Here is a 72,089-nt window from a genome sequence, read left to right as displayed (position 1 = left end):
ATCAATCTTATAGCTGTTGTTAACTGGTTCACTAATACATTATTAATGATACAAACTAATGGTATTTATAGTATAAATGGTATCAGTTAGTAAAACAATAATTTTAAGAACAATGTGAATATTGCCTTTAGAAAAAAATACCCGTCAAATTTTAAGTTACCGAAATGTTTTGATTGCACTACACAAATTCCGTTCTTCTTCTTCTAGTTTTTGTTTCCAGTGTCTCAAACTACATCTCATTGTTAGTTGAAAGATTTTAGTTTTGGGTTGTTTTGGTTTTTTTTTCAACCGGTGAAGCACTCCAGTCTTGATATCGGGATCAGGAATTCAAGCCCCATGCTGGGCACAGAGCTTTTTTTTGTTTTTTTTTTTGTTTTGTTTTTTTAAAGAATAAAAGGTCTGATTTCATTAAGTTCAAAATAACATATCAACTTTAAAAAAAAAGAAGTAGAGGTTTTTGATTTAAAAGAGCTATTTTACATTAAACTTTGTAAACTTTGTAAATAGCAAATTTATTTATATCATGATTATTTTTAAGAAGGTATCTTTGTAAATTTGATACTTTATGAAAAATCTGCAATACTTGATATGCGAAAAATGCGTTTGTACTTAGTGTATATTAGTACTTAAAAAATAGTCACATGAAAGCAAAAATTCTCTGTTTTTCTCTAGAAGCATATCTTCTCCTTCAAAGAAATCACCAAGAGGACTTGTATTATGAACTAAAAGTAACAGTTTTAAGTAATAAAAGTAAATTTTTACAAATTTCAAGACTGTGAAATAAGAGGTGATTTTGGCGATTACACCCCTGGCTTCGGAGAAAAACATGAAAGAACATTCCAAAGTATACTTTTCCTTTATAAAGCATATTTAATTTTAGTATACTAAAGGCCTCTTTTTAAATAAGTATCACCTTTGGACTCTTGTCCAACTACATGTAACGCTTGGCCAAAAGTTCCTAGAGCAAGATCTTTACTTAAGACCAGTGAATAATGTCATCTGACTACATTCTGCGGTCTTCGGTAAGCAGACCATTTTACAAAATGCGAGGCACAGTCATGATACAAAGTATCTTAGAATACTTCAGTGAAATTCTAGGGTAAAACTATGCAAAAATACTAAATTGGTGAATAGTTGCTAATAACCAATTAGCTTATTTAGTCTGCTGATGCACACTATCCTAATTTTTAATTTTTTTTTTTTTTTTAAAGACAGAACGAGAGCAGGGTAGAGGGGCAGAGGGAGAGAGACAGAATCCCAAGCAGGTTCCATGCTTGGTGCGGAGCCAGGCATGGCGCTTGATCCTAAGACCCCAGGATCATGACCCAAGCTGAAATCAAGAGTTGGATGCTAAACATACTAAGCCACCCAGGTGCCCCTGATATATACTATCTTTTTTTTTTAATTTTTTTTTTGATGTGTATTTATTTTTGAAGGAGAAAGACAGAGCATGAGGGAGGAGGGGCAGAGAGAGAGAGGGAGACAGAATCCGAAGCAGGCTCCAAGCTCTGAGCTGTCAGCACAGAGCCCGATGCGGACCTCAAACCCGTAAACCACAAGATCATGACCTGAGCCGAAGTCGCAGGCTTAACCGACTGAGCCACCCAGGCGCCCTGAGATATATACTATCTTGAAGGGTTCTTGTATAAAGCTGCTTGCTTGTGTCCTAAAAATATAATTTACATTAATTTAATATATTCATTGCTGTCATGGGGCGGGGAGGAATGCACCTTAGCAATTGGATCGATTTGTAAAGAGAATATTGTTATCTCAAAGCGTAACCCTCATAACAACTTTTTTAGTGTAAGAAAATCTAAAATCCTCAGAAGTCAACCATTCTGAATATAGTGATTCTTTTTTTTTTTTTTTAATGTTGATTTATTTTTGAGACAGAGAGAGACAGAGCATGAACGGGGGAGGGTCAGAGAGAGAGGGAGACACAGAATCCGAAGCAGGCTCCAAGCCCTGAGCTGTCAGCACACAGCCCGACGCGGGGCTGGAACTCAGGACCATGAGATCATGACCTGAGCCCAAGTCGGCCACTTAACCGACTGAGCCACCCAGGTGCCCCATATAGTGATTCTTTTACTAGGTCACCATTGTATCAGATTCTTAAGGCTTATTCTTCGTGGCCAGTGTACAAGTTTGATAGATGATAATTTCCCCTCGCCCCACCCACCCACGCATTCAATATTTCAATCAAACTTCCGGTTATATTTACTAGGAGTAAAAGATTTAAAGGTGCAAATATGCCATGCAGGGACATTTTGTGAATGAAACTGTCTTTTTTTTTTTTAATTTTTTTTCAATGTTTATTTATTTTTGGGACAGAGAGAGACAGCGCATGAACGGGGGAGGGACAGAGAGAGAGGGAGACACAGAATCTGAAACAGGCTCCAGGCTCTGAGCCATCAGCCCAGAGCCTGACGCGGGGCTCGAACTCCCGGACCGCGAGATCGTGACCTGGCTGAAGTCGGACGCTTAACCGACTGCGCCACCCAGGCACCCCAGAAACTGTTTTGTATGGCTAAATGATATCCTAACATAGATGAACAGCCCTCAGTGTAAAATCGTCTCTAGCCTCAATCTGTTTGTCATCATTTGAATTTCAACAAGACAATCACAGAGAGAGAACTTTTATCTGTTGGTATTTGACAACCACTGATGGATTACAGATAGTTACAAACTCAACCCCTGTTTCAAACACTGAAGGGTTTCAAAGCGTTACCGAGAGTGACAGGAAGTTGGGACATCTGTGTCGAGCTTGGTCTGTTTCTCTTATGACCATAATTACAACCTTATACGATGATTTACATCAGCAAGATAAGGAGTCAGTTCTGCTCCCAGGTGGTCTGTTTTCCAATTTGGCAGACGGAGGAGTTTGTATTTATATTTAAATAGTGTTAAATTAATGGAAGCCTTTGAACAAGGTAAGGGCAAATGGCTCCTTTTCAAATTGTTCTTTGCGGTTGGCTGCTCCAACTTGTGTTTGGTTTTTTTTTTTAACTTTATTAAGCTTCCTACTTTTATTTTATTTTATTTTATTTTTTAAATTTTTTTTTTCAACGTTTATTTATTTTTGGGACCGAGAGAGACAGAGCATGAACGGGGGAGGGGCAGAGAGAGAGGGAGACACAGAATCGGAAACAGGCTCCAGGCTCTGAGCCATCAGCCCAGAGCCTGACGCGGGGCTCGAACTCACAGACCGCAAGATCGTGACCTGGCTGAAGTCGGACGCTTAACCGACTCCTACTTTTATTTTAAACAAAAAAGAAGTCATGCTCACGTAAGGGTTAGTTTTCTCATGTCTGGATCAAAAGCTTATCGTTATTCTCTTTTTTTATGTTTCCAGTTTTTATTTAAATTCTAGTTAGTTAACTTGTAGTGCAATATTAGTTTCAGGAGTAGAATTTAGTGACTCATTACTTATATTTAACACCCAGTGCTCTGTTCCACTTCTTTAAAAAAAAAAAAAAGAAGAAGAAGAAGAAGCTTAAAGAGAAGTCTATTATAACTAGGTATATAAATAGGCTTCATCCTATTATGAGGTATTTTATAAGGTTTCAGAGCCTTGAGGAAAACGTAGTGGGAGGGTGTGAAGAAACCAAGAGGGAGGGAGAGAGACAGACAGATCTTATCTCCAAGTGAATTGTAGATTTCTAGTTTTTTGGTTTTTTTTTTTTTTTTCCTGGGCAGGCAAAAAAGAAAAGGTTTATTTCAATGAAGATGTCAGCAGCCCTTACTATAAAATGTAATAAGCAGCAGAAAGCTAATGAAATATTCTTTCAAGAGAATGAAAAATAATCTTACTTGTAAGGCACACTCATTTCTCTGAACTTTAAAATTCTAAAAAGAGCAGCATATTAAACAATATAAAAAGCACATTTACATACGGAGCCGTCATCTAGAAATTTCAATATAAATGTGTTACCACCCACTAATTATAGATACTAAGTAGTCCAGTTTTATAAAAGATTCAGGTTCTACTTAAAATAGTCCTGCTGACTTTAAAAATGCATCTACAAGGTTATTGAGCGAAAAATGGCAAATTTCAATCTACACTAGTTCAACCTCAATTGCAGAGTGTTAAAGGTATTCATTTATCTTTCTTTCATTAATGCTTTTGACATACGTGTCTTCCTGGTTCTACATATTCATTTCTTGTTTCTGAGCCTGGGTGGCTCAGTCGGTTAAGCGTCTGACTTTTTTGATTTCGGTTCTGGTCATGATCTCATGGTTCATGAGTTTGAGCCCCACATCAGACTCTGCACGGGCAGTGCGGAGTCTGCTTGGAATTCTCTTTCCTTTTGTCTCTGTCCCTACCCTGCTCATGCTCGCACTCTCTCTCAAAATAAATAAATAAACTTAAAGCAATTCTGTAATGCTAATGTTCTTTCAGATTGCCAAGGATCTGGCAGCCTTACACGTAGCAAAATATGGTAAATGTAACAACAGCGCATGAAATCTGGAATGGGAAAAATAGGGAAATAATCAAGCCCATGCCTACAGAAGGGACTCAGTTTGTACTTGTTCACATAATCATTTCGCTAAGAGGGTAATGACGCGTTCCCAATGTGTGGTTTAGCAGATGCGTTTACCCAACATTTTATTTTTCTGCCTTTTTCAATTTTTAATTATTTTTTCTTTAGAAAACTCATGTGGAAGTCTAAGAAGATATCTCTTGTTGGGTGAAATTAAGCCCTTCTAATTGTCAGATTACTTAGGCAGCAAGAACATTCGATTAGCTCTGCTCGTAGCTCCTTCTTAGTTACATAATACAAATGAAACATCTTAAGGCTAACATTTTCAAAGTGATGTGTGGGCAGCTGAGAAATGAAATCTGGGTAGGAGAGAGGAAAATTCCCTTATCTTTTGAAATGTTGTCACTGAGACTGAAATGTACAATGTTCCTAAAACCTGTGGTACTTCCCGGCTTACAAAGCACTTTCACATCAATCATCTCATTTGAACCTCTGAAGATGAGATCACTAGAGTTTGGTACAGGAGGGAAAAAAAGCAAAGTAAATGGCATCTTTCCTATTTGGTAATTGGTACTGAGGATCTATTCATTCCCCCAGAATGAGCTGCCTGCTGATCTCCAATATCCCTGCAACACGAAAGCTTGGTTTTCTCCCTTGTTCTCATCCTCACTACCAAATCAACAGCAACATTTTGTGCTTTTGTCTATTCCTTTTTTTTTTTTTTTTACCAGTTTGAGTTGGGCACATGGAAGTAAGAATACAGGTGGGAATGGAGACAGGACTTGAAGAGGGTTAGCTTGATCCTTTATTATTTGTTTTTAATGTTTATTTAGTTTTGAGACAGAGAGAGAGAGAGAGAGAGAGAGAGAGAGAGACGGAATCCACAGCAAGCTCCAGGCTCTGAGCTGTCAGCACAGAGCCTGACACGGGGCTCAAACCCATGAACCGTGAGATTGTGACCTGAGCTGAAGTCCGCTGCTCAACTGACTGAGCCACCCAGGTGCCCCGGGTTATCTTGATCTTTTAAATTCAAGTCTGCTTTACATCAACACGACTCATGATATATTTCTTGAGTACGTCTTGAGTATTTCTTGAGTACATCTGTGGGTGTGCGTGTACACCCAAATATACAGTCTTCAAATATCTTCACACGCACATAGTGTCTGGTCAACCTCTCATATTTACTATGTGTTTAGGAGAAGAATTCTATGCATAATCTATTCTATTCACAGGGTCTATTTACCTCGATTTATGCTGGGGTCCCAAGATAATTCAAAGTATAGAAAGGACAGGACAGTGGCCAGAGTTTCTGATTCGGTCTCTCTCTCTCAAAAATAAATAAACATTAAAAAAGAGTTTTATTTTTTATTTTTTTTTTCAATGTTTATTTATTTTGGGGACAGAGAGAGACAGAGCATGAGCGGGGGAGGGGCAGAGAGAGAGGGAGACACAGAATCGGAAACAGGCTCCAGGCTCTGAGCCGTCAGCCCAGAGCCTGACTCGGGGCTCGAACTCACGGACCGCGAGATCGTGACCTGGCTGAAGTCGGACGCTTAACCGACTGCGCCACCCAGGCGCCCCTAAAAAAGAGTTTTAAAGAAAATGCTGAGAAAATCTTAAGGAAGAAAAAATACATTTACAATGCTAGACTGTTTTTTATATTTAAAAAAAAAAATCCACGAATAAGGGGATGCAGTTCAAGGGGCAGTTCAAGCCCACACTCTTCAAGGGTCCTCGAAATAGTTCTGAATCTGTCTGTTCCTTTCCATACAGGAACCTCATCAACATATCAAGACCCTTGATCCAATCCCTGTCAACATGGCCCCCAGAGCTTGCTTCCTATATGAGACATGGTCATGTTATCCATCCGTTCAAGGAATCTGGACTGACCACAGACTAAGTCCAAAGTCTTTAGCCCCTCACAAAATTCCCACAGCTTATTTTTCATGTGCCCCTTCAACACGGGCCCTGCAAACACATACCAAATGCACACACATCCAACACGACTCACGATACATTTCTTGAGTCCGTCAGGCACTTGCATGATTCTGTGCCTTTATTTCCAGAGAGAGGGAAACAAATACAGTGGCTCAGGCTTTGAATTAAAGAAGTTCAAACGCTGCACTGGAGGAGGATTTCAAGTAAGCAAATCTCCCCACACTCACCCACTCAGGGCACCTGTTATCTGACTAGCTTGTAGCTCAAAGGCAGATAACACCAGAGCAGGCTCCTGATGGTTTTCTAAGGATTAAACAAACAAAAATGCTTTGTGTGGAGCATATTCATTCTGATCTTAAAATAGAAAAGCAAGCAAGCAAGCAAGCAAACAGACAAAAAAAAAAAAAAAAGAAGAAAGAGAGAAAAACAGTACTGTAGGGCAGTAATAGATTATTAAGTCCCCCCCCTTTTTTCTTTTTTTTTTTTTTTTGAAAAGTGATTGTCCACATTCCTATTTAAAAACTCTCATGAGGGCCACCTGAGTGGCTCGGTCAGTTAAGTGTCAGCTTCGGCTCAGGTCATGATCACGTGGTTCGTGGGTTCGAGCCCTGTGTCCGGCTCTGTGCTGACAGCTCAGAGCCCGGAGCCTGCTTTGGATCCTGTGTCTCCCTCTCGGTCTCTGCGCCTCCCCCACTCGCATTCTGTCTCTCTCTCAAAAGCAAATAAACATTCAAAAAATTAAAAACTCTCGCGAGTCGTTCTTTCAGCAGTTAATACTTATGAAAGAAAAAAAATCCATATTGCAATGCAAAAGCTGTCATTCCAGCCGATTACAATGAATTCTTTCTTTCGAAATGCTTTCTTAACAACGAATTTTCCAGTGTGTAGAAAAATGGAAACATTCTGCAGCCTAAAGGATTTTTTTTTTAATTTTCTTCTCCAAAAGTGGATCTTTTCTTATCTCAGGAAACTGAAATGGATCGCGTTCTATTTTCAGCATGGAATAATGACTATGGACAATCGAAGGTGATGCTATCAGAAGATGCTGAATTTTGGAGAGGGAGCTTTTGGCTTTGTCATTTCGCTATATTAGTCAGTTTCATTGATGTGTTTTCCTCCCTATATGTGTTAGGCACCTGTAGACAGAACTTATGATTGCAGCCATGTGATTCTCAGGGTTGATACTTACCTACTCAATATGAGATATGGTTATCAAACACCCTTAAAAACTTGACACATCTGTCAACAATTTATTGTTAATCTATTGGTAACTGCTATTTGGATTTTTCTTCAGGGAAATGATCAAGATGGAAGGCTTAAACTATTTCTGTGTCGGGCACCTTAAGAAGCTACAACACATTTTATGTGATGAGTCATACTTTCACTGTAGGACAGCAGGCCCCAGGGATAGTGTAAATGCCAAAGGTCCCTAATTTGGAGCTGTCAAGGAGAGAACGTAAAATAACCTTTCAACAAGCATGTGTTAGACTAAGTGCAACACGCAAGGAAAAAAATTAGACTGTGTCATTCCACGGGTTCCTTTCAACTCTTGAACCTATGGATACGGATTCTTCCATTGGCATGAATGACAGATTAGGTCTTGGAATAAAAGTGGAACAGAAGATTCATGCATTCGAGAAGGCTGTACAATTGTTTAAGGATGCACAAGCGTTTAAGTTAGAAAACAAAAAGTATTCAACCGTCTATTGCCACGCTGCTCCAAAGAACCCAAGTCAGGTTGTGTGTTGGGGTGATTTTGTCTGATATGAATCGCAAGGAATATGTTTGTGCCAACGGCACATGCATGCAGCCTTAACCGGGCTAACCACAGATGTATTAAATGATGCAGAACATTTGCCGCTGAGTATGCAAGCTTTTCTCAGAATTATGTCACTAGATTAGAATACATCTATGTGGATAATGTTAATGTAATATTTACAAAGCCTCTACTTTGCTTGTTTTGTAGACACGATATAGAATCAAAAGGCAGCAACAGGCAGAGTGCCTCTTATGTTTAGCTCCAATCAGACTAACTACACGTCCATATTCCTTTGAAGTTGAGATAAATGTGATTTTGCATTCAGGGTCCACTGTGAACAGAGTATGAAATTGTGAAATAGGATCTAAAGTCCATCACCTTCTTAGGTCATACTAATACACACAGTATCATGAAGACTGGCAGACAGCACAGTTTAAAGTCAGGAACCATGGGGGCACCTGGGGGGCTCAGTCGGTTGGGCGGCCGACTCTCGATTTCGGCTTGGATCATTATCCCAGGGTCATGGGATCGAGCCCTCCGTGCTGAGTGTGGAGCCTGCTTAGGATTCTCTCTCTCTCTCTCTCTCTCTCTCTCTCTCTCTCTCTCTCTCCCCCCTTGCCCTCTACTCCCTTGCTTGCTCTCTCCCTCTAAAATAATAATAATAAAAAAAAGTCACAAAACATGGGTTCTAGAACCACCATTGCTTTTAATACACATTTGACTTTAGGCAAGATACTCCCTCATAACTTAAGTACCCGTCTATTGGTGAGCTGAACATAATAACTGTCTTATATACTTGGAATAATTATTGAGAGGCTTAAATGAAATAATAGATGTTATTATTGTTTTATTTTTTTTTTAACGTTTATTTATGAGACAGAGAGAGACAGAGCATGAACGGGGGAGGGTCAGAGAGAGGGAGACACAGAATCTGAAACAGGCTCCAGGCTCTGAGCTGCCAGCACAGAGCCCCACGCGGGGCTTGAACTCACGGACCGCGAGATCACGACCTGAGCCGAAGTCGGACGCTTAACCGACTGAGCCACCCAGGCGGCCCTGTTTTAAAGTTAAGGCACCATGCAACATAAAGTATTTCTTACTGTGCTGTACATTTTGACTTGAGGGCATTGATCAGCCTTTATTACATATCTCAAATATATTATTTCAAATTTTTAGATTTATGATTTGGGAAAATACTGGCAAATACAACGAGGAAACTCTAAAGTGGGGAAGCAGATAAGGAAAAGAGATGCCAGAACACACATTTCTCCTTTTCTGCCTGCTTACTGCAGATTTAGGAAAAAAAGAAATTCTTGAAAACGTCTCCCTCTTTAATTTAATCCTTTTCTTTAAATGTCTCACTCTTTTAAAGTCATTACTATGCGTTCGGTCCTTTCCCCGAAAAAAAGTTTGTTGTTTAACATGAGAAACGGTAGCCCTTGGAGTGTTTCAAATTCTAAATGTTGCCATAGAAACACAGCTTCAGACACTGGATAGAATGAACCATATGTCACTCATTTTCTTCCCTGTGATGATTTTCTTAGTATGAGTATATTGGAAAGCTAGACTATGATTGCAGAGGCTCTACACCTTTGTTCCTGCATTAAAAGGCGCCCCTGAACTACCCTGAGGCACTGTCTTTGGAAAAACACAATTGTTGGGAGCATAGCTATTTCCTCTACTGTTTGTAACAAGCTGAGGGGTCAAAGACTCACCAAACTTAGCCTTTAAGCAAACAGGGGCAAATGTGCTTTCATAACAACTGCCCAATGTGGAGTGTCTTTCTTCTTTCCTGAATATATTTGCATTAGCTCCATTGAGGGTGGAAATTCTAAGAAAGGGCGGTGACCAAGAGGCCTTGTTGAATTTATCCGAAGGAAAACTTGAATCCTAACAAACTTAGATTTCTCGATCTTATTTTCGAATTCTTGGTGTGTTTAGCTTAATATCATCCCATGCGAAATTTCTCAATCCACACTTTTTCCATCAAAACCATTGAAAGCAGTCATAGGAACATAAAAGGGCAAGACACAGATGATGTTTAAAATAAAAAAAAAAAATCAATAATTTGGCGAAATCATTAACTTCTTAATGCTTTTGTTTTCTGGGAATTGATTATTCAATATATAAGGTTCACCCCACACTGAAGTTAATTTCTAATTCATTCAGGTTACTAAAGTAATATTCAGTGAGTTATTACTTTAGGCCCAAGTAAAGTACTTTGGCCACCTTAAGAGTTAATATAGTTTTCAAGTTTGTGGACCTGACCTTTGGGAAACAGGTTTTGCCCTGAGAAAATCTGGCTCGCTAATTGAAGAAGCATAGAATTTTTAAGTCTAGTTATACGTGGGAAACACTTTCACTTAATCCTGCTGATTTTAAGGATGCAATCAGATAAGCCTCCAGACCCATATATTAGTTTTATTTAATGGTGAAAAATTAAAGCAGGAAAGATTCACCAAACAATGTAGCCAAGAACAACAAAATTGTGACCTACCCCAATGATCTCAATTTGTGCCTATTAACTTTATATATATGGGGTATTATGGTTGGTCTGTTTTCCAAACTCATATTTGAAAATCCACAAAGTAAGTGTGCATGCCTTCATCTGAAGTCTTGGTTGTCTGTATGCATTTTTACATGTTGTGAATATTCTTTTTGTTTTTTTAAAATCTTATTTCATGTTTTTAATGTTTATTTTTGAGAGAGACAGAGACAGAGACAGAGCATGAGCATGAGCAGAGAGAGAGAGAGAGACACAGAATCCCAAGCAGGCTCCGCACCTCGAACCCACGAACTGCGAGATCATGACCTGAGCTGAAGTCGGACGCTCAACCCACAGAGCCACCCGGACGCCCCTATGTTGTGAATATTCTTAATGTAGATGTTAGCTGTTTCCGTTTTACATTACATAGGTCATTGAACTATCTCATTTAACTATTCTATCAAGCTGTTTTCCCCATTTGATAGGTGAAGAATATCCCATTTTACAGGAAAGATAAGTTAGTTGCCCAAGGTCATATAGTTAGCATATTCCTTTGAAAAATTATTTTGCATGAGTGAATGCTTACGTATGAATTTAGTTAATCCAGGATATAAAATGGCACTAAAATGTTTATGTTATTTTATTCAAGTGGTGTGAAATATTATTTTAAGTCACATTTCAGATACACTTGAATTTTGTAGCCCAAGTCAGTCTACTTTGCCAAAGTAACACTTTTATAAAGGTAAAAGTTCCCTGGGGCGCCTGGGTGGCTCAGCCGGTTAAGCTTCTGATTTAGGCTCAGGTCATGAACTCGTGGTTCCAGCCTCGAAGCTCAGAGCCTGGAGCCTGCTTGGGATTCTGGGTCCCCCTCTTTCTCTCCGTTCCTTCCCCACTCATGCTCGCTGTCTCTCTCTCTCTCTGTGTCTCCAAAATAAACATTAAACAAATTAAAAAAAAAAAAGGTAAATGTTCTTGATGTGTTTTATTTTCCTTTCCTGTTTCTTGTTTGCCTATATCTAACAGAATCCTGACATTTTAGGTACGTATTTATGTAATTCATTAGGGAGCTTTTTCATTTTTGTAATTTACAAAGGAGAAGATAAATGTTTCGGTAATCTCATCATTCAGCAGATTCAACTCATTCTGGAGTAAGTTGCAAGTGCATGCAGCTATGGATATTTTTAAAGGAGACATTTGTAATTATATCTGAATATTTTGTTTTCACTTTTCAGTGAACTGCCAGCTGTGAATAATGGTAGTGCCTCAGCCCATTACTGTAGTGCATGCCAACGTCTTAAAAATATGGTCCACATCAATAATGTCAATGACTACAGTATAATAAGTCTAATAATCAGAGAAATACTTTGAAAGCTTTATGGTATTTTAGAAGATTTACACATTTAGGAATATCACATATGTTTTAAGCCATCGTGGATCAACTTAACAATTGATACAAACACCATATTTTTATGCAATGTAAATCATGGTGGAAATGTAAAAATAACTGAATTAAAAGTTGAAGCAAATGTCAAATCCGAAGCAGTCTAAATGCTGCAAACCCAAATCTTCTGAATTTTCAGGCTATTGATTAAAAAGTGCAAGTCACAAGTAACATAGAAAAATGTTCATTTTAGTATTTCTCTTTCTATTAAAATTTTTTTAAATCTTTATTTATTTTTGAGAGAGAGAGAGAGAGAGAGACAGAGCAAGCAGGGGAGGAACAGAGAGAGAGGGAGACACAGAATCCGAGGCAAGCTCCAGGCTCTGAGCTGTTAGCACATAATCTGATGTGGGGCTAGAACTCACGAACCGCCAGTTCATGACCTGAGCTGAAGCCAGATGCTTAACTGACTGAGCCACCCAGGCGCCCCCATTTTAGTATTTCTTGTTGAGATTAATAATAACTATATAATTTAGAGATCAGGCATCTGGGATCTGAAAACAAAGTATATAACTATATTTACATGTAATTGCTTTTGTCATTTTAGTTAGACCTTCGATTTTCATAAATTTATGGAGGGGGGAGTACCTGGGTGGTTCAGTCAGTTAAGTGTGTAGGACTTTGGCTCAGGACGTGATCTCACCGTTAATGCGTTTGAGTCCCGCATTGAACTCTGCTGTCCTCAAGGAGCCCGCTTCTGATGCTCTATCCCCCTCTCTCTCAGCCCCTCCCCCTCCCATGCTCTCTCTCAAAAATAAATAAACATTAAAAAAATTATCTGAAATTGCTGAGATTCATTTGTCAAGAGTCATTCGTAGGTTTTAGTAACGTAAGCATTCCAGGATAGGTTCCTTCTGTGTATACCAGGGGGCATACATGAAAATTTAAATGTTAATGTCAGTTTGATTTCCCCTGCGGTGTGTTAAGAGCTCTACAGTAACCGTTCTGCAAAGTGAAAAGATATTAGGTACCTCCTAATTAAAATCATTGACCAAAATTGTTGTTTCGCAAGATCAAATAAATGACATATGTCTGATGATGAGGCCAGTCCACGGTTCAAATGGCACGCCACCATGCATATTTATAACATCGAGATTAGATGATTCACTGAATATATCCAGTAACCTTAAATAGGAATGAATTTGAAGTCCATTCTTTATTCAGGCCCGTTCTCTAGTTAAAGTCACACATTAATTATAAAAACAGACTACTCTCGTGAAAGAGAAGAGTATTTTGCTCCTGAATATATTTCATTCAGGCCAATTGCCTAAGAGCAAACACATGGCCTACACGTAATAACCATCTGTTGCTTTGTTTGCGGGGGTGGGGGGGGGTATTTAATCATGAATCTGCCACAAATTAATATATTAATGAGAAATTTAGTATATTGCATAAGTTTCAGTTTGGGTCAATCCAGAGTCATTCTCTGTGAGTGTTTCCTCACTTTTTCAATGGGGATATTAACAAAGCTTATCATATAGGTTTCTCGTAGGAGACAGGGAAAAGTGTAGGTTATACTCTTAGAATAATGTTGAGCACGTAGGGAAGTGTTCAATGAATGTGAGCTGTTATCAGGGCAAAACACTCCTGTCGTATTAAGCGGCGGTGTTCTTTCAACTCAGGGCTTAAAAGATAGGAATGCGTGTATTCATCAAAAAGTTGTTAGTGTATCTTTTTTGGTACTATTCAAAAGTAAGTTCCTTTTTTTGTTTTGTTTTGTTTTTAACGTTTACTTATTTTTGAGGCAGAGAGAGACAGAGTGTGAGCGGGAAAGGGGCAGAGAGAGAGAGGGAGACCCAGAATCTGATGCAGGTTCCAGGCTCGGAGCTGTCTGCGCAGAGCCCGACGCGGGGCTCGAACTCACGAACCGCGAGATCATGACCTGAGCCGAAGTCGGACACTTAACTGACTGAGCCACCCAGGCGGCTCTCGAAAGTAAGTTCTACCTACATGTTTCTCTAAAGCACTGTTCGGCAGGGCTCCCAGTACATAGGAAAGAAATGAAGGCCACGTGGAAAAATTCTGTAGCTGAGAGGTTCAACTGATTTACAGTTTTTAGGTTAGAATGGTCTAGAAACACCATTACTATTATGCCAGAGTCACATTTTATTTTATTTTTTTCTTTCCAGAGAAAACTTGAAAGAGGAAAAACCTAACTTTTTTGGCAAATATTGAATGGGAAGAGTTGAAACTGGTGTTCTTGATGGTAGTAGGTGTAATTCATTCAATGGCCTGATTCATACCTGCTTACCTGTGATGATGAGGAAGCTCAATTCAATGATTCACAACTCATCTGATGGTCAAAATTCTAGTTACTACACAAAGAGGGCTTTAGTAATGGTTTGGGTACTATTACGTAAATCACCAGGGAATTAGGCCTTCCGCAGTTCTTCTATGCCAATAAAAGAGCTCTAATGTACCAACCTACTCATCAAATTAAAGTAAAACTTCGTATGCTAAGAAAACTCTAATTTATTACCAGCAAATTATTCATGTGTGAATATATTTCTTGGCTTACTTTGTACGAGTAATAACCGCCCTATGATTGCTATCATTTTTATGGCATCCTACCTATTAAAATGTACTTCGTAAAGGAGACTGTTGACAGGAAGTGGAGTGAAAAAGGAAAATGAGTCCTATTCTCCTTTACGTATCAAAATTGACACAAATATAGAAAATATATCATAGTGTTTTGTAACACATGTATCTTTACTTTTGACATCTGTAAGTCATTTGAAAGAAAATGTCTGTTCATGGTACATCAGCCATACCACGACCCTTCAAAAATCACTTCTTTTAAAAATGGCCTGAGGGGCGCCTGGGTGGCGCAGTCGGTTAGGCGTCCGATTTCAGCCAGGTCACGATCTCGCGGTCCGTGAGTTCAAGCCCCGCGTCGGGCTCTGGGCTGATGGCTCAGAGCCTGGAGCCTGTTTCCGATTCTGTGTCTCCCTCTCTCTCTGCCCCTCCTCCGTTCATGCTCTGTCTCTCTCTGTCCCAAAAAATAAATAAACGTTGAAAAAAAAAAATGGCCTGACCTGTACCATATATACGGATATCATGTTTTAATTGAAGTAGAAGTTAATTTTTGGTCGAACGTACGTAATGTTAATTGAAGTAGCTAAATGATTCCAGGGAAATGTTGTGGCTATATAATTTCTCTTCCATTTTGTTTTATAGCCTCCATGCAGAAGGGTTATATAAGAGGGTTATATAATATTTATGAAATACTGTAGGTCGAGAAAATCATTCTTGGTATCCATTGTATGATTATATTACTTTTTTGGTGGTTATAATATATGAAAATTGAAATGGCACAGGAGGATGACACCAGATTTATAGTATTTGCAAGAAGAAAATACAGTAACACCTTGGTTTGCAAGCATAATTCATTCCAGAAACATGCCTGTAGTCCAAAGCACTTGTATATCAAAGCGAATTTCAGGAACCACTGGCTCAGTTGTGATCATGTGACATTTGACATCACATACGACTGGTATTACAGGTTTCACTGTAGACAGAACGGAATTTACTTATTGGGGCATATACTGTGAAACCTATTTAAAAAAAATTAACGTTTATTTAATTTTGAGAGAGAGAGAGAGAGCTGGAGCAGGGGAGGGGCAGAGAGAGAGGGAGACACAGAAGCCGAAGCGGGCTCCAGGCTCTGAGCGGTCAGCACAGAGCCCAACGCGGGGCTCGAACTCATGGACTGTGAGATTGTGACCTGAGCCGAAGTCGGTTGCTTAACCGACTGAGCCACCCAGATGCCCCAACGTTTATTTAATTTTGAGAGAGAGAGAGCCGGAGCAGGGGAGGGGCAGAGAGAGAGGGAGACACAGAAGCCAAAGCAGGCTCCACGCTCTGAGCTCTCAGCAGAGCCGGATGTGGGGCTCAAACCCACGAACCACGAGATCATGACCTGAGCCGAGGTCGGCCGTTTAACAAACTGAGCCACCCAGGTGCCCCTGTAAAACCTATTTTTACTCCCCACTATGTCTTTTCAGGTTCTGCACCCACCTATCCTAAATTTAAATCTATCCATAAATATGCATCATTTAAATAATTATAGAAGTTTGGTCCTTTAAAGGATGGCTTTCCTCACAGCATGTCTGAGAGCTAAATAAAAATTTTAAAGCAAAAACTTGTGGGTGAGGTGTAAAAGTAGATTGGTGTACACGTCATTGTGAATTAGGACTAGTTATTAATTGCAGGTATTCTTTTTTTCATTAATTTTTTTTAACGTTTATTTATTTTTGAGACAGAGAGAGACAAAGGATGAATGGGGGAGGGGCAGAGAGAGGGAGACACAGAATCTGAAACGGGCTCCAGGCTCCGAGCTGTCAGCACAGGGCCTGACGTGGGGCTCGAACTCACGGACCACGAGATTGTGACCTGAGCTGCAGTTGGACGCTTAACCGACTGAGCCACCCAGGCGCCCCATTTGCAGGTATTCTTAAGACGTGTTCAAAGTACCTATGAATCTATTGTATAAAGCTCTTGCTGAAAGAATTTATTTTAATCTTAAAGGAGCACAGATCAGGCATTTAGGCGAGGAGGATAAACCCGTTAAGAGTCTTTCACTGTAGAAACATAAGGCAATATCTTCTACAAAGGAAGAAATGCTGAGAAGGAAAAATCATAGGACTTGTCATTGAGAGTCTCTTATATCAAAAGCCTTCCGTTACTTACTGTGCTTAGTGAATCTAAGTTATATTCACATTCTGGATATATTTGTACATTGCTCTTCAATATCATTGAAATAGGAGTTTCGGTATGTCCTCTATCTCCCAAGACATGGGCCGATATAGGTAATAATTTTTACCAGGCTTAAAGGGAAGTAATTTTTGCATTACTTAAGAAGACAGTGAGTAAATAAAATTTTGCTAAAATTGTTTTCACGTAAGCATCAAAATGTGTGTGGATTTCTAGAAACATTTAAATAGCCAATAACCATGTCATTGTCAGTAAAGGTCATGTGTCTGGCTCACGATTGGGACACACACTGACTTCTTCTACAGCTGCCTTGGGTTTGCAATACACATTTGGCAGATTGCACACAGTGCCATCTGTGGGCACAACACTGGGGAAAACTAATCGGGTCCAATTTAGTTCCTTGGCTTCCTAGAGATGAAGGTTGCATGTGATTTCAATATCTTCTAGTCCCACTGCTCCATTTCCACCCTCAAGAGACTCGACATATAATAAATAACAACATTCTACAAGCTTTCCAAAGCTTAACAAATTTAGCTCCTTTCTTCGTTTAGTTTAGACTCCTCAAAGTACAAGTCAATGTAAATTTTCTTTCTTTTTTTTTTAAAGTTTATTTATGTATTTGGGGGTGGGGAGCGGCAGAGAGAGAGAGAGAGAGAGGCAGAAAGAGGGAGAGAGAGAGAATCCTAAGCAGGCCCTGCATTGTCAGCGCAGAGCTTGATGCAGGGCTGGATCTCACGAAGCGTGAGATCGTCACCTGAGCTGAGATCAAGAGTGAGTGGCACGTTTAACTGAGCCACCCAGGAGAGAGAGAATTATACACAGAGAGCAGAATTACAGCCATGTGTAAAGAATTAAATATCATTGTTGTTCTCTAGGGCTTTCTTTGGTTGAAAAGCAAGTTATTCTCTAAATGATCGTTTTATTTTCAGATTAACCCATCATCTAGTATTCAGATTGGTTGATTATAGGTTTGAATACCTTAAGCCTCCTCGAATGTGACATTATGTTTTCCTTTGTTCGGTAGAGCCCAGAGGTCACTTAGAATTCAAGAAACAAACAAGCAATGAAGAGCTCAAGGATTTAATGAATTATAAAAATTTAAAACCAGTAAATTCTTTTCATAATTCTATAGTGATAGCAAGTCATCGTTCAAGTACGTAGCGAAGGGCTCGCTATAACCCACTTGGGTAACAGATACCACTGTGTACTGTAGAATGCTTCAAGTCATTGCTCAAGGTCAAAGTAATAGCCTGCTTCATCTCACTTGTCTGTGAGAGTCCTAAGAAGTCTTGCATGATGCAAAACAAATTGTTTTCAAGGGAAAAAAGCGGGAGCTGCAGGTTCGCAATATTATTGTTTCTGAAGGAATTTAGAGTACTTCCCCAGCCCCATAGCTTTCTTTTACTTTTTACTTAATTGTCTCCAATATAGGTCTACTCTAAATTACTCAAGTTTGCCTTAAAAAAAGAGTTAAGTGATTCTGATAATCTATTAACTATAGTTACTAAGGAATATTTTAAGTTAAAAAAAAGGAAATATTCAGGAAAAGTATGGGGAGATTAATTTAGTTATAGCACATTTACTGAAATACGAAGCATGCTTTACAATAAAGCTGTATCATAAATAAGTTAGCCACTGCATTTTAGTAGCCAATACAATATCACTACTTATTAAAGTTAAGATGTTTTCAAATTCTTTTCAAAACATCTTTTCATTTGACGGTACAACGGATTACACTCAAAAGAAAATAATGCTTCGTTATGTGTATGCGTCTGATGTAAATGACCTTAAAAAAACGAGTCCATTAGTTTCTTTTCATTTCAGTAAGCTCTACGCCCAACATGGGGCTTGACCTCATGACCCTAAGATCAAGAGTCAGCCAACCAGGCACTCCACAAAGGTCATATCTTGACTCTTTTAAATGTTATTACAATCCTAACATGTACTTTCGGCTTATAAGTGAAGTTCTTTACTCATCATATATTATATGACACCTTGGGAACAACAATATGATAAAATTAAATAATGATACAGAGAAATAAGATTATTGTCTTTCTTTTTGAAAAATTTCTTTTGAAGTTTATTTTTAAGAGAAAGAGCATGAGTGGGGAAGGGGCAGAGAGAGAGGGAGTCACAGAATTTGAAGCAGCTCCAGGCTCTGAGCCGTCAGCACAGAGCCCGACGCGGGGCTCGAACTCACAGACCGCGAGATCATGACCTGAGCTGAAGTCAGATGCTTAACGGACTGAGCCACCCAGGCGCCCCAAGATTATGGTCTTTCCAATTGATGGTTGGAAAGAAAGGTGGTTCTCTGAATAAACTTAAAAATCTATGTCTTAGATACTCAGATTGACTTTCATTTCAGTTCCTCTAGAAAATCATCTTTGTCGGGGCCCCTGGCTGCCTCAGTCAGTGGAGCATGTGACTCTCAATCTCAGGGTCGTGAGTTCAAGCCCCATGGTTGGTGTAGAGATTCGTTAAAAATAAAATCTTAAAAAAATATATCTTTGTGGCTAATACATTTCAGAATTTTTGGCAACATTCCTCCCAATGATCTCTGAAGCTGGTTAGCATTACTTATTCTATTTTATGCCGAAACAACAGAAGAAAGAGCGTAAGCTCACAACAGAATTAAGCTCAAAACTCGCAATTGTAAAGCGTGCTTTCAGGGTGCTGCTTAACCACTAGGCCATTGTACCTTCTTGTCTCTGGGATGTTTCTTCTGCCTCACTCTGTTTTTTTGACAACTGAACGTGTTGCTTTTTCGACTGTCGCCATGAATCTTTTGTCAGCAACAAGGGAACACATCTCTTTATGAACAGCTTTTAGCCCAAGAAATAATTAGATTGTAAATGATAGGGATGGAAGAGAGGCAAGTGTTATATTGGAGAGGTAAAGGATACATTTTAAGAAGACAAATCTCTCTTAAGGAAAGGAGACAACAATGTGTCTACTAAGGTCCTAATACAATCCAAATAGAAAAATATATTTTACATATATACCATGACACATTTTCTCCTTTCCTTTAGTTTCCTATGAGGTGTTTGTGCCCAGAAGAAAGGCTTATCAAAAAGTAACCAAATCTTTAAGTTATGCTTACGTGTTTACTGATATTTAAATATTTGACAAATATTTAAATTACATTGGTATACATGTAAAATATTTAAATACAATTTTTAAAAATGTTTTTCTTTATTTTTGAGACACAGAGAGACAGAGCATGAGCAGGGGAGGGGCAGAGAGAGAGGGAGACACAGAATCCGAAACAGGCTCCAGGCTCCGAGGTGTCAGCACAGAGCCGGACGCGGGGCTCGAACTCACGGACTGTGAGATCGTGACCTGAGCTGAAGAGGGACGCTCAACCGACTGAGCCACCCAGGTGCCCCTAAATATAATTGAATTTTATGTTACGTTTAAATGTTTATTGATATTCAAATATTCTACAAGTATCTGAATCATGTTTAAATTGAAAGAATAAAGCTGCTTTCAAAATGATCCAAAAAACTATAAGAGAGCCAGGAGTGGAAAACTGAACCACTCTTCAGCCTTGTGGAAAACTCCAACTTAAAACGACAAAATAGCTTGAAGCACTTAGATAAAGTGAGGCCATTTTCACAGCCAGTGGTTATCACAGCCACAGTGATTGTGACTGGAGAATAAAAACTTTCTTGCCGAACCTCAAAAATTCATATAGGTGTGTGTCAGATGGGAATAACAATATCTAATCTAGTCTTCACTGATACCATGACTTGCCTAATTGCTGTGATTTCTACCCGCTGCAGAGGACTGGTCTTTTGAAATAAACTTTCTATGTCCCTGACATTTCACTTCTGTCAATCTTCGTAACATGCCCAATCAGAGATGTTTCTATTGGATTGTATTAGGACCTTAGCAGGTTGCCCACCTGGCCCCCTTCTGATGTCATCTGATACCTCTTCCTAGAGAGTCCTACCTGCTGAGACACAAATCCAACTTATTCTTCTGGCTCAATTGATCAAAACACATCTGAGGTAAGCTGATGTACTGTCTTTCGTACTTATCTTCTGGAGAAAGGCCAACCTAGTAAATAAATAACTGAAAAGAAACACAGGGCCATTAGAAACGCTTTTCCTTCACTCAGCGGTGGCTACATTTGGAAGATCGTCCTGCTGTTCCTCTAAGAGGAAGATGGAAATGATTGTTTGGAAAATACGTGTTTGGTTTTCTCGCATTGTCTGAGAGCTTCGGATGAAAACCGTAAGCATAAATATCGGTTGTTTATGATTTCCCTTCTTGCCTCAGTTTCACTCAAAGCTTCAGAAACGATGTGACTACATACATATCTGCTATGGTCCGAAAGTGTCCTCCCCCACTAAATTCATATGTTGAATCCCAAGCCCCATTTTAATGGTATTAGTAGGTAGGGCTGTTGAGAAGAGATTAATTAGGTCATGAGGTTGGGAGCCCTCATGAATGGGATTAGTTCTCTTATAAAAGATGCTCCAGAGAGCTCCCTAGTCCCTTTCTCCAAGTGAGGATATGAGAAGTCTGCAACCCAGAAGAGGGCCCTCTCCTGACCATGCTGGTGCCCTGATCTGAGATTTCCAACCTTCAGAACCGAGAAAAAAAATTTTTGTTAGAAACAAGTGTGGGTAAAGATGTGAGAGAAAGGAATCCCCGTGCACTGTTGGCGGGAACGCCAACTGGTGCAGCCAACTGTGGAAAATAGTATGGAGGCTCCTCAAAAAGTTAAGAATAGAACTACCCTATGATCCAGTAATCACACCACTGAGTATTTACCCAAAGAATATGAAACCACTAATTCAGAAGGAAATATGCACCCTTATGTTTATTGCAGCGTTATTTACAGTAGCCAAATTATGGAAGTTATCCAAGTGTCTATCGACAGATGAATGGATAAAGGAGAGGTGCTACACACCCACGCGCGCGCGCGCACACACACGCGCACACACACACACACAGAGGCGTATATACAATGGAGCGTTATTCAGCCCTAAAATATGAAATCTTGCCATTTGCAACAACATGGATGGAGCTAGAGTGTATCAATGCTAAGTGAAATAAGTCAGTCCGAAAAGGACAAATACCATGTGATTTTACTCATGTGTGGAATTTAAGAAGCAAAACAAATGAACAAAGGGGAAAAAAAGAGACAAGCCAAAAAACAGACTCTTAACTGTGGAGAACAAACTGGTGGTTTCCAGAGGGGACAGGCATGGGGGGGGATTGGGTGAAATAGGTGATGGGGATTAAAGAGTACACTTATCATGACCGGCACCGAGTAATGTATAGAGTTGTTGAATCACCATATTGTACACCTGAAACTAATAGAACACTGTTTGTTAATTATATTGGAATTAAAACAAAACACTTAATAAAAAAATAAATTTCTGTCGTTTATAAGCCACCCCGACTATGGTATTTTGTTACAGCAGCCTGAACAGACTAAGACAATATCCTCTGTACCTTTTTTAATATTTAAGTTTTAGGATTTTACTTTCTTTCATTTAAAAATCCAAGTTAATATATATTTATTATCGTAACACCCTGTTTATTAGCTCCTCTCCTCAATGAAACAGTGATAACCACATTGTTGGAACAAATACACTAAATATTTCATTAGGTTCTACAGGCAGTTCTTGACCACTGATTAAGAATGCAGTGCATGGGGCTCCTGGGTGGCTCAGCCGGTTAAGCGGCCGACTTCAGCTCAGGTCGTGATCTCCAGTCCGTGAGTTCGAGCCCCCCATCGGGCTCTGTGCTGACAGCTCAGAGCCTGAAGCCTGCTTCGGATCCTGTGTCTCCCTCTCTCTGCCCCTCCCCTGCTCATGCTCTGTCTCTCTGTGTCTCAAAAATAAATAAAAACATTAAAAAAAAAATTAAGAATGCAGTGCAGTCCTAGGTACTAGAGGAGATACAAACCAAAAAGAGTAAGAAGGGACCCCTGGTGATATAGGAGAGCTTATGATCTAATTGAGAAGGCAAGACACTTAAAGAACTAAGGTAAGGTGGTGTAATAGACTCAGTTGAGCACACCTGGGACTAGCACATTTTACAGGAATTGAATCATATACCTACTTCTTTGTTACAGAGAATTGAATACTTTCATGTGAGTAGCCACCCTGATTAGACTTGGGACATTTACGGGATGCCTGGGTGGCTCAGGTCGGTCAAGCGTCTGACTCTTGGTGTTGTCTCAGGCCATGATCTCAGTTTGTGAATTCCAGCCCTGCATCAGGCTCTGCGCTCCTGGTGTGGCGCCTGCTTGGCGTTCTCTTTCCTCTCTAACCCTCCTGCACACGCACACTCTCTCTAAATAAATAAATCACTACTTAAAAAAAACCTTGGGGCATTTACATCAGGCATCATGATTGCTTATTATGCAAATACTTTACTCAAGAGAAATACTATTATATGCATTTTATTTTAGGATGATTTTCTCCCTTACTTTCCGTGTTTCCTCACTTACTCTCAACACAGAACAGATACATGGTCTGCTTCATTGAAAATTTCAAAAAAATAAGAAGTGATCTGGCAAGATTAGCATTATTTTTTAGACTATATGAGTTATTATTATTATTATCATAAGTTCAGGTTATTGGTCTTTTTCATGCATAATGTTTTCTGTGCATGTCTGCATAGTTGTTTGAAAAAACAAGTAAGTTTCATTGTATTTTGAGACCCCTGGGATATATTATGTGTGCAAAGATCTATAAAGTTATTTTAAAATAATTTATTAGTCTTAGGTCTCGATTTTATTTCATGTCCTGCATCAAGGGAACAATTACCTTTTTATATATGTGATCTACATCTTGGTGTGTGTATGAGTTGATAGGTAGATGGATAGATAGGTGGGTAGATAGATAGATATCACCTCAAAATGATTCTAGGTTGTAAAAGTATTTGCATACAAAAGCAAATTGAGTACACTTTACAGCTTCCTGAATTTGATTATTTCCTCAAGTGAAAAGAACATGTAATTTTATAATAATGATACCCATGTGAACAAAATTAAGCAAAATATTCAATAACTCTATGCCTTTGTCAACATTCTCCATCACAGGTATGATAAATATGAAATTAGGACGTATTAATTGAGGTATTAGAAGCTTCATTATTTCAAAATGGCAGTCTCTTCATCTTGGATTCCCAGAAAACATTGAAAAACTTTGCCACTATTGTGCTCCAGCATCTGCTTTTGCCCCAAAGAGGAAGACAATTACCAATAAAGAGAAATCAATATAGAATGGAATGACCTTACTGACCAGGCAATACATAGAAATTCATTGCACATATTTAAGCATTTTGAAGTGGTTAACAAGTCTGCAGCAAGATACTATCTGAAAAGGCTAACAAGGAATAGTTATTTATGTCTAGATTTCCTGAAGAGTGCTGATCACTGATTGGAGAAGCATGGAAAGTTTATGCTCAAGTTTTCTGTTGTTTCTGAGTCTCATGCTGGGTATCCTAGTGGATTTTAGGTGCCATGAAGCCATACTTTCTAAACTTGCTAGGTCTAAATGTACAAAACTTCTTTTTTTTAATTTAGCTTTTTTTTATTTTAAAGAGAGACAGTGTGAGTGGGGGACAGGGGCAGAGGGCGAGAGAGAGAGAGAGAGAGAGAGAGAGAGAGAGAGAGAGAATCCTAAGCAGGCCCCATGCTCAGTGCAGACCTCAACACGGGGCTCAACACGGGGTTTGGTGTCACAACTCTGAGATCATAACCTGGGCTGAAACCAAGAGCTGGACACTCAACCGAATGAGTCACCCAGGTGTCCCTAAAATCTCTATTTTTTTGAATCTCTAATCTTGGCATTGGGTAATTGAAATATGCATAGAAAAACTGTGCACCGAATGTATTATGTTCACATTATTGAAACCTCTTTGATAACCAAATAAAGGAAACATTGAGCATAAAAATAAGACGATGAAGAGCACACATTATGCCTTCTAGACTCCATATTAACCAGAAAGGAAACAGGTGCAGAAGAGCAAGATATTATCCACAAATTAAGAAGTTAGGCAACAAATATAATTCATGAGTCAATTTCAAATGAAAGCCTATCTCAAAGTTTAAGAAACGGGTATATTCTGCAGGCTGAAGAATGGAAGACTGTCTCCAATATTGATTCGCTCTTTTTAACCAATTATTTCATGCAAGTTTATTTTCATGCAAATTTTGTTTTCATCATTACTAACTGACATTCTAGAGTGAAAATAAATTTTACTTCATAATACGTATAAATGATCATTTCTCTTAAAATATGCATTCATTTTGGGAGTGGTTTGCTGAATGCTATAAGGCAATGGGGTAACATTTTTTTCATGTTCGATCATACTGTTCAAATTAACCAACAAAATATATACTTTGTGTTTATACGCTGGCTTTAGGAAAGGTACAAATGAAATGAGTGAACTGATTCCTGCCTGCAAGGAACACATAATTTAATTCTGTTGATAAGCTAGATATGAATAAAACAAAATCCTAAACTGTTTTGTGAAATAATCATAAAACAAGGTATATACTAAAATAGTAGTCAAAAGGTACAAACAGGAAGTGTAGTACAAGTTCAGAGACAGAAGACAATAGCAGATGCCCTATAAATGCCTGCTGAAAGGAACTAATTAATTCATTCAGTAAGTATTTAAAGAGACTTACTGTATACTAATCTACACATTGGGAATTCAAAGATGAATAAATCAAGGGCCTTGCCAGTAACCAAAAGATTTTAAGCCAGGGAACCTTGGTATTTACTCTCGATGGATTAGGTTTTCATGGCATGATTGCCTCCCAAGCCATCAATTAATTGTCAAGGGTCAATTGGTGCCTTCCAGAAGGCACCACAAGAAAAAGAACAAACTGTTGGATAGTTCTTTGAGAGTTTTAAACTAGAGCTACCAACAGTCTGTTTCTAATCATGGAAATTTCGAACTCTAAAAATAGGAAAATAAGAGAAAATAATTAACTTCTCTGAAGAATTTGATCAGGTGGGCCATGACATATAGAAACATATATTGGTGCCTACTCTAGACAAGCTGTATTCTGAACGAAGTTGACTTACCACATTAAAACAGACTTCTTTTGTTCATTAAAATTGGTTACTTCTTAATATCATTAAATGCTTTCTATATTACATACAGGTTATAAAAATGCAGCTTGGGGGTGCATTGCTGAATTTGCATGAATTATTTATGAAGCGGAAAAGTTTTGCTCATGTTCTAACTATTATGGGTTGTAGGCTATTTATTACCAACAAATAGGAAAATAATCACCCTCTCCAGATAACATTCAAACAATTAAAAATAAAAGGTAATTTAGATAAATACCCTAGAACATCAATAATCTTTAAAAACATAAAATACCACACGAATGGATACTTTTTGGGCCGTGATTTTTTTTTTTTTTTCTGGTTCCATTTGATCATTATTTTAGAATGAAAGAGTAACCCGGTTATGGGAAAGGGATGAAAATATTTTTATTTTTTATTTTTTAAAGTTTATTTATTTTGAGAGAGACAGAGACAGTGTGATGGGGGAGGCAAAGAGAGAAAGAGAGAGACAGAGAGAGAGAGAGAGAGAGAGAGAAAGAATCCAAAGCAGGCTCCGTACTGCCAGCACAGAGCCCAATGCGGGGGCCGAAATCACAAACAGTGAGATCATGACCTGAACCAAAACTAAGAGTCAGATGGTTAACCAACTGAGTCACCCAGGGACAATATTTTTATTTTAAATTAATATCTTGAAAATCAAGAAGTGTGACAAGAGACATGGGAACTAATTGGAATATGTTTAAGATACATGCCTCTAAATTTCATTGATCTGCAGCTATTTATTCATAAGATTATTTCATCATTACATCTTGAGAATTCATTTTTGGAGGTAAGACTACCTACTCACACTGTAAACATTATTTATTATTTTATTATTATGTAATATTTATTTCTTGAGATAAGGTAGACCTTTTTCCTACCAAGTCAAACAGGATACAAGCATACTTAATTTTTCTTTTCCTGATGCTTTCTTCTACATCAAGATGTCTTTTGACCAAAATTGAAATTAAAGGAAATTATCAGTATGTTAACTATCAAGCTGTGTGTGAGCGGATTAATTTGGCTGCATTTAAAAAGGACTTCAGGGGTGCCTGGGTGGCTCAGTTGGTTAAGTGATTAAACGTCTGACTTCAGCTCAGGTCATGATCTCGTGGTTCGTGAGTTCAAGCCCCGCATGGGGCTCTGTGCTGACAACTGGAGCTTGGAGCCTGCTTCGGATTCTTGTCTCCCTCTCTCTCTGCCCCTCCCCTGCTCATGCTCTCACAGATAAATAGACATTAAAAAAAAAAAATAGACATTAAAAAAAATTAAAAAAAAAAAGGACTTCAGAAACATTTATCTATCTTCCATGAAAAGGTTTCTGCGTAAGGTCTGTGATAATAGATGGTGATTTAAAACACAGAATTTTCTTTTGCTAGATCACCAGTTTATTATAAAAAGATATAACCAGGGACAGCCAGACAGAGAAGGAGCATAGGGCAAGGTGTGGGGAAAAGGCATGGAGATTCCATGTTCCCTCAGAGTACACAACTCTCTCCAAATGTCTAAACATAGAATGTCTTGGGGCGCCTGGGTGACTCAGTCAGTTAAGCGTCCAACTTCGGCTCAGGTCATGATCTCACGGTTTGTGAGTTCGAGCCCCCCTGTCGGGCTCTGTGCTGACAGCTCGGAGCCTGGAGCCCGCTTCGGATTCTGTGTCTCCCTCTCTCTCTGCCCCTCTCCGACTTGTGCTCTGTCCCTCTATGTCTCTCAAAAAGTAAATAAATGTAAAAAAAAGAAATTAAAAAAATAAGCAGAAAAGGTTTTTATATAATTTTTGCTCAAAATAAAACATATTCCAGAAAGAAAATTACGTGTCATTATCTGACACTTGAGTCTACGTTAAAACCCTTCCTAAGCAATATTGGTTATGGATTCTTTCTCTCTCTTTCTCTCCCCTTTTTTAGACTATAGGGAATTAAAGCAAAAGAGAACCTGACTTGGTGGAAATAGGAATTTTTATTGCATTAAGAAACTAATGGATATATCCATTCATGTGCAACCAACTGAGTGTGAAATATTGTGTTAATGATAGTTACAAAATAAATGGATAAATGCATAGATGGGTGATGAAATGAACATTCTTTTTTTCACGCTGAGCGACACTCTAAGAAGTCTACTATGTAGAGGCAAAGGAGGACAGGAAAAGTTGGGAGATTAAATTGACCTAATCTTTTCATCTCGATTCCCATCTTTAACTTCCCTAGTTAAATCATAAGCAGTGACTGGGATGCCTAGGTCGCTCAGTCGGTTAAGCGTCTGACTTCGGCTCAGGTCATGATCTCACGGTTCCTGAGTTCGAGCCCTGCATCGGGTTCTGTGCTGACAGCTCGGAGCCTGGAGCCTGCTTTGAATTCTGTCTCCCTCTCTCTCTGCCCCTCCCTCAGTTGCATGCACTCTCTCTCTAAATAAACATTAAAAAATTTTTAAAAATCTTTAAATAATAAGCAGTGAGACAATAAATGATCTAAATGCAAGAAAGTGAGCATATAAAAAGATGATACTGTGATAAAAAGAAGTTCAGAAAAGATAATAAAGAAGCTCGGAACCGATCTGGGACAATTCAAGAGTGCAGATGCAGTAGCAGAAATCCATCAAATGGATGAAACAATGAGATAATTCATTTTCCGTACAAAGTGACCTAAATGAAGGTATGTTGGCTGAAATTGCCATGCAAACAAAAATTAAATGCATATTTGGAATGATAACGAAAATAAGAGGAAAGCCAGAATGCGAATAATCAAAATAAATGTGCCATGATTCAGCAAGTTATTTTTGCAACTTTAATTAACAGGTCAATTCAAATGGGTAGAGCTTTAGCACAATTAAAACTTGAGACGGTACAGTATCTTCCAACAGAATCCAGTCGAGTCAAAAGAATTTGAGAGGTAGAAATCTACCTCCCCGGTTCTCTAAAATGGCAGGTATAGATCTAGTTTCTTCGTGATGTGTAGTAAGCCACGTCATTTACTAACATCTTTTGGGTTGGTACCTGAGGTAGTTGCAAAATTATTTATAAAAATATAGTAAAAGAGCATGTAGGTGCCAAAAAGACATAAGAACTTGAGGGATGATGAAAAAAGTAACTGATAACAATGGAATGGGTGCATCTCGCAAAAGAATATTAACGTAACTCATTAGCAATACTCTAATATGGGTTGAGAACACATTGAAGGAGTGTAATTAAGAACAGGTATTAAAGTACCTATTAGGACACGTCAACACATTTTGGCTAACATGATGGACAGCTGGTTTGCCAGATCATTTAACACATCTAAAGAAGTATTGCATTGGCAGCTTGCCCTGAAAGCAATGTTCAGTTCCATAAACAACCTAACGCACAGAAATCAAAATGTGCGCCTTGTTTGTTCCCTAAAAAAAAATCTAACTACATCACACTCTAAGAAAAATCCTAAGTATTGTCACCTATCAGATTGCATTCAACCTCCAAATTCTTAACGTCACTAGGAATTCTCCTAGTGAACATCTAGTTTCGAATCATATCTTATTCCTCCCCGGCTCACGCTCTGTCTCTCTCCTTCTCAAAAATAAATAAACGTTAAAAAATTGTATCTTTGGGGGCGCCTGGGTGGCTCAGTCGGTTGGGCGACTGACTTCGGCTCAGGTCATGATCTCGCGGTCCGTGAGTTCGAGCCTCGCGTCGGGCTCTGTGCTGACAGCTCAGAGCCTGGAGCCTGTTTCGGATTCTGTGTCTCCCTCTCTCTCTGACCATCCCCCATTCATGCTCTGTCTCTCTCTGTGTCTAAAATGAATAAACGTTAAAAAAATTTAAAAAAAAAAATTGTATCTTTGTCTCTTAGGTTTTTTTTTTTTTTTCTTTTCACTTCTACCTCTAGTCCCTGAAATGTTTTTTAGTTTAGTGTGGTGCAAAACTCAAAGGAATCAAACAATAAACTCTTGCTATATTCCTTACTTAGATATTACATATCTAAATAATTTGCATTTCAACCTCCCCTGGAAAGGCCGAGCAAGGGAAACACTGACACTACCTCTTCTAGGAAGGACTCCTTGATTGGCATTTTTGCTAGGGGGTAGATTGGGAGAGCCTGAGCTCTCTCCTGCTGTAGCACTTGCAATATAATATTTTAATTGTCTGCTTGATTGCCTGTTTCTCCCAATAAAATTTGATCTCTTTCAGGAGAAGGATCGTCTTACTGACTGCTACATCTGTAGCTCCTAGTATGATACCAAACGTGGTACAACCTCATTGAATGAATAAAAGAACAACAATGGGGTAAATTTTCAGTTCAAGACAAAAAACAAACAAACAAACAAACAAACTAACCAACAAAAGGTATTCTACAATTGCTGCAAGTAAGCGGCGATTAATAATAATTCTCAGGACACCTGGGAGGCTCAGTTGGTTAAGCGTTTGACTTCGGCTCAGGTCATGATCTCACAGTTCCTGAGTTCAAGCCCTGAATTGGGTTCTGCGCTGAACACTCAGAGCCTGGAGCCTCCTTCGTATTGTGTGTCTCCCTATCTCTGCCCCTACCCTGTTCATGCTCTCTCTCTCTCTCTCTCAAAACTAAATAAACATTAAGTAATTCTTTTATTTATTTTTTTTTAATTTTTTTAACGTTTATTTATTTTTGAGACAGAGAGAGACAGAGCACGAACGGGGGAGGGGCAGAGAGAGAGGGAGACACAGAACCGGAAGCAGGCTCCAGGCTCTGAGCCGTCAGCCCAGAGCCCGATGCGGGGCTCAAACTCACGGTCAGTGAGATCGTGACCTGACCTGAAGTCGGACGCTCGACCGACTGAGCCACCCAGGCGCCCCTAAGTAATTCTTTTAAATTATACTTCTCTAACTTTTAATCCTTCAAGCTATGTCAGTAAACATCTCGCGATACGATCACGTATAAAAAAGCTTTCTATCTTAATTTGCGTTTAGAAACGTCATGAATTACATACCTCTAAATGATAGTATTAATCAGCATTACTAAGGAGGTGTCATGAGTTCTCTTATTAAATATATATATATATTATTTTTAATTTAGTGGATTTTGGAATTTCATGTGCAATTACTTACAGAAACTTATTGGTTTTAACTGATAAGCAAAGAGCAAAAAACTCCATGTGCATGTTTCCACGTAAATTTTTAAAAATTGTATTCACATTTTCATCTATTATAAAGTCAATCAATAGATGTTCTCATTCAGTGCACTGTCTTCAGATAGATATTATCAGTCACATTCTATAACGAGAAAACCTGAAGCTAAGGAATGCTTTTTTAAACACCTTTCTCTTTTAACGTTTATTTTTGAGCCCGACGTGGGACTCAAACCCACAGACTGTGAGGTCATGACATGAGCCGCCATTGGAGACTTAACCGACTGAGCCACCCAGGTGCCCCAAGTGAAGGAATGTTAATTCACTGGCTCAGGGTTACACAGCTAGGAAGTGTGGAAAGAGTGTGGGGCAGTTAGGCCCTAAGTCTTCCGTCCTCTTAGGTAGAGCCGGGTAGAGTAATTGGAGTAGAAATATTTCAAGAGTTAATAAAGTAAAAAGCCATTGGCATTTTACCTTAGTATGCACTGTGTATATTCAGGAGTCACACATTGATCTTCTTATACTGTGTTTCTTAGATTGCTCTATTTAAATGGATTTACTTTTCCAGAGCAGATGGTTATCAATTTATTCAACAAGCAGTTACACGGATGCCATTCAAGTCCATGTGTTAGTGGTTGCATATAGAGTGACTAGCAACACCTGCGGGATCCCTGTACATTTATGATTCTATCTGATAAATGGGAAAGTGAGTTAGGAGCAACACGCATGAAGGGGCCAGCAAACCAGTTTAGAATCACAGCGATGCCCGGGTGGCTCGGTCGGTTGAGCGTCCGACTTCGGCTCAGGTCCTGATCTCACTGTTCGTGAGTTCAAGCCCCGCGTCAGGCTCTGTGGTGACAGCTCAGAGCCTGGAGCCTGCTTCGGATTCTGTGTCTCCCTCTCTCTCTGGCCCTCCCCCACTGTACTCTGTCTCTGTCTCTCTCTCAAAAATAAATAAAACATTAAAAAAAAAAAAGAATCAAAGTGATCTTCCCATCATTCAAAGATAGGCGAACATCTCCTGAGTGAGGCCATCAGCGTGCTTTAGTCCCAGCACCTCTCCCTACCCTGATGATTCAAGGTTTCCTAGTACCAGCTACTTCTCGCAAATTTGACCTAAGAGGAAACTAAAAAATAATGCAAGTCTTTTCCCTCTTCAAGAGGAAAAATAGGTACAAGTTTTGACACTAGAAACAACTAATGCTAAATTAATTGCTAATAACTTAGGTTAGAAGTTTAACCTGAAGACATAAAGCATTGACAGAGTAATTACGAAAGTATTTTGGATACGCTAGAGTTGATGTATGTAACATATTCAGGGGGAAAAAACCAAGCTAAGAGACAGAGGCTTGGAGAAACCTAGGCTCTGTCATATTCTATTACTGTCAAAGGCAAATGGAATTTTTAACAATAGATGATCATACAAAATCACTTGGTAATCCACTATTGGTTGTTTTTAATTTATTAAATGTCTTATCATAGTATTGATTTAGGAACCTTTATATATTTTCTTAACTTTCTACGAGAAATAATTTTGCTCTCCTAATGTTTACCAATTCTGAAGCTCACGTCCCTTTTTCTCCCTAAAACCTTCTCAGATGGGAAATGATCTGGCCTCCCTCTGACCTTTTAGGATATGTTCATTCTTATCACACACTTTCGTATATGGGGGTCATTTGTGCGTCCGCCTTATATTTCTTCTCTCCCATATTAGATCATAAACTCTGTCTGGGTCGTAGTTTTTTATCCTCCACATAACAGGTGCTCAAATAAGACTTGTTGGTTCTTTTATTCTTTCAACAAATACTTATTGAGGACCTGCTATATGCCAGGCATGAAGAAACACAATGTGTTGAATATATTCAGACATTAAAAAAGAAACTATTACACCATCCAGTTTGATAATATTACAGAAAATGCCCCAGTATTTCTAGTCAGCACGTATTAAAATTCCTCTTTCCCTATACACCTGTTTTTCATCTCAATTCTATTTATACGTTCGCTCAAATGCACTGATGTTATTTTTCTTTGGCCTATACCATTTTTAAGTTTCTATTTGGATTAGGTCTCTTGATAAGTAATTCTAAATATTCATTTTGCTGCTAGATGTCTAAGTTCAGCTTTGGTTTCTAATAGAAGCAAGGAGAGGCCAAAAGAAGAATAATGAAACAATTTTCTTTTTTTGTTTCTTTACAATCTTCTAATTATAAGGAATATAGCCACGGCTGGAGCAAACATAATTTATATTTGGAATCTTAGCGCAAAGATCACACAGTTTTCAAATCAAGCTAATTTATTCTACTACTCGAAAACAATGTTTTCCATTTCAACTGAAGGACATATGATCCATTTATAATTATTGAAGGAATAGATGCTCACTGTAAAAATATTGACAGTTATCAAACATTCTAAATAAGTGGGTTAAAGAAATATCCAGTTAGCTGAACACAAGATGACACATTGACCAATGTTATCATGGGGTAAACTGATACTAAGGAGATTTCAATTATCAACTGTGAATAGAGAGCATCTGATGTGTCAGCAGACAATTTTAATAAAATGATGCAAGATCGTAACACTTAATGTTCTTCCAAATATGTCTTTATAGTTCTATTGAAAGAATACTTCCGTTACGGCAAGCTGACTTTGACTATCCGTGTGAAATTTTAACGAACGTTGGATCTAAGTCAAAGAGGAATAACAGACCGACCACAAGAACAGAAGCAACATGACATTCCCGTTATGAGTTTGGGATCCAGGTTGTGGAACTGACAGTTCAGAAGCAGATTTAGTTAAAGCAACCACACACCCCCCCCCCCAAAACAAAACAAAACAAAAACAAAAACAAAAACAAAACGCAAAAAGGTTAGAATAGAAAGGGTAACAAATCTATACGAAGCACAAGGTTACTCCCTCTTTAAGAATTCGTATTTTCCCCTCCTGGATGTCTTTCAATCTCTATTATGTTCACACTGCACGCTCTGGGTATTGAATAAAAATATACACAGCCCGTGCAATGAGCACATCCTAGAGCCAAGTACACTTGTGATGCTAAAGCTCAAAAGGCAGGAGCATTTGGTCCAATTTTAAATGTAAAATAAATTTGAAAGGATTCATTTCGAAAGTTGAAAACTTGGCCGAAAGACTATAGAAGCTAAGATTGAAGAGCTTGAAGAGACCACACCTAAGTCATCTCTACCCTCTAGCCATACCCTCTACTGGCTTCCAAACCTCACGAAACAGGTGCATATCTTTCCCGAAGGAATTCTAAAGGTCTCTGGGAATAACGTGGGACAACGCTTATCAGAATTTATAAACCCCGATAAGAAAATGTCTTTGTTTGTTACATCCAAATGAAATTCTTTGCTCTGGGGACTAAATCAGAGGTGATGCCGAGGACAAAAAATTTTGGACACAAGACTAAGAAAATGTGAATCCTTCACGGTTCACGAGTCCCGGCCCCGCGTTGGGTTCACCGCTCTCGGCGCAGAGCCCGCTTTGAATTCCCTCCTTCCCCCTCTCTCTGCCCTCCCCAGCTCATGCTCTCTCTCTCTCTCTCTCTCTCCCTCTCTCTCTCTCTCTCTCTTAAGATAAATAAATAAATAAATAAGCATTAAAAAACGAGAACATGTGAATTGTGACTTATAATTATGTAACTTTGGACAAGTCAGTTAAGTTTTCCATACCCAAGTTTCCGTAATATAGGGATAGTAATCACAAATTTACATATTTATTATGTCAAAGGATAAGGGAGTTTATACATCCAAAGGAGCTGTGTAAATACACTATAAACCAACAAGCAACACTAATGGATTCTTACTCTGGAGTAGCGATATTCCAACTCATATCATCATTTTCTCCTCCTCAGTGAAGAGGGAGCATAAAGCAAGAGGACAGGCTGCAACCCCCACCCCCACCCCCACCCCCCAGGTGGGATCCAGGTGATGTTCCTCTCCTGGTGGCCCAAGAACAAAGGAAAGGGGAAAAAACAGAGGGTTAACTGATAAGGATCAAAGTCCTGCGGGACCTAAGTCTCCATCACCCCTCCACAGCGGTGTGGGAAACAAAGGCAGAAGGAAATGGCAGATGGAACTCAATTACCTGCAGCCCACTGACTAACACTTGAGGCTGGCAGAGTAAAATGTTTCTCCGGGGAACTTACTGTCTTAATGCTAATTGAGGCTTTGCTAGAGGGAAAAACAACCTTCGCTTGACAATAGCTAGGCCTCCTCCACCCTGGGAGTCTTCTTTAGCATATGAAAATCTCTCTGGAAACTTCCCCTGGACTTTACCTCCCCCCCAGCCTCATAGTATACCACCAGTGTCTCCTCCTGGTTCCCGGGCAGCTCTTCCTGCCCACGGGTCCTGTCCCGGTGCTTCAATAAAATCACCTTTTTGCACCAAAGACGACTTCAAGAACTCTTTCTTGGTCGTCGGCTCCGGACCCCACGAACCCACTGTCACCCCCCGAAAACCTCATCAATAGGTCTTGTTTTCTAAGCCTTTTATCATTTTTGTATCTGTTCTCTGAAATCCTTTCAACAGTTCGTACGTCATTATCCAATGCGTGAACTAGACCCAAGACTTAATTGGTGAGCTGGCCGAGGTCTATTTTTATTGGTTATCATTCCTATTTCAATAAACATACAATCTGGTTGCTTGGGATACAGTTGTGAAGAAGACAGACAAGGTTCTGGCAATGATGGAGTTGATAATATGGGCCCAGGGAGAAAGTTAGTGAGGAGCTGAACAAATACGATCATTTATATAGTAGTAATTCTGTAAAAAATAATACAGACCAGCATGAAAAGTCGGGGTGATTAGTTTGGATGGGGTGGTCAGGGAAGAACTGTTTCAGGCAGTGACCTATAATCTCAGACTTGAAGGAGAAGGATTGGTCATTTGAGATTCTAGGAGAACAGTGTTCACAGAGAATGTCAAGTGCAAATGGCTTAAGGTGGGTGTGAGCCACTGTAACTGGGGAATAGTATAAGAGGTCAGAGAGAAAAGCCTGGAACCCTATCATTCTTTTTACATTTATTTATTTTGGGGAGACAGAGCACAAGTGGGGGGAGGGGCAGAGAGAGACGGAGACCCAGAATCCGAAGGGGGCTCCAGGCTCCGAGCTGTCAGCACAGAGCCCGACACGGGGCTCGAACTCCCAAACTGTGAGATCATGACCGGAGCTGAAGTCGGGGACGCTTAGCGGACTGAGCCACCCAGGTGCCCCAGCCTGGAACCCTATCACGAAGGTATTGTAAGTCACAGTTACCCAGTGATTTCTCAACCCTCTCAATACATTCAGCTGAGTTGGGGACTCCTCTACCTTGTGAATGATCTGCAAATTGGGCTTTCATACCTGTATAGTAAGCATTTCATTCGTTGTCTATATGGTACCTTGCAATAGAGTAATGACCAACATTGAATGCAGTCAACTTAGAGACCTACACCATCCATGTTGTCCCCATTCTCCAGATCTGCCTCAATAGGCTGACATGTCAGGCCTGTGCTATGTCCATTTCGTAGGAACTCCGTGCAAAATTACAGAGCCACTCTGCCTGTGGATAAAATCTTATTTCCCACTTCTCACATGCCGCTCCGCGAGGAAGTGACCGAACGGTGACATTGTATGGATCTTCTGTAAAACACCAGAGAGGAAGGACTAAAGACTACTTTTCGCTTTACTCAGCTTCCTACAGCTATAGCACAAAGCCTTGCTGATGCCCTCCTCTCCCACCACCCCCCCTCCACTCCCCCCAACTAGCCCCCAGCTCCACCTACAAAAAACAAAACATTCTTTCAGAGCAAAATGTAATTAACAGTAAGACAAATACTGACCGTGTTTCTCTGTACTAGAAGACATATCGCTGTATCATATTCCTTGTATCAGGAATTATCAAAATAAATTAATCTTCAATTGTGGCATATATATACAGGGAAAAAAATATATATATTATGAATTATATATATATATATATATATATATATTACTCAGCCATCAGAAAGAATGAAATCTTGCCATTTGCAACAACAACATGGGTGGAACTGGAGGGTATGATGCTAAAAGAAACAAGTCAGTCACAGAAAGACAGATACGATATGATTTCACTCATATATGCGATTTAAGAAACACAACAGATGAATACAGGGGAAGGGAAGGAAAAATAACATAAAAACAGAGAGGGAGGCAAACCATGAGAGACTCTTAAGTACAGAGAACAAACTAAGGGTTGCTGGAGGGGAGGTAGGGGGATGGGCTAGATACGTAATGGGCATTAAGGAGGGCACTTGTTGGGATGAGCCCTGGGTGTTATAGGTACGTGAGGAATCACCGAAGCCAATACTACACTATATGTTAACTAACTTGAATGTAAATAAAAGCCTGAAAGGATACAAAGAATCTTCAAGAAACAACCCACAAGAATAAAAACTACCGTTTGTGTTGCTGGCCAACAGTCAACGATGACATAATATGCTCCCAATTGTTATTGTTTGTGTACTATTTAATCGGTATTGAAACAAACCTGAAATTGATAAATGAAAATAAAATATCCCTCTGGGTGCTTGAACCTATTTGGCACTATGGATTGCTAAAAAAGAGACAATGGGATCTAAATGGAGTCACTTGGGCTAAGCCCATGTCACTAAACTGAGACTTAATACCTAACCTGGTGGAAGTTTCAGCTTCTCTCAGGAATGTAACCTTTAACCAGTCAATCTGGGGAATTACCTGGTCAGCACTAGGGAAGTAATCTCCCATAGGCCCCTTCCGTCCCCAAAGAAAGGTGACCTTACCTGAAACCATCCAGTCTTTGCTGGAAACTCCCCCCCCCCCCACTTCTGCCTACAAAAGCCTTTCATTTTGTAAAGCTCCTCTGAGTTCCTTTCTATTTGCTAGATGGAATGCTGTACGATTCATGAATTTTTGAATAAAGTCAATTAGATCTTCAAATTTACTGCTTTGTTTTTTAACACTTCCTTAATGATTTGAAGATGAACCGCATTTAATCTGAAAACATAAACAACATACATCAATACTTTTATGTTTCCGAGATTTCTTTTATATATAAAAATCCTTATAACTTTTGATTGTCCGTAGAAAAGAGACAATCTCGTTTTTTTTATTTTTATTTTTTTAATTTTTTTTAACGTTTATTTATTTTTGAGACAGAGAGAGACAGAGCATGAGCGGGGGAGGGGCAGAGAGAGAGGGAGACACAGAATCGGAAGCAGGCTCCAGGCTCTGAGCCGTCAGCCCAGAGCCCGACGCGGGGCTCAAACTCACAGGACCACGAGATCGTGACCTGAGCTGAAGTCGGACACTTAACCGACTGAGGCACCCAGGCGCCCCAACAATCTCATTTTTTGTGGTGCATAATATTCACAAACCTTTCCTCTTTTTCTGTTTTCTATCACATCCACAATAATCCATCACTCTTTCTAGATTTCCCATCTTTTTTTGAGGAGAGAGAGAGAGAGAGAGAGAGAGAATAAGTGGGTGGAGGGGTAAAGGGAGAGAGAGAGAGAGAGAGAGAGAGAGAGAGAGAGAGAATCTTAAGCAGGCTCCACAGTCAGGGCACAGCCACATGCAGGGCTCGATCCCATGACTATGGGATCATGACCTGAGCCGAAATCAAGAGTTGGATGCTTAACCGACTGAGCTTCCCAGGTGCCCCTAGATTTCCTATCTTTTTAATAACTCCTCTATGTTTGTTTTGGTAACTATATCTAGTGACTGACATAGGTCATTCAGAAATGGTCCCTATTCTCTTCCTTTTCATAAAAATGTTTTCTTTGCTATGAAATCTGATTTATTGCCCTGAACTTGCATAAATCACCATAATCTTTTGCGTTTTTCCAATCCCGTCTTTTGTATTCTTATACTACACATAGTTTATGTACATGCCTTCAACCGTGTTACGCTTGGCTGTCTTGATTTGAGTTAGTTCTTCAAGATGCCCCTAGAACTCTCTTTAGTTCCCCCTTTGACTCTATCTGCCCTTGATGCTTTCTGGTCAGCTTCTGAGGCAGCTTGCTTCCCTACGTGAGCCTTAATGTATCTATTTTCTTTCCTATTTTCCATTCCTCTCACCACCGGGTGGTTATATTTCTTTTCCTCTATTTCTTCCCGAGCCTCCAGTACTCCCTTCCTTCTCTTTTGTAACTGTTATGGGGCTTGTCAGCATTCAGTAGAACAGGGACTATTGTCACCAGAACAACAGAGGAAACACTGCCTTTTCTTACCCCTTTCGTGTGTGCTGTTTTTCACGTGCATGTCCCCTTCAGTTACTCCTAGTCCCTTCCTGAAAAATGCTGTATCCAGGTTTTTTCCTCTGGAAATGTGTTCCATAAACAATCCACATTAGGGATTATTTGAGCCACCATTTTCTCTTTCTTTCTTTCTTTCTTTCTTAGCTTAGTCATTTATTTTGAGAGAGAAATAGAAAGAGCGCGAGGGACAGACAGAGAGGGAGAGAGAGAATCCCAAGCAGGTTTTGCACTATCGGCGTGGAGCCCGACGTGGGGTTCGATCTCATGAACCATAAGATCATGACCTGAGCCTACATCAAGAGTCAGATGCTGAACTGAACAAGCCACCCAGGTGCCCCCAAGCCAATATTTTTTAACGTTTATTCACTTTGGAGAGACAGAGACAGAGCATGAGTGGGGAAGGGGCAGAGAGAGAGGGAAACACAGAATCCGAAGCAGGCTCCAGGCTCTGAGCTGTCAGCACAGAGCCCGATAGGGGCCTCAAACTCACAAACAATGAGATCATGACCTGAGCCGAAATCAAAATCAGATGCTTAACCGATTGAGCCACCCAGGTGCCCCAATTATATAAACTTCTACCTTAAAAAGCTAGGCAAAGAAGAGAGCATTAAACCCAAAGTAGCAGAAGAGTAAAAATTAAAACGATGAAAACAGAAATAAGTGAACTTGAAAACAGGACAGCAGTAGAGAAAATCAAAGAATTATAAGCTAGGTCTTTAAAAAGATCAATAAGATTGATGACCCTAAGTCTTGAACTGTCCGATATAGTTTCCACTGATCACATGGGGCTATCGAGCAATTAAAATGTGGTTAATATAAAATAAAATACGTCATTAAGTGTAAAGCACATACAGGAGTTTCAAGACTTTAGAAAAATAAAATAGGAGAAAAATTTTCTTTAATGTTCATTTATTTTTGAGAGAGAGAGAGCACACGACAGAGCACGAGCAGGGGAGGGGCAGAGAGAGAGGGAGACGCAGAATCCAAAGCAGGCTCCAGGCTCCGAGCTGTCAGCACAGAGCCCGACGTGGGGCTCGAACCCACGAAGTGTGAGATCATGACCTGAGCTGAAGTCAGACGCCCAACTGACTGAGCCACCCAGGCTCCCCGCAAGCCACCGTTTTCTGATGACTGATCTCTTCCTTGCACATCTAGCCCATATCCTGAGGCCCTCAGCCACTTACATCACGACTATGGACTAAGTACAATTAAGAAACTCAGCATTGAGAACTAAGACCTTATTTAATACGCTCTCACTTTTCATTTAGTTCCACAGTATGTTGCCACCAAGGTTGAATACTCTCCATTCTAAGAAAACAATGACCTCAAAGCTTCTAGCGGTGCTTATTTTATTAGCAGAGGCATGCAACTCTTATCAACGGAGGCTCAAGTACCAAAACCTTCAGATCCCATAAACAGGTGACATGCCAACTTAATAAACCATTAAATAGGAGTGACATATCTAATTGGCAAGAATAAGATGCTAATCTGATTAAAGCGTGAGGTGAGAAAAAATTAAAAGGGAAGGAAGGGCTCATGAGGTTCTTTGAACAGTTTCATTGCACTTAAAAAAGCATGACTCACTTGGGAAACGTTGGGTTTTAGACAGCTTCTTAGAATTGTATCTATTGCCGAAAACATGGCAGACCCACACTTATCTCCACTCGCTGCACCGGTATTTGAACAATCACCTATTCGCCTGAGCAGACACAGAAACTCCCAACCTGTTCCACTAACTCTAATTGGAGTTTGAAACAGATAGCAAAGGGAATAAACTTCCAAAAACACCGGCCCAAAAGCTTAAATCTAAAATCTGCTCTCTTTACACCTTATTGAGCAATTATTTCTCCGTTTGTGCTTTGAGGGATTTTGTTTTGTTTTGTTTTGTTTTTGCAAGACTAAAAACTATCGGGAACTTTTTTTGTTTGGTGTAGCAGCAAATTGCCTGAAATTGAGCCAGCTGAGAACATGTAATAATGACTGTCAGCCCAAGTAACTAGCTCTGTATTCTAATTAACCTGTACTTTCATAATTTCTTAGTTCTTTCACACTGAGAGAATTATCCTGTTAAACCGGATTTATTTTGGTTTTGCAGAGAGGATAGAAACTCAAAGCTCAAAGGCTCTCACCCTGTACTTACCTTGTACTAACTAGGCTCAATCATCTAACTTATCTGTGGTTCATAATTTCATTAAAAGGAAAATTGAGATAGTGGGGCACCTGGGTGGCTCAGTTGGTTAAGTGTCCGACTTTATCCGGAGCACGATCTCGAGGTTCGTGAGTTCGAGCCCCGCGTCGGGCTCTGTGCCGACAGTTCAGAGCCTGGAGCCTGCTTCGGATTCTGTGCCTCCCTCTCTCTCTGCCCCTCCCCCACTCACTCTGTGTTTCTCTCTCTCAAAAATGAATATATGTTTAAAAAAATATATTTAAAACATCGAGATGTTAATGAATAGTATAGGAAGGTCAAAAAACATTATGGCAGTGTGAAGTTTGCATAAAAACACCAGCTCATACATTCCGGAGAAAATAGGGACTACAAAGTAATCAATCCATTTCTAAGCCATAAATCAGGAACCTAGCTTCTAAGGCTCTTGCAAATGCTGAAGGAGGTATTTTTCTTAGATGCTCTGTAAACTGCAAAAACTCATTTATCCAGAAACCTCACTTACATAGAACAAAACTATGACCCAGAAAGGAAGCGAAAGTAATGTTGTCACAAACATCCCATCCACTTCATTAATCATGACATTGTTTCTCTTTAAAAAAAAAAAAAAATCATGTCTTCTAGTTTTTTTTTTTTTTTTAATGCTTATTTACTTATTTTTGAGAAAGAGAGAGAAAGCGGGAGAGGGGCAGAGAGAGAGAGAAAGAGAGAATGCCAAACAGGCTCAACACTGTCAGCACAGAGCCCGACACAGGGCTCGAACCCACAAACCATGAGATCATGACCCGAGCTGAAATCTAGAGTCAGAGGCTTAACCAACTGAGCCACCCAGGCACCCCATGTCTTCTAGTTTCTAATTATTTTCTTAGAAAATGGGTTCTGTTTTGCGAATTTCATTATTGAATTTTTTCCTGATTGACTCATCAAGAACACCAATATGCAAAAGTTGGGAGGCAATGGCCAAGTCATTGTTGTGGGTGAAAATTGGTAACAAAAAAGCAAATGCGTGTGTCAGTAGTAAACCGAAAATTCATGAGCAATCCAAGAAGTCTTTCTAGAAAAAACGAATTTGCAATTATACCTCAGTTTAAAAGAAAACAGAAAAAAAAATTTTTTTTTAACATTTATTCATTTTTGAGAACCAGAGAGAGCATGAGTGTGGGGGTGGGGGGCGGGCAGAGAGAGAGGGAGACACAGAATCCGAAGCAGGCTCCGGGCTCTGAGCTGTCAGCACAGAGCCCGATGCGGGGCCGGAACCCACAAACTGTGAGATCATGACCTGAGCTGAAGTCATATCCTCAACCGACTGACTAACCCAGGCTCCCTATTTTTATTACTATTATTTTTTTTTAAGTAAGCTCCAAGCCCAACGTGGAGCTCAGATTCAAAAGCCCAAGATCCAGTCACAAGCTCTACCTGCTGAGTCAGCCAGGAAGCCCCTTGGGGGAACTCTTCTTTCCCCACTGTCTATGGTTCTGTTGAAGCTCCCTCCCCAAATGAGAAGGGGTGGCCTTTATCAGTCTGGGTCTACAATAGCACCTTAGCCTCTTGGTCATGCTAATGACCCCAGGACCATCATTTGATCCAAATAAGTCAATTATAGTCCTTCACAATTTTTCCAAGGTGGAAATTAAGGGGAAGCATTCACAATGCCCTTGGAAGATCATCCGTAAGGACGGGTGTCTAGAGGAGTTTCATTTCCTGCTTTAAGAAAAAGAAGGAAGATCCCGCCCTGCCCCAGCAACAACGCAGTAACCACAGCTTGAGCCAATGAGAAATGACTACAACCTCAAAGATTGGCTATATGAGCCACTACGTCTGCCATATTTGTTAAGATGGTTGGAATTTTTTTTTTACTGCATAAAACTAATATGGCCCAATACCCTACATCACAATACCATACCCTTTTGTAAAGAAACTCAGAAGCTAGAAAAATGTTACCATTCTGGTACTGTAATCCCACACACAACACAAAAATCAAGTAACAACAATTAAAAACATAAGTAAATATATAGAATATAACCAAAAATATACATAAAATATACGTCCCATCCATTATTCTGAATGGCATCTACCCATGTTGTGCATAAAATACTAACTTTTATATTCCCAGAAGAATTTCAAAAGAAGACATTTGCTCAGGTTTTTAAAAGTTTTGAGATAGATAACGCACAGTATTATTATTATTAGTAATAATAATAATAATAAACTTCAGTTATAATATAGCAACTCCCAGGGTGCCCGAGTGGCTCAGTTGGTTAAAGCATCTGATTTCGGCTCAGGTCATGAGCTCACAGTTTGTGACTTCGAGCCCCCTATTGGGCTCTGTGCTGACAGCTCAGAGTCTGGAGCCTGCTTTGGATTCTGTGTCTCCCTCTCTCTCTGCCCCTCCCCTGCTTGTGCTCTGTCTCTTTGTCTCAAAAATAAATTAACGTTAAAAAAATTTAAAAAAATATATAGCAACTTCCTCTTTTCTGCTTTAATTGCATCATTTTTAAAGGAAGGTACAGTAATGAGAACTAAACTGAAAATGCAGACTGGATACTTCCAAAGATGTACAGAAATTAACACAGTTTATTTTATCACCGCCTGCATGAGGACCACATCCTGATGGAAGGGCATAATATCCTTTCTCAATGACCTTTTTACGTCATCATCTTCTGGGAACTATAGTCATACTTCGCTGCTCTTGAGAGCAATTTGAACTTTATTGAGGGAAAAAAAAAGCAAAATGTTGAAAGTAATTATGGAAAGAAAATTAACGTTTTTGGAAATCGGAAAAAAACGTTTCCCTTGTTGATCTTGTATGAAAACGATTTTGTTTGTTTGTTTTTGGTTTTTTTAAATTTTTTTTTTCAACGTTTATTTATTTTTGGGACAGAGAGAGACAGAGCATGAACGGGGGAGGGGCAGAGAGAGAGAGAGGGAGACACAGAATCGGAAACAGGCTCCAGGCTCTGAGCCATCATCAGCCCAGAGCCCGACACGGGGCTCGAACTCCTGGACCGCGAGATCGTGACCTGGCTGAAGTCGGACGCCTAACCGACTGCGCCACCCAGGCGCCCCTGTTTTTGTTTTTTTAATTTCCAAAGCTAATCAATCAGGGAAAAATCCCTTCAGTGCAGGAGCTAGTTAGAAAATTACTGTCGGCATTCCACAGAATTAGCTCTTCACCTTTAAATGAGAATATGCTAATCAAGATCTCCACATCAAAGGGGCCTTCCGCAGAGTCCAAGGGCCCTGATGTCGTGTTCTTAAATGTAAGGACTCAGCAAAAACGGAAAACAGTTTTATGTTGAGAGAAACTATCTTAGTCCATTTGTAAATTTTATACGCCAATGTAGTCAGGTAGTATCTGCTCAAGTAGAAAATCTACTTCCAAGGAACACTTAATCCTCTGAGTTTAAGAATCAAGAGGAGGGGCGCCTGGGTGGCACAGTCGGTTGAGCGTCCGACTTCAGCCAGGTCACGATCTCGCTGTCCGTGAGTTCGAGCCCCGCGTCGGGCTCTGGGCTGATGGCTCAGGGCCTGGAGCCTGTTTCCGATTCTGTGTCTCCCTCTCTCTCTGCCCCTCCCCCGTTCATGCTCTGTCTCTCTCTGTCCCAAAAATAAATAAACGTTGAAGAATCAAGAGGAAACAATAAGTAAAACCCAAACCAAAGATGATGTAAACTCAAATGCATGAGATAGAAGGTCGTACTTAAAAAAATTTTTTTAAGTGTTTATTTTTGACGGTGAGAGAGAGAGACAGAATGTGAGTGGGGGAGGGACAGAGAGAGAGAGAGACAGAATCGGAAGCAGGCTCCAGGCTCCAAGCTGTTACCACAGAGCCTGACGCAGGGCTTGAACTCACGAGCCATGAGAAGTCAGACGCTTAACCCACGGAGCCACCCAGGCGCCCCAAGGAGAGTTGTGCTTTTGCAAAGGGGTCAGGAGATCACTGTCCCCAGCCTGTAAAGCGCTTGAATGTTGAGGCTATGCTTTGGAGTCCAATGCATTTAGCATGGAGACGGGGATCCCATAAAGTCTCCAATAGCTGTTTGTGTGATTGCACTGAATATCAAATTCAAAATGAGTTCCAATAATTTTTAAAATGGGCACAGTTTGTTACCCGAACGGCAGCTGGTGCACATTTGCTCTCAAGCTTCATTTGTGACCCGGCGCAGCCTGGGAATGCCATAACGCTCACCTTCTGTGCAGAATGAGATTAGAGTATTTGGAGAGTCATAAGATCCAAATGTGGATGAAATTCTTTAATGAAGTCTTTAATGTTCCGCTTCCTCATGGCCCGCCTGTGCACCTCACTCCAGCCAGGGGTCCATGTCATGTAGGAAACGTCCCTTGATTATTCCCACTCAATGATCATTCCTAATAATATCCGTGTTTTACCTTCTCGTTCAAAGCAGGTGTAAAATACACTTAAGCAGAAAGGCAGAGTAATGACATTCAAGCCTACTTTCCATGGTCCGGGGACGCATGAGATGATTTTCATTAAGAGTTAGAACGGAAAATACCTTGCCCCATTAGCTGTTACGTTAAGTATTTGTTGAACGAAGAGATGAATGACAGATTTCTGTTTTATTTCTAATTACAGTTCCTTTCTAGTTACTACCGTTTTACTATTGTGGGCCACCACAGTCACTTCACATTCCGATTTTGAGTGCCATGGAGTTCTATAAAACAACCTTTTACCTGGCTTGAGCTTAACTGGTACACACTTCAAGGACAGGAAGATTATAAACTATGCTGATCATAGACGACTCTGCTTACATCTACTTATTTTTTTTAAATTTTTTTTAACGTTTATTTATTTTTGAGACAGAGAGAGACAGAGCATGAACGGGGGAGGGTCAGAGAGAGAGAGGGAGACACAGAATTTGAACAGCCTCCGGGCTCTGAGCTGTCAGCCCAGACCCCGACGCGGGGCTCGAACCCACAGACCACGAGATCATGACCTGAGCCGAAGTCGGACACCCAACCGACTGAGCCACCCAGGCGCCCCACATCTACTTATAATTCTACCAGTGGCATTTAGAGAAGGTTCAATACAAAATTAAAATAGAGAATCGCAGTCATTATCACTGTTTTCATCGGGTACGTTTACATCCATCATCGCAACGTGGTGATCTGTGAACAACACGTGGCTGAAACATTGTGAGAAAAGGAACTTGCGTTTCACAACCTTTAAACCTTAAAACCTCACTGCTTTGTTCTACCTTGCAGAGTTTCAATGTGACAGTGTCACTGTGGTGCGAGAGTCCTCAGTGCGTGGGTTACAATCAGCTGGTCAATCTTCTGTCCCAACGAGATCAATCATGGTGACAGTTGCCACTATGGCCTCCTCCCTGTATTTTCTAAGCATGGAGGAGGACAAGTGAGCACCTGTCTCCTAGATTTTAGATTGAAAACATTACTCGAGCAAAGCAGGATTCTTTACCCTCTGGCAGAATATGACCTTCTGAAAAAGGCTGGGAGTCCCCTAATGAACACGTCCACATTGCAATCGTAATCGTGGTTTTCCTTTAAAAATGAAATCCCTCAAAGAAGTGGAGAATGGAATATAACATTTACAATCGAATCATCAGCAAACGGCATTTAAGATGTTTGTTTCACCTTGTTTTAGCACATTAATAGAAGTCAGTAGAGATTTGATCAAAATATTTATAGAAATATTTTTGTAACAAGAGAAGCCATGCAGGTTTCTTTTCCTAATAAAGGTAACATACCAAATAAATATCCATTTATGGAGCTGCTCAAGTAAAAGCAAAACCAGGAATATTAACAATCGGTAAGGATATTCATTCTTCCCTTAGAATATGATTGAAACAGTTGACATATTACATAACGTAATAAGATAGTACTACATAAAGGTCAAAAACATATTACAAATGATCACTTTCAACGTTGTACAAGGATTCTGTTGACCACATATTTGGCCTCTGTGTTTACTAATCTAAAGGCCCTGGGGATTCTCAACTTGCTTTCAATAAATAGTTCAGGGAATGAGCAGGTTCACATGAGCTCATCTGAGAAGGCACTGTCTGTGTCTGAAATTCTAGAGATTGGTTTGTTCAGGAAGATCAGTGAAACATTCCATTCAATCAGTCATTTCTTTCTACAGTAGAAGACAGAGTAATCTATAACTCTGTTATAGAGCCCAGTGAATTGTCCTGAAACACCAGGGGTACAGATCTATCTTCTTACACTTCTTTCCGTCCCAGAAAATTTTCGTATTTCATCTGGAAGAAAGGGAATAGCCATCACCCTATTGGTCTCAGTTCAGCCTGCTTTTTCTTTTTTGTTCTTACAGACACTCTCCCTTCGCCACTCCTGGCTTTGTTCAAATGCAAAAAATGAAGCCTGCCTGCTGCCTTTTTCAAAACAAGTTTGCCTTGCTCTAAGCCTGGCTTTTTGTGTTTCCTCTGGCTGGTGAGCCCTCTGGATATCACTGTGAGTTAGGGTCTGCATTTGCCTTCTCTGGTCTTATGCCTGGCCCCTCGCAACACCTTGTAAGGTGTCTCCAATCCCTAGAAGTTTTGGAATAAGACCTGGAATTTGGATCATGGTCTTATTTTGCCAGAACAATGATTAAGCGCGCGCCGCACACGCGCGCACACACACACACACACACACACTACAGAAAATGATTCCAGGTTTGAATTGTGTTTGCTTCTACACCCTGAAATAATTGAGCCCCTTTTCAAAAGAAATAATCTAGTTTCAAATTCGGCCTTTATTTCAAACATACACTTAGCAATATCTGCAAGTGAATATTTCAGCGCATTGTCAATTGATTCCATATGATCTTCACTTTTCCTCTTTCTATTCCCTCCCTTTTGGTCTGAAGTTTTCAAGGATTAGGTGCTTTATAAATTGAGGGGGTAGAATAGTCTAATATGACTGACAGAATAAAACAGATTGATTTAACATTCACACGCAGTATATGTGAAGACAGATTCTCAATGATTTACTTGCAACTCTATTTTCAGCTCTTTTCAGTTAGTTTTCAGCTGTTCCGATCTCTAATTTAATGCTTTATATAGTTGCCTCAGTACATTTACAGATTTAAATGTACAGGGCTATGTAATTCTGAAAAAGAAATACACTGTGAGTTTAAAAATTTCAAAGAGGCTATGTGGAAAGCCAGTAGACTTAAATATTATTTATATTCCGTCTCGTATTTTGTATCTCCTATAGTAAGTCGGCACAGACTTATGTATTGATAAGCATAACGACTTTTTTTTTTTAGCATGCCACAAGTTTAAAGTGCAGAATAAATATTAGACCAGTGAAATTAATTTTTTCTTGCTCCTCGGATCCCTTTTAGATTAGATTTAGCTCCAACTTCTCCAGTTAATGGAGTAGAGCGCCCGTGTGCCTTATCAAATGTGATATATACACCACTCTGATGGCTTAGGGCCACTTTCCCCGATCCCTGCAAATAGGAAAACCCACTAAGGGAAGTGAGCCTATAGCCTTGAACCAGCTGGATTCACAGAAGAAATCTCAGCTTCTTTGGCAGCCTCTGTCACCTGCAGCCTAATGGCAGCTTTCATGTTCCAAAAATATGCCCTACCAGCTTCTCCCCAAAAGGGTTTCCTGCCATTCTGGGGTTGCGTCATTATCACGGGGGATGAAAATATGGTCCTAATCCAAGGAGGACATAAAGGGCACTTGCGAGGAGAAGTTGCAAGTCAACTTAACATAACAAATATATGCTGGGTGGGGTTCACTTACCTGCAAGAAATGTTCTTTTTTGACAAAGAAGTGAATGATCCCGAGCTGACTAGACCTATCTCACTGGAAACACTGGTGATGGAAGTGATTGCCACAGACGTTAGAGCAGGAAAGGAACTTCAGAGATCATTGCCATAGTCCTGAGCGGAGCGCCTGGCACAAAGTAGTCTCACAAGTAGTAACAGCTCAGTGAATCCGGTTTACTCTCTTTTTACAGATGAAAGAACCAAAGCCAACGGGAAGAAGTAATTTACCCAATGACATAAAGGTGGCCAGTGGCAACGCCAGGGCGAGAGACGGGAATTTCGAAGTCCTTATTGATTATTTTTTCTACCATACCCTTCTCTGTATTCATTCAGTCATTTCCAGGGTTGACTGAGAGGCTGTGAACTTGAATTATCACCATCCCGAGGACTTTGTTCACGTGACCTCATGCCTGCGAGGCCCTGGAGGAAGACAACTGCTTAAATCAGCCTTAACTACTCTACTCTACATCCATGTATCTCTACCCTAACGTCCCACAGAGCTTCCCGCTTGCCTCGCAGATTTTGATTTTAATTCAAAGGTTGGTGGATTTTTTTTGCAGGGATTTCACATGTATTTCTAGTGTCATTAATAAGTTTGCATGCTCCTCTTGATGAAGGGATGTTTGCTTATCGTGCTTTTATATGTGTCAGCCTGTAAGTTCTTAGGTTTATGTGGGCACATGAGAGTTAAGAATTAGCATCTAACTTAATAGCCAAATTGGGACATCTCTGAGTCTCAAAGAAAGTATTATTGACATTTATTCAGTAAGTACAAACAGTAACCTTCTTGGGCACCCTGGACTGGATGGTCACCAGAACGATAATGGCCTTGATCAACATGGGATCAACTCATTAGACTCCTTTCACTGGTGATTATACAAATGTCCAACTATGGAGTACCCCATTTTACCCCATTTACCCCATTACACTGAGTGGAATTATTTCTAAAGTAGTAAGCATGGAAAAAATTTTGACAGGCTGTGGAATTCTATTTACTGAACACTTACCTGCATGCATTATTTGTTCAAAAGTTATTACAAATATTTCCATAGAAGATTTATTTGTTGCCTTAGTTTTTAAGCTGCAAGGCTAAAATGGATTGCAAGACTTTTGTTGGTCTTATTTTAATCATTCCAATATTGAAAATGTGGCGGGGCGTGAAAAAAAATGGCATTTTCCCTTGATTCTTTCCTGAAGGTAAAATACGAAATCTGATGGCTTTCTATGTGGGGTAGGTGAAGCGGGGTGCTATTAGGAGCTATGGACAAAAAAGGTACAAATTTGAAGTTTAAAAATAGATTTAAATTTAAACACTCTATTCAAAAAGTATCAAGACACCTATTATGATTTTAAATTTCCATTGCCATAAATTATGGAGATATTGGTAAAGGAAACAAACAAAATCCATGATCAACTCTTTTACAACTAATGACTGACTAACATTTTATAGCATTTACCCACCGTCAATAATCAATAATGGCATTGATTATGAAGAAATAATCAAATATACACTTCGATCCAATTTTCATGATATAAATACAGATTTTTTTGTTCAGATAGCTAATAAAGGCCAGACATCCCAGAGAAAACAGTCCATAGCTTCAATTTGTTAATATTGCTAAATTAGAGGTTTCATGATAAAAATTTCCTGCAGCAGAATGAATTTTAAGCACTAGACCAATGGCAGTTACACCATCTGCTCCAGAGAGAAATTTGCTGTCTTGACAGTAATAAAGGACAAATAAGCAATATAGATACACCAAGCCGGCAAGACGGTAAATGCAACAAGGAAAGAAGTATTTCTTTGATAAATTGCACTTTTCGCTGAATACCACTTTCTGTACTAAACAACCCCTCATTCAACTATAAGCAGATGTTTATCAAAGATAATTCATAGTCTTTATCACAAACACTGTTTTGTATTATGAGAGAATCTAAATAGCCACACTTGTCCATCTTCAAAGTTCTAAGAGAAATTAAAGGACATAAGCAGAAAAAGACAAGTAAAAATAATTACACGGGAGAACAAAATAGCATGTTGCCCTTAGGAAAAATGCTGAGAACAGACATTATGTTGACGGATTCTCACCTACCCACGCGGACCTCTAAGAGAAGCCCCTCAACTATGTTAAGAAATTAAGTTTTAAGAGTCTATTTAAAAAACTGTCTGTCCACATCTTGTTATCAGTGTAATAAGGCTGGTGAGGGATAGGGGAATTGTTCAGATGGCATTTATTCTGCATTGAAATAATAAGGGGAAAATAATAAAACCCTGTATTATTATAACACATTCTTTCAGATGGGTAGTGGGTCATATGAACACTATCTTGCCATATTTCTGAAGAAATAACTGAAAAATATATACTGTGTAAAAAAGTCTTTCTAATGTATCCTTGCCAACTGTCAGGAAAAGCGTGTCATTTTTTAAACCTGGGTTTTGTATTTCAGTCGACAAGGATTTATGTGGTTTGATATGTATTTTTCACTGATATATTTCATGTCAATTGCCTGAAAATAGTAATATAATGAGCTGGGAGTTGTGTGCATTCTTTTATAATGTTGGCCTAATTATCAGAACATAGCTATGACCTGTGAGCCCAGTGTCCTTTCTGGCAGAGGACCCTAGGGACATTTCCTAGGAAGGCGAGTTTATCATCTATAATGTCGGCACACACAAGAAAGGGTGAGGTCTTCCTTCAAAATAATTATTAAATAACTTTTCATGAATGTATGTCTCACAAACTAATCTTTACTGCATTTTGTTTATTATTTTTTTAAGCAGGTTCCACGCCCAATGTGAGTCTTGAGCCCATGACCCCGAGATCAAGAGTTGCACGCTCTACTGACTAAGCCAGCCCTAGGTGTCCCCCTTTTCTGGATTTTAAATGAGTGTCAGTGTATATTTATTTACCACCTAAAACAGAGCCAAATTTTTATGGTTCTAAAAGCGTGAGATTCAATTTTCTAGAGCTTTCTTTCATTTCTGGTTCCAAGAATTCATGATGGACTTCACAGCAAAATTACATGAATTTATCCCTCAATAATTATTTATTGAACTTCTGCTTTATGCAAGGCACTGGGCTGGGTGCTTCTGTAAGTACTAAGATGTATGAAAGGACAGGGTCTTTTCTTTCAAAGAGTTTACAACTTGGCTTATAAGATAACTTTCATGAATACAAAAAATGGGAAAGTGGTCATTGCCAAGCTGGTAGAGGGAGAGACTGGGGGGGGGGGGGGACTTGAGTGTCCAAAGGCATTATGAAGGTAAGAAGGGGCCAGGAATGGATCTTGCACGTAGATCTAAATTATAAGAAATAATTGAAAAGGAATTCTATCGGCATGAGTTTAAACAGACTGTTCTATATGGGGAACGAAGAGGTTGGGAAGGCAAGTGTGTCAGGAGGCTTGTAGGAATGTGGAGAAATACATTTTTCAAGTTTTATTTTAAGGTTTTGTTTATTTTAAAAATTTAAATTAAAAAGTAATTTTTGGGGGGGAGGATGAGATATTAAATGTATTTGAATCTGAGTTTTTCTGTACTTAATAGTTTTTCTTTTAAAAAAGAATGTTTAAAAACATCAAGAGCCAGAACATGCTGCCAGGACTGAAATAATCAGAAATGTCTTCGGTCACAGACGCTGGGCACCCCAGTCTTGTTTGGAATTTTCCAAAGCGTGAAGCCTCTGCAGTGGTGGAGAATGAGAATAATGCCACATTGAAAAGAGCCAGTCCGACACAGGGGATCCCAAGTTATCTTTGTTCAGTTTGATGAAAGTGGAATAGAAGTTTTTAGCTTTCCCAAGTTCCTTGGCAAACGCATCAGCTTGGACGGGGGCCAATGTCTGCAAGATTCTTCTAATCTCAATCTCACTTTTATCACATCAAAGGGAAAAGTGAACTTATCTCTCCTGTCTGAAGAACACTTAAAGGGCAATTTGCCAGCGGAGTAAAATGAGTTTCTCTTGTCATGTCATCAGCATGGCAATCTTGGATCCTTCCAGCATCGTCGACCTTATTTGATGGACTTGGGAAACTGAGTCCAAGAGGGGTTCATGTGAATCGCCAAGAGCTACACAGCTAATAATAACGGTGGTGATAATGTAATGACAGTAACATTTTTGGGTTCTTGGTAACTGGAATATGGACACAGTCGCCTTTATTTAGTAGTACCAGGTACTGAGCTGTTTGATTTGTCTCTCCGCCCCCTCACTTGTCTTAGGCAGGGTCCCAGGACCCAGTGGATATGTACCCACCCGCATGCAGGAGTAGCCCACAGAATGACTCTCCCAGCTTTGTGGAGGGATTTGCTCTTGCACTGCTCGATGCCCAGTTGGTCAGGGAGAAGCCCAATGGGTCACTTGCCAGTGCTTGTAGACGGTAGAGCTGGGGCCGGGAGCCCATGCTCTGTGCAGAAGAACCAGCTTGGAAGAGGGGTGGATATGAGACCTGAAGCATGTCAGGATCCATGCTTCATTGGCTCAGTACGGCTACAAAATACCTGGGTCAGCTTTAGGGGAAGGAAATGTGAGTTTAGAATCAGGCAGATCTGGGTTCAGAATCCCAGCTCTGTCACTCACGAGCTGTGGAACCTTAGAAACTCACTTGAGCCCTGTTGGCCTGTGTTTCCTTATATGGTAATGGGAGCGATAATGACTTGGTTATTGACAGTTGACTGTTAGGACAATTAGAAGAAATAGCTTGCAGAGTCCAGTCTCGTACCTGACATCCGTAGATGTTCAATAAGTAACAGCCATTGTTACCACCAAACATCTCCCGCCTCGCCAAAGGCGATTCTCTTTCTCTTTCAAATTATCATTTGTGAGGAACTTGTTTAAAAATGTGTGGAATTTTTTAAAATTCACACTTTTACATGTTTTTCTGCTTGTCTTATAATTTCCCCTTACAAAAGCCAAGTTGCTTTGTGCCTAATTATTTATGTTGGCTTAAGTGTTGGATAGGACTATTCAAAATTGCTTAGGGACACCTGGGTGGCTCAGTCGGTGAAGCATCAGACTCTTGGTTTCAGCTCAGGTCATGCTCTCACGGTTTGTGGGTTCGAATCCCACATCGGGCTCTCTGTTGTTAGCACAGATCCTGTTTCAGATCCTCTGTCTCCCTCTCTCTCTGTCCTTTCCCACTCGTGCTCTCTCTCTCTCTCTCCCTCTCTCAAAAATAAACACACACACACACACACACACACAATTAAAATTGCTTAAATGTTCCTGACCAGAACTTGTAGATCATTATCCTTGAATTATGTGACAAAGACACATGTTTCCCGTGAGTCTGGAAGAAACTCACATTCTCCCAAATGTGCAAAACGGAAAAGCATCCATTTGATATGCCTCCCATTTTTTTCTGGGTTATGACTGAAAACCTGCACATCAAGCAGCGACTGTCAAATAATCATCATTCCATCTTTCTTCTTGTTTTCCTTTATGAAGTCATTGTTGAAATGCTACGAACCATGCACTACTCTAAATGTATATAGCGTTCTTGTCAAAACAAGTCTTTCTCTATCGCCCTTCTAGTTTTGCCCCAGCCTGGTAGGCTGCCTTACCAAATGATGCCCACTGGGATACTTGGCCATCTTGGATTTCTAAGAATAGTCTGGCCTCAGGTGCATAGAACAGAAATAATTATAACCCTTGGCAGGTGAGTCACCATCATCTCACCAAACATGGTGACATTGATACAATTAATTCATTAAGCAATTAAAAATTAAAACAACATGTCCCATACGCATTGTGTATACTCAATTTTAGAAGACAATGCCAACTTTTTTGCCCCAAGTGGTTATACCAATACATACTTCGGCCAGTAATGCATAAAACATCTAGATGGCCCACGTTCCTTCAAATGCTTGGCTCTTCCAAGTTTTTAAAGTTTTACCAATATAGTTGCTATAAAATGTTTCATTTCTTTCTTGCCTGCCCCTCCCCCAGATGAAGAAGTCCCATTACCAAAGTTGGGGTTTAGAGCTTTTCCTGGACACTCGAAAGAGAATGGAATCAAAAAGCAGAATTTTCCCAGCGAAATGAAAACTACAGGTGATATTCTAGACTCTTCTAGGCCAAAGGTTTTAAAAAATGAGGAGGAAGAAAACAATTCAAATGACGGAACTCACTTAAAGAGTAGGAAAAACCAGTGCACTTCAAAAATTAAAGTGCATATATAGGTTTATTTGCGATGTATAAAAGACCATATTTTCCTGCCTAAAATTCTAGAATAATGGCCACTTGAAGGAGGAAATATGCATTAACCTTTGTTTCTGCTCCTCCAATGAAGAAGACCTACCTATTTACCAAGTGTTGGTTAACGAGTCACCATATTGACACTCTCTTGAATGTGCAGAATACTTGATAGACATAAGTACGAAAAGAGGGAAAATAACGTGTGACAAACTGGTTATTAATTATGGGTTTTAATAGTTTACATTTCCTGTAGAAGACCATCCATTTAGGAAGTTGTGGTCCATTTAGTTCAGCATTCAGACAAATACATGTTCATTATCCCACAGTTTTGAAAAAGAGTGGTTACTCAGAGTCATTGTTTTGTATGTAATTATGAAGACAACAGCCTTAATCCTAAATTATAAGATCACTTTCAGAATGGTGTAGTAGAGGCAAGAAATTCAGTCAAGGTTTTTACCTTATTAATGGCTGTCAATCTATCTCTATCTTTGGTGACGTGACACTATTCTAATTACGTCTAATCACGTCCCATGAAAATTATGTACTTGCCTAACATTAATTGCAACTATATCATTCAATGCCTTTTGCTTTCATGGAAGACTGAAATTTGAGAGGAGCATGTCTAACAAATAAAAATTCCTTAATATAAAGACATAAACACCAGGAGCGCCTGGGAGGCTCAGTCAGTTAAGCGTCCGACTTCGGCTCAGGTCATGATCTCACAGTTCGTGAATTTGAACCCCGTTTCTGGCTCTGTGCAGACAGCTCGGAGCCTGGAGCCTGCTTCGGAATCTGTGTCTCCCTGCCCCTCCCCCACTTCTGCCCCTCCCCCACTCTGTCTGTCTGTCCCTCTCACTCTCTCTCAAAAATAAATAATAAATATTAAAAAAGAATTGAAAAGAAGCACATCTATAAACTTTGCTTTCAGATTGGCACTATGATCCAGTGAATAGGTCCTCTACCCATGGCCATTACAGACTTTTCACAAGATAACTATACACTTGACAGAAAAACCAAATGTCTCTCTTTTGCTTCCTGTTACCGTATCCTTCTAAAAAAATTAGTGGTGACCACACTGTGACGAGCCCTGAGTAATGCATAGAACTGCTGAATCATCATGTTGTATACCTGAAACTAATGTAGCGCCGTATGTTAATTATACTTCAATTTTGTTTTTTAAATATTTCTGAAAATTTATTTTTGAGAGCGCGCAAGCGAGGGGAGGGGCCGACAGAGGGGGACAGAGGATCGGAAGGGGGCTCTGTGCCGACAGCAGCGAGTCGACTGTGGGGCTTAAACTCACAAACTGCGAGATCATGACCCGAGCTTAAGTCGGACGCTCAACAGACTGAGCCACTCAGTTGCCCCTTCCATTTTTTTTAGATCAGCCAGCAAATGTCAATGGAGTCCCTACCATGTCAGGAGGACTGCTGTGAATGTCTGGAGAGGGTGTAAAAAGACAAATAGACTGCTTAATGAGATGGAAGAGAAGGATGGCGGCTATGGATACAATTCATCCCATCTTATGAGCTCACTTTCCGATGGCTCTCCTTCTGAAATGCAGGCTTCGTTGATTTCTCCCCTCTTTGTCCCTGTATGATCCTTATTGCCTAGGGCACGCTATTTAGCTCTTTGTAACATTCTGCGCTTGTTTTGGTTTCATGTTAATCTCATCTCACTGGTAAGATCATGAGCAAGCTGGGAGGTCAGAGATCATGGCCAATGCAACTCCTGAAATTTTGGGGTCAGCACTATGCCAACTCCTGGAACCCCTGGCATAGTGCTGATCCCATAATAGTTCCCCATAATTACTTTGGCTAATCAATCTAATATTCACTCTTTATTCGAACCTCCAAAGACACAAAGGGAAGGAAAAATGATGAAGTTCAGTGTATCACCGTCAGCTACTAGTTCCAGACTGTTCTATTACTCAAATGTTTACAGCAAATTGTGTCAAAACCTCTGAATAATTTAGAGTAATAAACAGCATGCTTTTCCTGTGACAGGGGTATTTGGATATGTTCATTGTAGTGTTTTGCTTTTTAAAAACGAGGTTACGTCATTTTTCGTTCTAATGCAAACTTAATGCACTACCTATTAATACGAAGAGTCAAACAATACTGATCTTGGCTTTATGTAATTTTCCCAAAAAATAAACTGAGAACTTGATGTTCTCTGGGGCATGATATCATAATGTATAATGAAGGAAAAGCTGCCGGAGCCACGTTCTGCCAACTCCTACTATCCAAATTGCCACAGCGATTGCTCGATGGTGGCTAGCAGTAACACTAAAGACACTGATCTGGGAGCAAGTCACGGATTATAAAGTAGGGTGCATAGAAACTTGAAACAAATCGTGTTGGTTCCTTCTCTTTCGTTTGCTTTGGCGCCTGCCTTGGGAATCTAACATACAGACCCATTCCCTGAGCTTAGGAATCTTGAGAAGCGATGAGCTCCATTCGACTTTTTCGATAAGGTTGTCTAGATAGGAGATAGGACACTAAGTAGCTGATCAGATTTTTGAAGCTGTGACTTGGAAAAACCTTCACCGCATCAGAGTCCCAAACACTGGGCAACTCCCCCAGCATGACTTGACTTTGTAGCCACCTGGTGGTCAGGCATGCTTGTTACAGGTGTAATCACTGGAGAGCCCACTACCAAAGCGTCGGAACTGTGAGACAGAGGTGACAGATCCACCAGTTTATCTGAGCACTTACAGGCGTTTCTCTTTGGAAGAACAGCTATAAATATTATCAAAACCCCTTATTCAGCATCTCCCTTTTTAAATATCTTCTCCATGTTGCCCTTGCCTTATCTATTCCGCCTTATCCCGTTACTGACTATAACCCAATAAGGTCACAGGCCCCATCGGCTCCCACTCATTCCGTGCTAATTGGTTTCCCAGCTTTTTGTGGAGCCCCTGCCCCTCAACACACACTCCTGAAGTGCCCTTCTTCCCGCCCGATCTACATTCTAAACTCAACTGTCTTCAGTGTTGAGCTCCCAGGCCACTTCTCTACGGTATCACGATCCCAGCTAATTTGACCCTTTCTTCATTTGTGTCTTCTCCTTGGCCTTTATCGCTTTCTTTCCCTGAGCTATCTTTTCAATGATAGGTTCTCTGGCAAACATTTTTCCCCAAAGCGTCCCTCTCTGAAAAGGTACGTTCTACGCCGGCTTTTAGGTAACAATTTAGAGAAGACACTGAAATATCAGGTTTCTCTAGGATACTGGAGTTACTTGGTCGTCTTCTCTCCTTTTAGAATCTGAGGTTACTGGTAGTCAATACACCAAGATCTGTTTGTCAACTGAAAATCTGGCTTACCCTTTAAAGGCATGAGGACTGCCAAAGCTCATCAAAATGAATATTAATTGAAGAAAAGCACCAAGGAGCAAACAATGTGAGGCAGGTGTGCTGTACTTCAATGTTAGCACATCGAGTACCAAAATCAATTTTTAAATATAATTAAAAAAAAATAAAGTGTAATAAGGCCTAATTCATTTGTATTTTTATATCCAGGGGAACATGATGTGTTTTGTTTAAATGAATTTACAGAGCTAAGTATATATCCAATTTAAAGGGAGCTTTCTTTACGGAAATCTAAAGATATAAAAATAATAAACAATAATGGAAATGAGTCATTAATTCACTCTTTCGTCCAACATGTATTGAACACATTTATCAACCACTTTCATACTATCAATAAACATTGCCTCAACTATTAAAACACAACTGTGGGGGGGCGCCTGGGTGGCTCAGTCGGTTAAGCGTCTGACTTCGGTGCAGGTCATGTTCTCAGGGTTCGTGAGTTCAAACCCCACATCAGGCTGTGGGCTGACAGCTCAGAGCCTGGAGCCTGCTTTGGATTCTGTGTGTCTCTCTCTCTGCCCCTCCCTTCCTCATGCTCTGTCTCTCTCTGTCTCTCTCTCTCTCAAGAATAAACATTAAAAAAAAAATTTCTAAAATAAATAAAAGACAACTCTTAAACTGGGGCAAAAAAATGAATGAATTATACTATTTTAATGGGATTATAACTAATATTCTTTTGTTACATACACAGATATGTAAGAAATCAACTACAGGAAATAGTAGGTGGGGCAGAAAATCAACCCAGAAACTTTGAAGTATGTTCTGAGTATTTCAGCCCTAAACTCAACCTTCTGATTCCACACACTTAAACTAAAGTCATTTTTTAGTCAGACATTGTTTTCTGAAGATACACGGTCAACTTCATTACCCAGGGGCCTACCGCTAAATAACTGGAAGCATTGACATCGACTGTCTTATTGGGTCGTATTTAAGAATAAAGAGCATCCTTCAAGAGAAAATTTATGTAGTTTTGACATTTACCAAGTGGCCTCCATATGCTAGAGACTTTAAGTGGGTTGTTTCATGTAATCCTTTGACCTACTTGTATTATATTGACTTTCACATTATGGTTGAGGTAAAAAAAAAAAAAAGGCTTAGAGGCATCAGGTAAATAGCAGTGATGCTATTGACCATAATAGCAAGAAAACAACGATGAATTTCTGTTTGGCATCTGGTATGTGCTATGTATTTATTATTTTCAGATTTACACACTAGCGGTTTTTTCTTTTTTTTATGTTTATTTTTGAGAGACACAGAGAGACAGCGCCTGAACTGGGGAGGGGCAGAGAGAGAGGGAGACGCAGAATTCGAGGCAGGCTCCAGGCTCCAAAGTGTCAGGACAGAGCCCGACGCGGGGCTTGAACCCATGAACTGTGAGATTGTGACCTGAGCCAAAGTCAGACACCCCACAATAGCAATTTTTCTTAGGCCAGTCCGAAGGAGTCAGGGAACCTTGAATAACTCACTTAAGCCCTCTTGGACTCATATGTTAAGTTTTCATAATAACAACCACTTTTACTAAAATGTGAAAATTAAATGGAATAATTTGTATAATTTTCACTACATTGCCTGGCGTTGAGTAGATGTTCAATAAACAATAATTTATATTATAACTAAATGCAACATCTCTCCTTATTTGATGGAAACCTGGTCCCAGGTCTTTTGAATGTTAAGAAAAGTTTAAAATTTCCTGTGTGTACATTTGGTATTCTTCCTAACTTCCATTAATAAGTTGCCTTTCTTGTCATGGTTAGTCCGTATTTGAAAGTCACGTATAATTTTCTGACCAAAATGTTGGCTTTCCCTCCATTGTGGAACAGTGAAAACTTTCCCTCTGCCTTCTATTTTTTTCTTTACCCTTGGGGATTATGACTGAGTCATAGCTCCTCATATATGCATTCCCTATCTTGGAGAAAATCTAAGTAAATAAGTGGTCATTTCCCTATTTATTAGATTGTTATAAGAATTAAAAAAAATCCTTAAGTTCCTTGTATATAATAAGTTCCCAGCAAATCATGTTTTAAGTGTAATTACTTATGAGAGGGAGAGAGAGAAAGAGACTACGGGGGATGGGCAGAGAGAGAGAGGGAGAGAGAGAATCCCAGATAGGCTCCGAGCTGTCCGCGCAGAGCCCGCTGTGGGGCTTGAACTCACTAACCTTGAGATCATGACCTGAGCGGAAGTCGGATGCGTAACTGACTGAGCCACCCAGGTGCTCCCCAAGCAAGTCTTAATTCACTTCTAGCATTCCAATGAAACACAACTGTAAAACAACTGGACAAAGTCCTTTTGGGATGGATGATGTGAGAAATGGACAGCGAACTAGAGGAAGAGCTTTCTCCAAAGTATTGGGATTGAGTTACTTTTGTACCTGACATTCCATCTTTCACCATTTCCAGCTCTGGTGTTGGGTCACGTTCCATTGCCTCACTCTATTTCCAGAGAAATAACAGACACATGCTCATTTTACCTCTCAGTGTGTATGCCTACTCTCCAGCTCATCAGCAATGTGAGTCAGCCGCTGAGGCGTTTGGAGAGGCCATCTTTTTAATCTTCATTCATCAGTTCTTGGCTTCCCTTTGTAGTCAGCTGTGTGCTTTGTAATAATGGACAAAATGGCTTGACTGGCCTGCCCTGCCTGGCTTTGTGATCTTCATTTCACTTTTCCTCAATGAATTTGCAAACCTCGATTCTATAAATGCTTCCCTAGACCTCTCATCTGAGAGCAGTCTGCTGTCACTTGCAGAGAGTCCTGACCTTTCCAATGTAGCTTTTCCTGGTTTCCTCAATCATTGCTACCCTCTTCCTCCCTCTCGGCAGACCAGGCTTCTCTGAACGTTCCAAAATGTGGAACTTAATCACATCCTCCACTTCTCATTCTGCACGCTCGCTTGACACAACTCCTCATGAAAATCTGCAACGCCTTGTGTCTTCGAGTCACAGCAATCTTCTCTACAGAGCCTCTCTCGCCGGACACGTCCGGCCTACCTACTGGCACTTTATCCTCTCGCGGGGCGATCGGCAAACTATACACTGTCTTTGTATATGGCCCACGAACTAAGAATGGCACTTGCATTTTTTAGATGGTTTTAAAAAACAAATAAAAAGATGAATGATATGCCATACTCTGTGAAAACTGTAGACATTTGAATTTCAGTGTTCATAAAGTTTTATGAGCAACCATTCCTCTCGATGTTGCCCGTGGCCGACGGTATGCTAGAACAGCAAAGCTGAGTTGTTGCAAGAGACTATGTGGAACACAGCGCCACAAATAATTACTACCTGGCCCTTTACAGAAGAAGGTTGTTGACCCCTGCTGTTTTACCGTGCTCCCGCAAGTATAGTTCACGGACCGACGATATCGTCACCTGGGAGCTTGTTAGACACGCAAACTCTGGCTCCTTTCCGGACCTACTTAAGCAGAATCTGCAGCTTAACAGGATTCCCAGATGATTACATCCACAATAAGGCTTGAGAAACATTGCTCCGGCACTCATCGTGCCGTCTTAAAATTGTTTGTCAATATTTTAACAGACGAAAAAATGGAAACATGACTAGGGTAGTAAAATGTATGAGTTACGGGAGATATATGCAATCGAAGACAAATTTGGTTCACTGCATAATAGCTAAGTGTAATTTAGTGGAATAAAAATAAAATACAATGTGAAATGAAAGCAGGAATAAGAAATCTTAGTTGGCCAGGAGGAAATATAAACTCAGAATCATATCATTTATCAACGTGTTCGTCTAGTAACATCACATTTCAATCATACTCATACTACATTCAATATATATATATATATTCCATTTTTTAACGTGAAAGGTGAGCCCCATTAGCACTAGTTCTTAATACTTTATAGGTTATGCAGACTTAATTTGTCACAAATTTGAACTTGCTTATTTAACGTTTATTTATTTTTGAGACAGAGAGAGACAGAGCATGAATGGGGGAAGGTCAGAGAGAGGGAGACACAGAATCTGAAACAGGCTCCAGGCTCTGAGCTGTCAGCACAGAGCCCGACGCGGGGCTTGAACTCACGGACCGCGAGATCATGACCTGAGCCGAAGTCGGCCGTTTGACCGAGTGAGCCACCCAGGCGCCCCTGAACTTGCTTATTTAATAATGCATAGCAGTGATAGGATTTGGTTATCTGATGTCTTTTTATATGTCAATTGCTTGTAGAGTTAATGTCACATTTGAAGACACGGTGATACGTTTACTGCTGTCACAGTTAATTGATAGCTCCCATCTGCAACCCTATGTTAAGGTCTTAGTACCTGAGGCCTCTAAAATTTTTCACCAGGCTGCAATATATATAGCTACCAGTAGGGGGCGGCGAGTAGAAAAATAGCCTGCACAGTTAAGCAACCACAGATCAACTACTTCCAAGAAGTTACACGAATGACTTTTTAACAAATACCTATGTGTTCATTGAGTTATTCAGTCAATGACTATTTACTGAATCATATGTTAGGCACCGTGCCGGATGCTGAAAATTACAACCTTCAGCCAAAGCAAATCCTGCCCTTCATCTCCTGACGTTCACGTCTAGTGGAGGAGATAGGGATCTCTAAGCACAAGCATAAATGGACAAACTTAATATAATGTATAAACATAAACGTATAAACCGCAGTAAGTGCTATGATGGTGGTGTGAGCATTAGGAGAGGTGGGAAATGCAAGGAACGATTCACAACGGAGGCGAGAGCATGATGTGTTCAAGGAACTGAAAGTAGACAGTTGTAGCCGAAGCATTCATGAGGGAGGTGAGGGAAGAGGGTAAACTATGGCACTGAAGAGGTCGACGGGGGTCAGATTAGGTTCTCTTACAACCCATAACAAAGATTTTGGTATTTATTCTAAGAGCACTAAGAATAGGGAGGATGGGATTTGGGAGTGCAAATGTGTAATTGGGGCAATCATTTCGAAGGGTGTTCCTGTACTCAGACAAGAAGTGATGGACAAACCAAACCCAGTATAAGGATGCTAGAAATGGAGTGAAGATATTCAGAAGCTAAAGTTGCCAGGAGTTGGTGATGAAATTGGTTATGGGACATAAGGGATAGGAAGATGTTCAAGGATGACTGACAGTTTCTTGCCCAATCCAACCGTCTAAATGACAGTGTCGTTGGCAATGATGTTAAGAACCTTGCAACACATGGAGAGTATATTCTCATATAATCAAAACCCTATGAAGTCAATACGAATACTCCATGGAATGACAATTAATTACATAGAGATTTTAATTGATATAATATAGTTTTAACGAACATACCACGAATACGTGATTCCCTTTTCACATCTTATTAGTATCTTTTTATAAGCTTACTATCAGTTTTTATTTGTCTCTAAAGACACAAATAAAGATACTTAGTTTTGAGAAAGCTAAATGAACAATGATGCCTAGAGGTACGAAGAGAGAATATTTCAGAAAGCGATTGTTAGCAAGCTCTCATATACCACGTGTTATTTGTCTGGGTCATAGGTTTAATTTTGGCAGGGGAAAAAATAATTTTTAAACGAGAGTAAAATGTGATAGAAACATGATGCAAATATGCAAATATGTATTTCATACAACGTGTAACAACTTCTGCCTCATTAAAATACCTGTATCTTTTGGGAAGGTAATATGTGCCATTTCTAAAATGATAGCAATATGTACTTAAGACTAATAAATACGAAATCAACATTCTCTACGTCATAAACTCCTTGATCCCGACGGCCTCTTATACCACATGTATTAATTTAATTGTTGCAGTTCCTTAAGTTACACCCATGTTTAAAAGAAAGTTACACCCATATTTGATATTTCGGGAGATATGAATGTTTCGAAAATGCAAAATTTAGAAGTACAAGCATAGCTTTGAAAGGTGTATGTTCAAAATCAGAAAATGTACATATAAAATTATTTCGCTGCTATGATCTAGTGTGAATGGCCATGCAACTCTACCTTGAAACTGCTTAGCTGCTGACCTTTCCAAAATAAAGTGATTTTTGCTTATCTTGAAAAGTTGGAACATTTTAGCACGGGCGCATTCTGAACCACGTTGCCAGCCTTGTTGGCTTTGGGTGCAGACTAGTCAGAGTGAAAAATATGTGTGGTATGTAGTTTTTCAAGTTATCAGTTGGCTCAATTGGATTATTGAAATCAATAAATATTTCTTCACTCAGTTAAAGCCACGTTTTTTAGTTCTATTGATTATTATAAAAGACTACTTCAATTTTTGGAATATTAGTACAAGTAAAAATTGTGAGGAATGTGGAATTATCTCATAAAGGTTTAGGTTTTCTTATGCTCTAAATAGGTATATATATATTCACTACTGAAAGGCATGCCTGACTGAGTATCTATTCCCAAGGTGCTATTATTTTATCACTACTAGTTCAATAGTTATTATTGCACTAATTATTGTATATATTATTAAATGCATATTATGTACAAGACACCATGTTGGTTCCTGTAGGTGGTATAAAAGGCATATTCTACTCATGGAACACACAACATTTTAATACTCAATTCTGTACCCTTTCATGAGTTTTGATTATGTTTCATTTACTTTAACCAAATGAAGAGCTGAAGAACAATAAGATGTACGTAGGTAATAGCTGATTTTGTTAGCGTCTACTTATGTCTTCCTTTAAGTCATTTGGTAACCAAAACAACTTTATAATAATACTCAGTTATATATCAGAGAACTTACACTGCAAAAAAATCCTTCCGTTAAATGAACTTGTATTGATTTATCACAACACAGAGTCACCTAGTCAAAAGTTTAAAAGATACAATTCTTAAATATAGGTGTTCACGTAGGTGTGAATTTAATTCTTAAGTATAGGTGTTAATATAGATGTCAAGAAAGGGACAAGTATAAACCAGTCGTGACATTGTAGAAGGAATGTATGTACATCATTTCTTCACTTTCTGTGAAGAAACTTTAAATGGTGATATGGTTTTACAGAAAAAAAGATAATATTTACCTTTAATACTTACTAATATTACAAACCTTATCCAGCTCAGGAGGGAGCACAGTGTCCAACTGATTATTTTTCGCAGGAGACATTGAACACATTTCCTAAATTATTATCTTCACTGTGATATATATCTGATATATATATCTGATACATATATATATATATGACATGTATATATCTGATACATCATATATATATATATCTGATACATATTATATCAGACATATATATATATCATACATATCAGACATATATATATATCTGATACATATTACCTTCACTGTGATATATATGATATATAATAACTATATATGATATATATATAATAACTATATATATATATATCTCATAGTAGCCCATAGGTAGCATTAAGTAAGGCTTCAGAGTAGGTGTTACTAAGTTTGAGTGATAGCTGGAGACCAATCAGGTCAATTGCCTTTTATTTTTAAAAATCGGTGGAATCTCATATAGCTTAAAATAGCTAGAAATCACCAGGGACCCCCATATCAAAACCTCAAAGAATATCAAGTTGTGGATGTATGTACATTATCACAAAACTTTTAATACTCTTCTACATACAGTGAGAATGAACATATTTAGTGACAATAACAAAATTCTTTACCATAAATAACCAGAGTCTAAGGTTTTATATTAAGTATGTTGCATATCTATTTCTCGTGTCACTAATATGCCCTGAGGAGGCCAGCCTTTTGGAGAAGCGAAGTAGGCAACAAGCTTATGTACCAACGTGATGACATTTGGGGCATATTTTCTCTTTTAGCCAATCAAGGGATTTGTTGGAGTCCCATTTTCGATGTTAAAATGTGCCCCTCTCTGGATGGGGTAGGACTTGTTAGATATTGCCACTCTAGCATGAATTTGTATATCAAATCTCTCTTCCAGTTAACAGCTGGGTAAGAACAAGGTGTCAACAGGCGTGTGTCCAAAGGGGCGTACTGCAGGTGAAACCGGCTTACGTCACATTCTACTAAGGCTGACCTTGGTCTTTACCACCCCGTAGGGCTTCTGTTGCCATTGATATAGACGAGGTGGCCTTGTGTGAGTGAACACGGTTTGAAGCTTGAGAGTGTAAACTTACCTGCCTGTCCACGTTAGCCTGTTTCACCAACGTAGTGAAAACATCTGTGGGAAAACTTGGATTTTCACAAAAGTACACTGAGTGACTTCTTGTGTGCACTCTCAGGACAGCTGCTGGGGCTCATTAAGATTTTACGTTTTACGCTTTTTGAATTTCATGTTTCTTTTATGGAAAACTGGCTACATAGCACCAAGAGTTTCTTCAATACATCTTAAACAAAGGAAGTGGAACCTTTGTCATCATGTTAAGTGGTGAGTCATCAAATCACAAAGCAGGACAATTTGATATTGACCATTCTGACTATGGTACATTTTAATGCAGCCATTTTGATGCAACTACTTTGATGTAAAATCACTGTTTTCTTCTTTTATTTTCTGATCAATCATAATATGTTCAGCAGACATTCCCCACCCTTATTCCACCCTAACTTCTCTCCAATTTGGATAGACTTCCACTTTCCACTTTAGGTTGTATCATTTAATTTTTATGTAATGGGTATATATTAATTTTATACTGAAAGAGTCTGTTAACATTTTACTGTAAAAGCAAGTTAACCTCTACGATCATTATCAGTTCTTCCTCCAACACTATCATTCTAAAAACACTGTGCGGAATTAAATATATGTGGATGACTTTGAGAACAATCAGAAATTTATTTTAATTTTTTAAAATTTATTTATTTATTTTGAGAGAAAGAGAGCACAAGCAGGGTAGGGGCAGAGACAGAGAGGGAGAGAGAGAATTCCAAGCAGGCTCTGAACCGTTAGCACAGAACCTGATGGGGGACTCGAACTCACAAACCTTGAAGATCATGACCTAGGACACGGATCAAGAGTCAGATGCTTAACTGATTGAGCCACCTAGGCACCCCTAGAACAATCATAAATTTAATTGAGGATTCCCTGTGCAGTCTAGAGCTTAAAATAAGGGATCTAATTCTGACCTACTTTGCCTTAATTGTAATAACATGCTTAAGAAACCTAGAGAATACCGACTGAGCCACCCAGGAACCCCCTGATACTCCTTTTTAAGCAACAGAATTCTCAGGGGTGCCTGGGAGGCTCAGTCGGTTAAGCGTCTAACTTCGGCTCAGGTCATGATCTTACGGTTCGTAGGTTCGAGCCCCGCGTCGGGCTCTGTGCTGACAGCTCAGAGCCTGGAGCCTGCTTCGGATTCTGTCTCCCTCTCTCGCTGCCCCTCCCCCACTCCCGTTCTCTCTGTCAAAAATACATAAACTTTAAAAAAATTAAAAAAAAGAAGAAACAAAATTCTCAGTCTCCTCTCATACTCCTCCTGAGATTTTTGGGTCCATCCATCAAGAATATCTTCAAAAGTTTATCATAGGAAAATAATAGCTGTATTTTCTATGGCTTAATCTCGGATGTGAGTTTGCTTCTGAAGGAGAAAAATTAAAGTTCACAGTTTGTCTTGACTAGCCTAGTTGTTCTTATTTATGTTATCTTATTTGATATTTATTTAGTATAAAGTCAGGGTGCTGATTAAACATTTTGGCAAGGGTGTCTGTTTCACACATTATTTGGTAATTAAACAGGCTGAGTTTTTTTTTTAAAGCTGCATTAAAATGTTATTTACCAATGAAATAATATACTTTTTCAAATATGGTAAATCATTCGTGGAAAATGTTTACTAGTTCAGAGGTAGGTCTACATTACCAAAATAATCAGAGTCTCCTAACTATAATGGTTGAATATTACTGCAAAATGAGAATGCTGTAGCATGTTTATGGGTATACTTACAATTAGTTTTGAAGGATGGCGATGGTTGGCCTATAGATGCTCATGGATATTGGTTGATATCCCTGAAAACAAACGTTTAGAAAAATGCAATGAGAACTCTGTAAGTAAAGTGTTATTTACAATAGCTAGTTATACTATCCATGTATAAAGCATAACTGAAAAGTAATGAGGCTGATACCCATAAGGCACCAGAAGACTGTTTCATTTATATAAAGATAATTTTAAAAAGCCCCAACCATTAGTGCAGCAGATAACAGAGAAAATTAAATATCAGTGGAGTATTATACATGAACCAGCAAAATCATGATTCAGATATTAAGTTAAAACATTATTTCCCGGGAAGTAATTACAGACCAGGATTAATTAAATGGTATTTTACCCATAGGTATGAAAAACGATACTAGAAGCTGGAAGGGGAAATGACATTTGAAACATCGCCATTTCAGTATCAATTATTTGCAACCTATCGGTTACCAGTGTTTATTTTGAGATTTGAAAACAAAATTAATACAAATATTAGCCAGCTACATTTTTGCAGGACAAATAAATTTGCTGTAACCATATTGAAGGAAAAAAAAAGCCTCCTGTGTTTCCTTTATCTGACTAAAGCTGTAATGTCTGGGTTAATGAGGCTACCATGAATACCCTCTCCGCAAAATTGTATAGCTCTGTGGTAGATGGAAAGACCACTGGTACCTGTATAGACAAACATTATCACAAACTTCTCTCCCATCTGTTCTCCTAAAAAACCCACTTGTTTTTACTAAAGAAACCTATTTGCTTTTCCTAGAGAACTTGTTCTTCACTTCTCCTTTTTCCTACCAAGTTAAGTATGTAAGTCCTTAACTTTACTGTTAAACAAGCCAGTTGCTTTTTTGGTTGGCTTCATATGTATATGAAACAAAACTTTTCCTCCTGTTATTCTCTCACTTGTCATTTTAGTTTGCACGTCTCAGGAACAGAACCCAACAGGGTAGAGGAAAAGTTTTTTCTCCCCTACAAAACTAATTCTTCCATTCATTCAAGTAAATAAAATCAAAGAATGAAAAGATGACTAGAGTTATAAAAAATACATATGCAATATTAATTATCATATTATTTGAAGACATTAAAATAATTTATTAGCTCATAAACTTATCAATATAAAGTAACAGATTTGAAGCATAGTATAAAATATTAATGCAATAAATTTAAAGCTACAATTTAAATAATTTAATGTGACTACCCTCTTAATCATTCAAGAGACAATGGACTATGCCAACAAATTGTAATATTTTTCATTCCTTATGACAGTAAATAAAGAGTACTTCTGACTTCAAATTAATGAAAAGCAACATGGGTAAAAGCTTTGCTATCTTAATCTAAATGTCAGGAAAATACATTTAATATTATAAATTTGCACTAGAATGTTCTTGTCTGTTTTACAGCTCTAAATAATACAAAGATTTATGAAATAAATATGTGAGAACACATGATCACCTTAAACATGTGTTTTCGTGAAATGGTAGGGGATCTACAGTAAATAAAAATAATTTCTTCACGAAAAGGGATGTAAACCTGGTTCTGCCTAGCACATTTCCAGACCCAGAAGTACAAAATTAGTAGTTTTTGAGCCATGATGAGACTCCTTGCATGCTGAAGAAGTCGATTGCCAAGTTATTAGTCTGTACGGTAAAAATGAAACATAGAATTGCGGCAAAGCCTGAAATCATTTCAGTACATAGTAATGACCTGTTCTGCTGTAGCTCCCACTTAATTTTACCTATTCACACAGGATTTATTTATTGCGGGTTTCCACACTCCCTTGGGGGGAGAAAAGAGATATAATGAAGCATTTCTGCTCCTCCATAAAAACAATCGATCTTACAGTTTAAAAAATTACTTCCAGACCTATCAACTGAAAAAAATACTTTTTCTGGTGTTTGCAACATATTCGTGTACGTTTCTAAAATTTTAATTAATTTTGAAAAAGTCTGGAATACCCTAGGCAAAATTAACTTTTTTCCCCCCATTTCTGTCTCTCTCTTTAACCCCACTTGATTTGCCTCTGCTCCACACTGATGGCATTCTTTACATTCAGATTTTATATCTGTCACACACTCTTCAGTCTTTTTCTTTCGGTTATTTATACATAAATCTGAGATATATTTTGTCATCAGCATTCTGTCATTTCAAGTTTCTTTTTACCTTACTCAACTGTTGTCTTTAAAATTCCCACATGACGTGTAGAGCAGCACTATCAACAATAGCCAAATTATGGAAAGAACCCAAATGTCCATCGATGGACAAATGGATAAAAACAATGTGGCATATATACACAATGGAATACTACTCAGCAATGAAAACGAATGAAATCTTGCCATTTGCAGCAGCATGGATGGAACTAGAGAGTACTATGCTAAGCGAAATAAGTTGGTCAGAGAAAGGCAGATATGCGATTTCACTCATATGTGGAATTTAAGAAACAAAACAGATGAACGTAGGGGAAGGGAAGGAAAAATAAGATCAAAACAGAGAACGAGGCCAACCGGAAGAGACTCTTAAAGACAGAGAACAAAGTGAGGGTTGCTGGAGGGGTGGTGGGTGGGAGGTTGGGTTAAATGGCTGATGGACATCAAGGAGGACACTTTTTGGGATGAGCAGTGGGTGTCATATACAAGGGATGAATCACTGGGTTCTACTCCCGAAGCCATGACAACACTGTATGTGAACTTAACTTGAATTTAAATAAAAAATAAAAATAAAAATAAAATTCCCACATGACTTTGATAGAGTTTTCTCCTTTGTAGGCTGCCGACTCCAGAGAAAAAGGAAAGACGTCCCTAGCCACAACCTAGCTCTACATACTGATCCAAACACTACACAATGGCTCCTCCAAAAATAGTGCAGGCGCTATCTTTCAATTTCTCATGTGCAACCCTATTACTTCTGATGCTATTTATAACTGACTTATAAAGTGGTATGAAGGGGAATTTTGTGATTGTTCAAGGCAGATTTTATCTTCCTTTTCCTACAAAAATTAATGTTATTTTGCTTTCAGCCTACCCGCAGAAAGAGTATTCTGAAACAGTCGTTTCAATTCAAAATCGCGCTTTCAAAGTCATACGAATCCTGCGAAGATTTAATGGATAAGTTTGCTGCTTTATTTCTCCTCGGTTGAAATCACGGGGGAAAAAACAGGCATTTAAAGTAGAATGTCTATTAAAGAAATGCCTATCTTACTGTGGCTAAGCGTCATCTTGAAAATGACAGTACTCTGGGGCGCCTGGGTGGCTCAGTTGGTTAAGCGTCCGACTTCAGCTCAGGTCACGATCTCGCGGTTCGTGAGTTCGAGCCCCCCGTCGGGCTCTGGGCTGATGGCTCAGAGCCTGGAGCCTGCTTCCGATTCTGTGTCTCCCTCTCTCTCTGCCCCTGCCCCGTTCATGCTCTGTCTCTCTCTGTCCCAAACATAAATAAACGTTAAAAAAAAATTAAAAAAAAATGGCAGTACTCAATCCTGAGAAGCAGGAATACATTACAA

At 39.4% G+C, this 72,089-nt stretch overlaps 1 non-coding gene across 1 annotated transcript; it reads right to left on the bottom strand.

Moving 5' to 3' along the window:
- Window positions 1-53,418: 53,418 nt before the first annotated feature.
- Window positions 53,419-53,547, bottom strand: LOC122478136. The gene has a single exon (XR_006295886.1). It is a non-coding gene; the product is annotated as a small nucleolar RNA SNORA35 (small nucleolar RNA).
- Between the last annotated feature and the right edge of the window lie 18,542 nt (window positions 53,548-72,089).

The sequence above is a fragment of the Prionailurus bengalensis genome, chromosome X (genome assembly GCF_016509475.1).
Source record: "Prionailurus bengalensis isolate Pbe53 chromosome X, Fcat_Pben_1.1_paternal_pri, whole genome shotgun sequence".
NCBI classification, from domain to species: Eukaryota; Metazoa; Chordata; class Mammalia; order Carnivora; family Felidae; genus Prionailurus; species Prionailurus bengalensis.
Note: the sequence above shows the minus strand (reverse complement) of the source record. Positions and strands in the feature narration are given on the sequence as shown.